The sequence below is a fragment of the Falco cherrug genome, chromosome 3 (genome assembly GCF_023634085.1).
Source record: "Falco cherrug isolate bFalChe1 chromosome 3, bFalChe1.pri, whole genome shotgun sequence".
NCBI lineage: Eukaryota > Metazoa > Chordata > Aves > Falconiformes > Falconidae > Falco > Falco cherrug.
The window spans coordinates 66,861,278-66,923,080 of NC_073699.1; the positions used below are offsets into that span (position 1 = coordinate 66,861,278).

The following is a 61,803-nucleotide window of genomic DNA, read 5'->3' on the forward strand; positions in this document are numbered from 1 at the left end:
GTTGTCCTAGCAGATACTACATACAGATACTACAGATACTACATCACTTTTTTTTTTCTTTTGCATGGCTTAAGTTCAAAAAATTAAAAAAGAAAGCATGTACTGTAGAGGTTTTTCTTTTCTTTTCAGATTAGATTTCTTTGCTTTTGGGGGAAAGGAAATTTAAGATACCACGATACATCTCTGCTGCTTTTTCAAGGCAATTAACTTTTAAACTTAAGTAGAATAATAGCTACCTGCAAGAAACAGTAACACTATGTTTTTCAGTGTGCTCCTTGCTGCTGCTGCTTCCTTATTTTTGCTCTTAAAGTAACAGTTTAGTAGTGAGTGATAGGATGGGTTTGTAATGCATCATGGCTGTCCAGTTGCCTGAATCGTTGCTACTTACCCATTCTACCAAAGATGTAAAAATTTGCTCTCCCCTTGCTCATTGCCTCTACTAAAATCCCCGGGTATCTTCTGAAAAACACATTTATAGAAGAAAAGCATATGGTCTCACAGCCTTCAGCAGCAGGTCTGAATGTCTTCTAAAATTCAGATAGCTCCCCAGTTGTGTTTTAAATTCAGTTCCTGATTACCTTCTAAAGTAAATGGACAGACAGATTCCATGTCCCAGAAAAGTTCCTTTTTTAGCATATCATTGGTCTCATGAAGCTCTTTAAAAAGGCAGAAATGTTTGTTTAATTTTGTTTTGCCTTTCAAAGTGAATTTATGAAGCCAGGGATCATTGCACTGAGTACTGACTGGCTGACATTTTGAGCTAGTGCATCAGTTTCTGAGCTATTTTAGAGGCTTCTATACCCATTCCCGTCTTGCATTAAATATCCATTGTAAAGAAAAAAAAGAAAAAAAAAGTGGAAGTAGCTAACTGTTACCTGGATCTCATCCTCCCACTTTTGAAGAAAAACATAAACTCTTAAAAGAATGAAAAAGTCTCATCTTGTTTGAGACAAAGCTCTCCGAGAAAGATATAATACTCCCTCCTCTGTGCCTTAGTAGTGCTCTTGTCTGCAGCTGCAAGACTATATAAAGAAAATTATTTTAACTGCAAGTTCTAGCTATGGGATGTAAATACGGTGATTTTATGATGCAGAATTCGTGTCAAGAGTAATCAGGATGGTGCAGTCATCACTGGTGCAAGATATAATATAAAATGTTTTAGTTCTTGTTCTTCTTGTGACATAAATCATTTCTATTTTGTTGTTAATAGCATAACTGTTCTATGAGAGTTGTCTCCCACCTCAGCTTGAGGATTCAGCTAAGGACTCCTTGGTACTGTTTTACTCTGTTTAACAAGTGATGAGTAAAAGTCCTCAAAATTACTGGGTTTTAACTATTATTTCTCCAGGGAGGAGTCTATAAAGAGATAAATTGGAAATAACTGGGAAAAACCATTTACTTTCTTCTTTATTTTATGAAATTGCTTTGTTAGGTATGTATTTGTTAATTTTCCCCTTAAAATTGTCCTCAGTAAGCTCTTAAAATAGAAGATATATATGTTTAATTTCAGTTTGCCTTTACTCTTGCAACCCGGAGCCAGTACCTTATACAATGCAGTTTTGCAAGCTGACATTTTGCCTTGATGTAAAAGTATGTCATAATGTTTCATCAGATATGGTACCTTCAGAGTCATATCTGATACTTCAACTTCCTTTTAAATCACAGCTGATTTCCAGCTCTCTAAAAATCCTATTTTTGTCCTGCTGGAAAGCTACTTGTATTCTATTATTTGTTTCCCTCCTTTTAGAGCTGTACTAAAAAACCTAAAAATTTACGTATGAGTTAATAATTTTTTCAGTGTTCATGAAGAAGTAGTACCATAACTCAAGAATATAATCTCATGTTGTATGCTACTACATTTTATGCTGCTCCGGTATAATAGGCACTGAGAGTAGAAATAGCACAAAAAGCAGCAAGCCGTGGTGGCAGATGACAAAGCTTTTAGTCTCTTTTGTACCCTAGTGTATTCTGAGCAGCAATACACAAAAGGCAGCTCTGAATTTCAGCTGCTGCTGTGTGGCAGCCAATAGCTGAAAATGAATGGAGTACTGGATGGTCTAGCTATATGCAAGAAATTCCCCAGATTTCATTCAGAAATTATGAAGTCGGTCCTTTATGTCACTTTTCTTTCCCTTCTACAGCTGAGGGCTCCATGCTATCTATATTGCTATTAGCTAAACTGCTACCTAACCATGATACCTTCAACATTCAGCCACCCTGTGAGATTCATCTTTGTTCACCTCGTCATCCATACACTACGACTACAGACACTCAGAATTTAACTTCTGCATTACAGCACTTTCCACTCAAAGCCAATAGCAAAATTGCCATTAGGAAAGCACCTTGCTTTAATGTAAGACACTCTTTTCTCTGAATGTCTGTATAAAGTATAATTACTTTGTACATGTCATGTTCTAAACATGATTGATGGTTATTCCCTTGTACTATAGGCACCTTTTTTTTTCCATTTACCAGCTTGCTCTATTAACACTTAACTAACAGGCAGTGAGAGAAGGCAGAATGAATGTCACTTAAGTGATGATAGTTCTCTATCACTTCCTGCTTCAGCGCATCGGTCAATTAATTTGCCAGAAGGCACTGGGGTTTGCCAGGACTGTCTTCCCAGCAGCTGGGATTAAGGAAAGCTGTTTGAAGGGACTGCTGCTGCACTGCCTTTACAGCTTCGGTGGGTTTGAGAGGCCGCAAAAGGAATATCAGCAAAAAAACAGCCTCGGTGAGCTGAGGAACAGAAAAAGCAAAACACAGGATAGGATATTTACAAGTTTAATAACAAATTTGCAGATAGAAGACATGGTAATTTCAGTGTGTCTTACTATTACCATTGGTTTTTATAGTCTATTTATTTATTTATTGGGGGGGATTTACTGGGGGGGGGGGGGGGGGGAGGGCAGGGAGAAGTAAGTGCTTTGCTTAAGCTGTTTCTTCTGTCATCCAAGACAGCAAAGAAAAAGTCATCCTATCTCCAGACACAAGAAGATCAAGCAGTTTGACACCCTTTACCTCTTTACCTCCACTCATTTCCTCTAGCTTTACACAAGTCTGATGAAAATGACACAGCTTGTTCACATTGAATCATAGTGAATTCCCTTTCAGGGAAAAAATGCAAAATAACATCACTTGCATCCCTCAGTGAATTATAGCCATTGTTTTTTATTTCCTGGTGGGTAATTGAAGGCTTTTACAGCTAGAAGAAATAATTTATAGAGTCATGAAAAATGGATTGACTTTCCTGAGTGCTTCATTGATGTTTTAGGCACCTACTTCATTCCAATTAAACTTATATAATCCAAAATCAATGAACTTCTATATTTTAGAGTATAAATTATAGAGGAAGATAATTTGTTTGGCCTCTGTGAACTGCTTTATTTCCACATACTTTATATATGTAATCTCTTTAAGGAACAAAAGCACTCCAAGTGCTATTATACTCAATACAGACAGAAACCTTTCCTTTGTTCCCAGTGCCTTCAGTGGCTGCACAGAAACCAAGCTTTGGGAAGGAATTTAGGAACTTTTCTGCTGGGTTAGAGCTACATACATCTAATAAACTGTTGAACCACTTGCAATTGCTGCTACCACGTTCCTTAGAAGGCAGCACAGAAACATACAGGAAATCTGATGCATCTATTCCCAAAATTAGATTATACACTTTCTTATTGGTTACAGAATTTTTCAGACTCAAAATATATCTCAGGTTTCTGTCATAAAATCAATTTCTGTATTTTTTGTCTACAGTGTATATATTTCTCATCTGAAAATTGTAGAATTTGATTTCTAATTCAGATCAATGCATGTCTATATCTCTGAAGAGAATACTTGTCTAACTAAAGATAAGTGGAGGTTTTAAATGGCCATAACTAAACTAACTTTAAAAAACACAATACAATCTTTATTCATGAAAAAAATTAATTCTCAGTCTGGACACTGAACAGAGCACAGAGATATGAAGATGCTCTTTTAAATACCACTGACTAGAAATGGTCACTGTTACCATGTAAGCAATTGGCATCAGGTCTGTTCAGCTACCTCAGGATGGGGTCTGCAAAGATACCTGTTCCAAGTTTGCTCAAGTTACATCAGTTTTACCACATGGATCTCAAATTCTCCTGTTAATGATGAATTTTTATACTATGTAACTTGTCCTTCTGATTGAAGCCTGAGATATTATTTCTGTTTTGCTGAATCATGGCTAGGTTATCCTGAAAAAAAATTCTACATATGAGAAATATTAATTAAATCTTGTAAAAACAAAGGAAGCATTAAGTTGTTACTCTTCAAAAAATATTCAAGAGATCTGCTTGAGGCAGATGGAGTAATGATTGAGAAATATCCAAAACTTATACAAAAATTTTAGAAATATAAAAAATACTAGTTTCTTCTAGTCAATCTTTTCAATCTCGGTTTGTTTCTTCTCTAAAATACAAAATACACTCAAAATCCTAAATTACAGTAGCATATTGGTAGCCTGCATAATTCCTTACTAGAAAAACATTAATTACTTTTTCTGGTAGAGCTTTACAACTTCATCTTACAAACAGACATATAAACACATAATGATACTATCATTTAAACTGAAAAATTCTCTTTTGCATGTATAAAATTATTTGGTTTCCTGCTTTTTTTAAAAATTCTCAGCTGGTTTTCTACTTCCAGAAGTGTGTAAGATGAGGTTTCACTGCAAAGATGATAGCAGGAAGAGGAAGAGTTTTTAACACACTTTTTCTGTAATTCTAGCATGAAAAAAAGTATGTCTCTCTGCTACTTTTCTACCTACAATTAGCCAGCATCATGTTTTCATTGGGTTAGCACCAATGATGCATTTAGTCTGAGAAATACCTTTAAGTTACAAAAATATTTAATGACTGCATGTCATTCAGCAGATTGTCTGTTTTATTTTAGTGGAAAAGTATCAAAGCATTCCTAAATTTGTATTTGCAGTTTTTTAGTAATTGAGTATATCCTTTTAAGTTGTTCTAAGCAGGTGTAGTGAATGGTGAAGTCCTATTTTAAAGAAAGTCAAGCAACCGTACATTTTAGGTAAGATGCCTGCAGTCTCAAGTCTTCTTAAGTTTAAGACAAGCCTATAATTTCAAATTGTTCTTTAAAAAAAAAAAATTATATTGCCCTTTCTTCTTTAGAACTGCTGGAGATGTGTGTCCTCATGCCTTCAAGTGTTTGGAGGAAGCTTCTAAAAAATTGCCAGAGAGCTAATTATCAGTTAATGTAGTATTTTCACTTTTACATACCTACTGTTTCTATCTGGTTGTACCTTGAAGTAACATTAAGGCCTTCTAAAGAATATTTCTAAGGACTTTCATAGAAAGCTTAAATCTGAATAACAAATGGTTTAATAAATGCTTTCATTGCATGGGTAAAAAATAGAACAGCTTTTGAAAGGTAAAAGTTCTAAAAGCTATGTTTCATCCCTGCATATAATAATGTGAGATCTGCTATCTTTTCTGAAATTTGTTTATTGGTGACAGGAAAACAAATATGGAAAATCTTTAGTAAGTTTAAATAACTCATTTTATTAAACTGAGTACTATATTTTTACCTCCCACAAACCACCCTCCTCCTCCCCTTTCCAGCAAAATACACATAAGCAAGACTAATTCCCAATGTTACACCATAGATAGAAAGTTCTTTGAAGGACATTTTACCACAGTGCAGGACTTTTTCATGTCTTTGGAAGACATTGCCTACAGTTTGTACAGCAGTTTGTCCTTAAATACCTGTAGGGAAGTGCAGTAATGGGGTGACTCCGAGTTCTGTAACAGAAGTAGAAGAATATGATGAAACCAGATGATTTATTTTGCTGCTTTCATGCAGTGAGGAGCACTAGCAGAGATCAAACAGGACCGAAGCTGCAGTGCAAGAGTTTGCTGCGGTAATGTAAGACACAGCCGATGCTAAAATGAGTGGTCCAATTATACTTCATTTCCAACAGCCAGGCAATCCTGCGTTTTCTTTGAACATCCCAGAAGTGGAGCACACCTGATTCCACAGTGAAAGCCAAACAGGCATAAAACATGGTTTCGATTTTGCTTTGCTCTTTGGTTGGTTGGTTGGTTTTGATTTGTTACCATTTATCTACCTATTTCTCTGGCTCTTCAGGTGTGCAAAGAAACTGCCTGGGAGTGCCAAAGGACAGGCTCAGCTGTATCACCATGTGCAACCTGAATGTCTTAGACTTTATATTTCATGTTTGTTTATTTCTCAGATTATACTCACATAATAAAATTGTCTTTTAAAATTAGTATTTATAGAATAGGTATCCATTTGGGGAGGCATAAATCCTTTGACCCTGTCTTTTCCTATGTCAAGCAATGTGAACTATACAACCTTCCTTTTTTTTTTTTCCTAATCAAAGCTGTATTTTACTTAAATTAAAATGTGATTAAAAACATATTCCATCTATCCTGTCAGATCAAATTTGCTCTCTGGCTTCAGACCTCATGTGCTGAGTTTAATTTTATGGCATTTTTTTCATAAGCTAGTTATAGATCTTCGTGAATGGAGTGTTTACAGTGAAAATACTATCAGGCCAGGAAATATTGGCCACACTAGAAATCAGCAGTATTATAGCAGCCACAAGATTAAACAGTACTGATCAGTCAGCCTTCAGTAGCATCCCATTTTCAAAGGCAGTATACTGTCTCCACGTCACACACTTTTTGTCAATGTAAGTAATTAGAAATTCAGCATTTCACCTCTGTAGTATCAGTAGAATTGCATGAGGCCTGTGTAATATTTTCTGGAATAGTGTATCCAAGGGGAAATGTCAACATGATCTGAAATGCAATAAATATTTAACAATGAGATATTCCGTATCATCAAAGTGATATGCAATGTATAAATTTGCATTTTTGCATTGCATTTTTTAGTAAGATGCTTCATGTTAAATTCGTAACAGATATAGGGGCTGATTTTTTTTTTAACAAGGTATCTGATAAGATCTGTATTTTGACTGGGCATTTAATTTGGCTGTAATAAAGATCCAACAAAAACATTTTGAGGAAGGGAAAAGTGAAGAGTGTGCTAATGAAATGGTAAACCAAAATAATAGCACTGCATATATAGCTACCTGCTTTAAATTACTCTGGTAGATGTAATTTTCGAAATGGTAAAAGAAAATTGTACTTGAGCTCTATTTATGCACAGAGATCAACAATCAGTTGACTCTCATAATGACTTGCTGCTCTATACAAGAATCAAAAGCTAAAGAGGTCAGCAAACTGTAGCTCTACCTACTTAAATACAGCAGAAAATCATTACTTAAGAAAAAGTAACCGAATCCACACAATTTTATCTATCTTTCACATTTGTTGTTTTGGTTGGGTTTGGTTTGTTTTTTTTTTTTTGGGGGGGGGGGGGGTGCTGGCTTTATATTCTTCCTACTTTTCAGTAATTCAAGGAGCAGAGTAATTTTTCTGAGTGTTTCCTTTTCTTGGTTTTTTATCTTCCCATGATGCAAAGTACTGTAGAGACTAAAATAATTTTCTTACTGCATTTTCTGCTGTTTTCTCTTACCCCCGCTTTAGCCTTTCCCATACGCACTTAAGCTCAGAGCAGTATTTTCTTATTATTTCTTGCATTTGACCATCATCTTATCATTTGTCAGCACTTTTATCGAATTCAGATGTTCCTTGAGTGAATGAAATTATTGCTTGCAGGAATTTCCCCTCTACCATTTTCTTCTTCTTACTTTGGTATTACCAACATGCAATGTCTCAGTTTCATGAACTTTCTGTTTAAAAAGCTCATTAAGTTTTGAGCTTGAATAGGAATATGATACTACATACATTTTGTATAAAAATGCTTAATCTCTGTTTACATCTGTGGTAATTGAAAATTTTACTTCACTTTGGACAGGCATAACGTTCAGGAACAAGGTTATTATTCTCATAATAAACCTCAATTTTACAACTTATGTGGAAATGTTTTGTAATAGTTTCTGGTTGACTGAGTCTGTGATTGAAAGGATAAACGAGGAGGGGGATGCTAGCCACCTTGTACAAAATACTCAGCTTTTGTAGGTGGCTTTCTCAGGGCACTCATTCAAGATTTTATTTTGACACATTTCAGTATAAAACTGTACACATTTCCTTTGAAAAGCTTTTCCTCAAGGTTGTGATGCCTGTATCTTTCATTATAAAACAAAATCCTTGACCATAGTCACTTCTCTAACACACATAAATTCTATCATCTGGTTAATCATTCAAACTACAATTCCCCTAATATAGTGTGCCACTCAGGAAGAAAAGGTTAATGTTTTCTTTAACTGATTTAAAACAAAGTAGTTTGTTTTCCCTCAGAAAGCAAAATGGCTAAAATAAAATATTGCATCATATCAAAGAATAGTTTGTGTCAGCTGATGGGTCTGGAATTGATTCATCCCAACTGCTTGCTCAATGCAGGGCAAGCATAGATCAGGGTTCCCTGATTAAAACTGACAAACTAAAGATTGGAAGTATCACTGCAGAGAATTTCACTTGTGTAGAATCTTTGAAACCAAACTCAGAAACCCTTCTTTCTGAGAGCTTTCATTTGGAAATTTCTATTTGTTTTGAAGCAAAATTGGATTTTAGCCTAATTTTGTTTTAAGTGAGAACATGATTACACTTCCTTCAACTGTGTTGGCATAGTTGAGGAGCTGGACTCAGAACAGAGGGAGAGAGGAGGCTGGTTTCATATTGCAATATCAGCACAAGTGTAAAAAGTTGTAAAGACAAACTCAGTTAATCTCTGTAAGGAACACTGCAGTCTGTGTATGGGAGACAATGATAGAAGCCAAGACAAGCTTACTACCTCTTTCTGCAAGTTGGCTTAGAGTACAGAACTAAAAAAATTGCTACTCCTGTCAGAGAGTTTCTTTTATTTAATCTCCCTGTAGTTCAGGCATGAAGACGTACAATTATGTATTACAAATAGAAGAACCCAAGTTGAAGAGATGCAATATGTAAGATAGATTACTTTTCCCAAATATGTGTCATATTCTGGCTGCAGGAATAATATAGGCAGAAAGGAGAAAGACTATTGGGTAATGTGAGATGTGTGCAAATAAATTTCTTTTCCGTCTTCTAGGCAGAGGTGTTAGGTCGCAGATACTTACATATGTCACCTCCCGTTATAAACACACAGAGGTGTAACAAGCTGGTACTGTGAATAGAAAGATGCATTACTAGAAAAAATCCCCAATAAAAAAAAGATAATCAATTAAAAGTAGAGGGCAAGGTAAACCTGTTCATCTGTGAGAAAGATATGGTTATGTTCTGGTGTTTCTATCACAGGAGCTACATCGGCTTGTGATAGCCTAAATTAGGTAATATACAGCTTAAGTGCAATAGGAGAGCAAGTATTTAAAAACACTATCTGGAAACCCACAACCACAACTAAACCAACCTGACCTTCGGTTAATACATTAGTTTTAATTATGTGATTCAAGGTACTGCTTTTAAATATTTGCTATTTTAGTTAGGAGTACAGACAAAATAACGATCATTTTTTTCTGTACATAATGTCTCAGGCAATTCACTACCAAAATTGTTGGTAGGTATTAAAACAATTATCACTGTTGCAAAGCCCTAAGGACATTCTTTTTCTTTATTTGAAAACATTGACATGTAAATTTACTCTTCATAAAACTCCAGCATTCTTCTGAGATAATTGGAATATTGAAAATTTTTTCCTTAAAACACAAAAATTTGACATATTGTAAATTTACTGGGTTTATACTGCCAATCCTGTAATCTTTTCTGCATGCACATGTAAAATCTTTTCTAGAGGAGGACTTGAAGAAAATGCCAAAAAATTTTAATCTAAATAATAGTCTTCCAATTCTGGAAAGTGATAGGGTTCTGTAACATGTATATTCTGCTCAGATACCTATTAATCTTGATACTGGCCAAAAAAAAAAAAGTTCATTTCAAATTCTAAAGAAAATTGAAATATTTTTAAATTGAGAATAAAAATGTAATATTTTAAAGTATTAGGAGGGTAGGGTTTACATTCACTCTCTTAATATATTTCCTATATGTTTTATCATTAATTGAGATTAATCTTATTCAAAATTATTTCTAATAAACTTAACCATTTTCTTTAAAATCTATCTCAAAAATTGTCCCTGATAGTCATTTTCTCTTCATAAATATAAATATTTGATTAAATAAAATCCAAAATTATCTTAGAAAATGTAAAAGTTGGAGCCCAGCTGCATTCCCTGGAGTTTTAATACCAACTGTAGTTAAAATGAAGGGAAAAAATCTATTTCTTTATTTGGAACTGAAACATGGCCACAGTTTCACTTTCAATAAGTATATAGAAATCAATATGCTGTAATGTAGTATATGCTATTTTTCAGTTTCCATCTGCTCTCTTCCATTGCATCTTTTTGTGAGTGACGGCATAATAATTGCTGTACCAATTAATGCCCTTCCAATCCAACTGCATCGTTACTGCAAAATAAATGTTTTGCTCTGTAGCAGTTTCTCTTGCTATGAAACTTTGCTTTAGTTATTCCAGTCATCTAACAGCAGAAAAGGAAAAGCTGCTTTGTCATCAACAGCTCAATGGAAGGCACTGTATATTCAATACAAAGAGTTGGCAGAATTTTAACCAGTATCAATTTATAAATAGGATAACAGAAATCATTTATTTTCTGCTTTAAATGAAAGTTGGTGGGGTTTTTTTGATGCAATAATAGCCACTCTAACTGATTTGAGATTGTAGTAGGGTGGTGGGTTTTTTTGAGGAACATTTCCTTTATCCAGAATAAAATGTAGAGTCTCTTTCTTTGCAACAAAAGCTCTTAGAGGATAAAAGCTTCCATCTAAAATAAGCAGTCATAATAATTCAGTTTCTTGCAGTAAGTGTTTCATGTTCCCTATTGGGCTTTCAGTGCTTAGCTACAGTGCCTCTCATATTTTGTCTTGTGTCTTAACAAAAATGCTGCAAAGAATATTAAGAGGTCAAAGCACCTCAAGACAGGCTTCCCCATCAAAACCATATCCTCAGTGCAATCTGCAGGCCTCCTCTGGTATAAACAGCTTTCAGTGGTGTTCGGAAAGTCCTTAGAGAACACAAATCTAGATTAAAGTCTGGTACTAGTTTTGTGAACTTTTCTGGCTGAAGGGCTGCATTTATTGTCTGGTGAGAATTATGTGAGGCAACAACATACAACTAACTCCTTACCGTTTCACTCCTGAAACATCTGTTAGCTAACTGGGATTTTTTCCACCTGCTTGCATAACCTTTTGTGGATAAAACCTCGTCGTCTCTGTTCCACTGGTTTCCAGACTGCTCTGTTTCTTGTGAACAACAGAATTCTCCAGTGAATTTTTCTAAAAAGAAAAGATTTCTTTAAAATAGAACAAGTGATTCATTTTATTTGGTCTTGGCTTGCACTGATTGATTCATAGAAATTTCTTTTGAACAACCATGTTTTTCTATAACATTTATAGAATCATCTATAGCAATCACAGACCTCTTGTCCTCATGAAATCTCAGAGCACTCCCAAGTACAAAACAATACTAATAAAGATATCCAATTGGCTTTAATTTAATTATTTCACATTTGTGCTCATAATCTTGGGAATGGAAATGCCAAATTTTATCTTCAAAAATAAATTCATTATTACCTAGAAAAGTAAAACTTCATTAGAACATCATTCTGTTTGTAAAGTCATCTGTACAAGAGGTTAAGAAATCCCAGATGAAAGCTTGCTGTGCAGCTGCAAGTGTCATTATTTTACCTAATGACTATCTAATATGAAGTACTTACTTGACAGGACTGCAACAGAAGCTGAAACACAAGATTCTCTGGTTCTATTAATTTTTAATCATTGTACTGCAAAAATATACAGTTATGTCTTGTATTAGAAAAGCTTAGTCACAGGATTTCAAAAGTGATCCTACCTCAAAGAAGTGAGCAGTCTGGTGGCAATAGCATTGGCCTGCATTTGGTTGCACACTGCTCGCAGGTCATCATTCTCCAAACAACCTGGCACTGAAGCCACTCTGGGAAAATCCCTGCCCGCTCTTAACCTTGGCTGCTTGTTCCTGCTTCTCAGCTGTGCTGGTGAAATAATTTGTATGGCTCTTGCAAACCAGATGACCAAAGTGCTTCAGTCTACAAAGCAGCCTTTCAGTCACAATGGCTCAACTGAGGGACAGTGAACAGCAGTGTCAGCAGAGAGGAGAAAAGGAACGTTTTCAGCTGATTTTTTTTCCATTAGAGGAAGTGTAATGTCGAACCTTACCCACAGGCAGAGGGGAATTTTAACACAGGACTTGTACATCAGAGATGAGTGCTCTAACCAAAGAACATCAGATGAGAGAATGCCATGAATTCTCATGTCAGAAAAGCAAAGCATGACCTTTTTTTCATTTAGAAAAGAAAAAGGGTTGGTACCTGCCTTCTGGTTAAGAATTTGAATTCTGAATCCAAAACAGAGAGAACCATGTCCCAATAAGCAGCAGTAAGGGAGCTTTTAAAGCTTAGCCCTGGATCTCTCCTTTTTTTTCTCTTTTTCTTTTTTTTTTTCCATTTAGCTGAGTACTGCAAGTTTTCTCTTAGACTTTGTGATCGATCTACTTATATGTACATCAATCACTGCTGTTACTAGGAAACCATTGGGGTTTTTCCTCTAAAGAATTGTAATAAATAAGCATCATGCCATGAAATAAGGTCCTTGTGTCTACTGCCTCTGCTTCCAACATAATTAAGATCAGGAAAAATCTAATTTTGGTGTAATTTTTCAGGTTACATTAAATTATCTTGATGGAACATTCATGCCTAATTGCTTTGGACTACAGCTTCATTGCATTCTAGGACCCTGAAAGTAAATTTAAATAAAGGATGAAGTAGGCTGAATAATACTTACCTTTCCAAGGTCCTGTCTGAGAACACCAAAAAAAAAAAATCCAAAAAAACCCCAAACCAAAACCAACCACATTTCTGATGTAAACCACAGCAAAACAATGCCCCCAGTTCTACTGGTTTCTTGAAGTCATGAAGCATGTGCTGACTTTAGAAGGCCTGTAGAAAAGAATTAGGTTTATATTCTTGAAAACAGCTGTGGTGCCAAAGAACTGCAAGATCTACAAACAACATTTTCTTCTTCTCTTTTAACCTTTTAAGACCCAAACACAACACAGAAATACTGCTGAAGCAGTAAGCTTAGAAAGCTGTGGAACTTAAATTCTTTACTGCAAAAACTTTTCCTGTATCTTTAGTTTCAAAAACCTTACTGCTGACATAAAGTGTAACTGTACAGATGCCTGCAGTACCTAAGACTCCCTAAAGCTGATCAGCTATAGGAGTATTAAAATATTATTTAGTAGGAATTCCAATAAGATAATTAATAATCATTTAGCATTTCCAGTATGGCATATACTAAAGTTTTTTAAAAGCTGAACAAAAAATTTTGGAAATATACTAACTAGAAGTCTTATGCCACCCTGGAACCATTACACTATGTCATTATTTTACCATTATTTTTTGATTAATTCTATTTAAATGTATTAATATAGTTTGTTGTTTTTTAAAAACAAGTATGTTGGAAGTAAACATACTGCACAGAGCCATTCTTTCCTAAACTTACAAATTCTCTGTTACCCCTAGCTCTCTCATTGCATTTGAACCCATGTCCTCTATTATTTTTGCAATAATTTCCATAGATTGATGTCATACTGTGCAGCTTGAGCCTTAGCCAGGTGTCTTAATCTTCCAGCTTTGTTGAGTGTTTCTTTTAATCATTTGGATCTGCCTGTCTTTCTCTGATTACGTATCCTAGCAGTCAGGGAAGAAGTCACTTATCCTCATTAACTCCTTTGGTTACAGAATGGCTAAAATCAGCCCTGTTGTGAGGTTTAGCAGCTACAAATTTTCATTTAAAGAACAGTGAGGGAGGCACTAGCAGCTGAGGCATACATCCAGGAAATGGAAGATCTGAATTTAATTTTCTTTTTAACCTTAATAGGTTCAAATTAATCTTCTGTATTCTAAGAGACTGCCTTAATACCTTAGCTAGAAGTCAGATTAGTAGGGTCACTCTTCATCACTGTATTAAAGCTGCACTATTCTACAGAAGTGAATTAAAAATTAATCATATGAGATATAGCACGTGATATAAATAGGTCTGAGTTTAGAGAACTCCCTTGTCTCAGGGACTGTGTGTTTTATGTTTTTTCAGTAAAATACATAAAGAGAATGGAGGAAGATGGTACCTTGACATGTTATATTTATGTTCATTGGTAAGGAAGAGAACAATTTAATCAATCACAGGGCTGGATTAGCAGTTCCCTATGGCACTTAAAATGTATATGATACTAGCTTCTGGGTAAAAAGCAAACAAGACCTTACATCCTTAGAAGGAAGAATGCCAGATTTGGAACACAAAATTAAAACCTACAAGCGTGCAACTTTCTATGTTTATGTTTGCATTAAATTTTAAAAAAATCTAACAGTAGTTGTGATGCAGATCCCAAATAAAAGTAAAAATGTATGAAGGCCTCACTTAATATCATGGTTAAAAGTTGGTCAAAGCAATAAAACATTTAAGACTTAAACAGTGTATTATCAGTGCTTTGGCTTTGCAGCTCAGACCTCATAACCACCATACATTTTAATTCAGTTTGATACAAAAGCTTTTTGAAGAAGAAAACATTTCAACTTGGCATCTCAGGTTTTGGTAGTCAATGTCAATTTAACCCAGTGAATGAATATTAAAAATACACATACAACATTCATCCTGTTTGGTTGTGCTATGAAAGGGACTTTTATAACCACTAATGTGCAACTGGGAATTCAGTCTCTAGTTTTATTGTCTCCAGTGTCACTGAGATTTACCTTTTATTCTATTTTACACTTAGTTGGATGGGGTTTTTTCCTCTCTTGGTCCCAGTATTGCTCTGATAGACTCATCTTCAGGGGGATCGTGATTTTTTTTCCATGAAGCAGTCAGTAGCATGTTTATACTCTTACTTTTCCAAATACAAGTTAGGACAAAGTTTTGCCAAGTCTGACAAACATCGTTCTTGGTTGCAGCACTACTGGGGCAGTCTAGAAAGCTGCTAGTTCTTTTGAAATGTTTCAGCATGAGCTGAGTTCTTCTGCATTTGAGTCTATACTCTGTTACAGCTCTTCTTTAATATCTCTGTGGTTGAAAGAAAAATAGGATTTTACACTCATACATATAATACATGTATTAAATTGTAAAAAGCATCATCCAAAACCATTTTAAATCCAGGCTTCAATATACATTTCCAAAAAACACAGACTATACATTGCACAAAAATATGCACTTTGGAAATTAACTTTTTGTCACTAATTAAATCTCAATTTCAAAAAGGAATTTTGAGATAGGAAAATGATCAGATTACAAAATTGCTTTATAGAAGTCATCTTCTGAGTTTGGTCATCAGCTTTTCATGTGTTTTCCCATGTCACTGGCTGTGAGTGTACAAGCCATGGTTATATGAGGTACACAAGCCCGTCTGAGAGAATTTCTCACTCATCCTCTTCCCAACCAGTATTCTGCCACGTGGACCATATCACACCTCCAGTACATTCTGAAATTACAATGACGCTGTGTTTCTATGACAAACTGGCGTCCTATTTGAAAGTAAGTACATGAAGCAGCGTTTGTGTGACGAATCCCTTTGAACCCACTGGCATTACTTTCACCACTTCAGCAGTGCTTCCGATAAAAAAGAGGTGCATTAGTTCTTTATTGGCTCTATCTAATAAATACAACCGAGATTTAGAGAGTAGAAAATATACAGATATGATAGTTTGCAGTTGAAAAAAAAAATAAAAAATCTGACCCTAAATTATGCCTGAATTGGGTGGGTCTGGGACCTTCTGCCTTTGCTGGGCATCCGAGGCCCCCTTGTGCCCTCAGGCACAAACAAAATGCTCCTCCGCAGCCCAGAGTGGCCCAGCGCAGAACGCCCGCTCTCTGGGTGCCCTAACACCATGGCGCAGAATGAAGTCAGCCCAGCAGAGTCCATGTCTGTGGCGAAAGGCTTTAAGTAACTTGCAACTACATTAAAGCCCAGTTACACCTTCTGTGTCCATGTCCCCCTGCACAGGTCACAACCTCGGCTCGGCAAAGGTGTCCCGGGCGCAGACATTTCCCAGCTACCCCTCAGAGCAGGGCAAGGAGCACCAGCAGTCCCTCTCGCTGGCCAGCAGCTACGCCTTCAGCTACGGCTCAGGCCTGGTGCAATGACAGCCGGGGACGGACGGCCAAGAGAGACAGTCAAGCCTGGAGCCCGGTGACAAGGCCAGGGAGCCGCTGGCCCCCTCCACACCCGCCATTTGCTGTGAAAACTGATGTCAACCAGCTCCAGCCGGGTCACCACCAATGCGGAAACCTGGAGAAGCGGCTTCCCTGAAGCAGAGGCTAAGTCTTTATTTATTTATTTTGCCATTTATTTTGTCAATACATTCTGAAAGGAAGGAAGGGGGGGGGGGGTGGAACACAGGGGACACGGGGGGAGGGAAGGGGGATGTGTTCGCGTTGTGAGAAAGTGGTGGAAACAAATGAAACTGTGCTGGTGTGAAGGTTTCTGCATGACCGGAGAAGGCCCGTTCTGGGGCTCCATCGCAATGGCACATTCGACATCGGGGCCTTCCTACCCGCCTCCACCAGCAGGCTGGCCCGCCTTTACCCGTAGCATTTTTAGGTCCTTGCCACAGCCCACTGATTCCTGCTGGAGTCACTGAAATGTTGCCGACTTGAGACACAGCATCAGCGCTGCGTGGGCCACCTCCAGACGCAAGCAAGTTCACTCACTACCCTACAGGGTGGTTGGGTGTTTTTTGAGACAGAAGCCAACAGATACTGGAGTAGCAGGCTACTATGGTTTATTGGGAATATAGTTTGATGTGTTAAGGTAAGGTTATTGCCTGATACAGCTTTAATCTCAAATTCCTGGGGCACAGATTCCTCCCTTACTAATACATGTAATTCTCACAATGCCCCTGAAAGCTGTGAACATCCATATCAGCAGCACAGTCTCATCCTCAGAACTGCTGTGAAGTCTTCTTATTTGCAAATTATTTTAGTAACCATGCCTTCAAGCCTAACTATAAAAAAACAGGAAAACTGTTCTTTGGACAAATAAAAGCAGGCCACATCCCCAGTTGGCAATGGCCTGTGCCATGGCTTGGCCAGATACAGTAGAGCTGAGCTCTGGTCTTGTCTTTCTGGTCAGTGTTACTCTGATTTTCTCCATTTCCTTCTCAGATTTCTGTTTTAGATGTGTGTTGTATCTTGTACAATCATGTGTCAAGCATTGGTTTACTTTGAAAAGGACGATGAGTACCTCTCAATGGAAATTTTCTGTCTTTGGAAGACGCCTTTAAAAAATGAACTGTAGTAGGTGTGTTTGTAATCAGTAAAGAGGGAATAAGTTGGAAGGCATACCTGTAGGTAGGGAACAAGTTTTATCTACCCTGAACATTTAGATTTTTGTAAGTGTTATTGAATATTTATGTCCTCCTCACAATGCCCTGAAATGTTTAAAAGTGTGGGGAGAAAAATCTACCCTCTTGCTATGATCTGAGCAGCCTTGTGTTCTGTTCCCAGCATGAAATGATTGCCATGTTTACAAGAGGGATTCCATCTCATTAGTTGTTTCTCAGGACAGGTTGAGGAAGCATATCAAGGATGAGACACATAGACTCTTTTCCAATGAAACAATCAGTTTTATGTACCATAATTTAACTGAAAAAGTGCTGTTGGGTTGTTTTATATATGCACATATATATATATATATGTATTAAAAAGTACAGAAAAAACTTCTGCTTTTGATTAAACATTTACAGATACAGTATGTTCAGCTTTTCTCCGACCATTTTCCAGGCTAAGAGACCTTGCAGACTTACAGCTTTCTGCACCTCAGTGAACAGCTGTTGAATAAAAAATCTTTGTGATCCGCTTGAATGAAACCCTTCTACCCCACCACAATCAGCTTTATTTATTTTTCCTTTTTCCCTGTCTCATTCACTACCTCTTTTCCTTCTCACAGTGCTGCCATACTCAGGAATAGAACGGCTCCCTACAGAGAGTATTTTGATGAGCTAAAATGAAAAACTGCTCTCCCACGCTGTCAGGGAGCTGTATCCATAGAGCTCTCTGAGCTGTACCCATCAAGGAAGCTTCATTCACACTTTCATTTAAGAAAAAAATTTGGTTGACATTTTGCTTTGGGAAAATTTCCAATTTGCAAATGTTACATACAAAATGTGATACAACAGAATAGACACTCTGCTGGTTTAATTCCGTTATTCAATGCAGCTTTGCCAAATATCCTCCTTTTGAGGAACTGGCCAGTTATTTTTATTCCTATGCAACTCTGATTCTTTCACTTGCCCTAAAGTTATGTATTTTCTTTAAAATTCCTTAGATTAAGTTTCCAGTATGTTCTGCAGATTTCTATGTTGTGCCCATGTAACTATTTTCCTCTGACTTGAATACTAGTCATTGAATACTTACATATTCTACATAGTCCAAAAGTAGGGAAAAGACAAAAATGGAGAGTATCAAAACTGCCTTATAGTACCAGTGTCCATATACTGTAAGAACCCATCTAAATCCTAATGCAAGTGTTAGCTGCGTTTAGATAAAAAGCATAAGATCTATATAGTTGCTCTTTCCACTTCCTGGGAAATGGTTGCTCTCTGTCACAGATGGTTTAGTCTTCCTATGCAGTGCATGAATATTACCCAGTTAATGAAAGTTTAGATGATATTTCCAAAGAAAACACAGGAAAAGAGAGGGGTGGGGGTGGGGGATTGGTCATGTATAGAGTTGTACTGAATATTTTGCATATTTACATTTATAAACACCTGTTAAGTCCCATCTTGTAGCAATAGGCAGAAAACTGAACTCCAGTACAAAGCCAGAGAATGCGACGAACAAAAGGCAAACCTGACCTATTGGGAACCCATTTCTTGTAGAGAGTACACGTAACCACACTGGAAGTTGAAAATAAGGACGCAACTTCACAGTGTGCTGTAAAACAGCCTAAGAAAACTGGGCACTTGAAGCACAAAGGTATTCAGCAGACAGTGGATGTTGCCACTAGTGCCACTCGAGCACAGTAGATGGTATCACGTTGACATTTGTGTATTCACATAGCTTCCAGAAATGTTCCTCAGAAAAGCTCCATGAGAACCAGTCAGGTGCTGTGCCAAGTTTGCCAGAAAATTCTGTTTTCAAGTAATTGCTTTAATTCCTGGCATATGCCTGTCAATAATCAAAGTGATTTCCCACTGGGACTACTTTGTACAGCTCCTAGTGCTTCCGCCAGAAGGAAAACTCTCTTTTGGCACACATGGTAGAGCTGCCTGCCTAGAGACTACAAGGGCTTTTAAATAGGCCCAGGGACCCCACGGGACCCTGTTCAAGTCTCGGCTTTCTTCATGTGCAAGGCACACAGATAATACATCTACTTCTGACCACAGAGGAGCTCTCTGTTGTCAGCTAATAAGCTATGAAGAGGATGGATGGCAAGACAGTGTCTTCAGTGGTAACTAGGTGCAACAGGTACAAATGGAACGTAGCACTGCTGTATCGTAAAATAAAGAGTATAAGGCTTTCACTTTCATTTGGTTGTGAGGATGTGTTATGAATATATAATTGTAACCACGATTTAAATTTTGAAGAAATGACCCTTGATAACAATATATTCACCTCTATGAACAAATAAAACACAGCATTACTAAATATAGTTACTAATATATCTTAACCATGAATATTATAGATTGATGCATGCTGGTACTTTTGATTTTGAAGTCACTTGGTGCAGAAAAGAAGAAATTGAAGGAGATCATTCATAAATCATCAAATGATGCTAAAGTACTTGCGTAGCCCCATTTTTAAAACAGCTACATGTTATTATCGGTAGTTTAAACCCTCTGTGAGTATACTCATTTGAAAAAAATTTGCCTGTCTCTATAAAGGAAAAAGAAAGAAGATATCTTGTAACATAGAGTTTGCTTTTTGTCTGAGTAAATGTTTAGGCTTTACTTCCTATGGTACACTCTGATTCCAACTCCTCACATGTATCAGGTCTATGCTAAATTCTGTTCTTGGGGTTTTGTTGGTTTGCTGTTGGTTTTTTTCCCCCTAAAGCTAGCAAGTAAAGCTTGGAAATGTATTGACAAACCAAAGAAGTGTGTTAGCAACAATAGCTGCTCTCTTTTGTTTTGACAAATGTCTACCCTGGCATTTCGAGAAAATACTTCATTTCACAACACGTGAATAGAAATCCTGCGAAGAAACTGCAAACACATTTCTAATCAAGTCTTGTTCTAAGCTAATAAGACCTTTCTGGAGGAGGGGTTGAAAGTGAATACCTGGGGTCAAGAGTTTCAAATTGCTCTCTATACCAATAATCTAAGTAAAACATACAGCCTTTAGGTACCCATTTATTTAGGAGTTGCTAAGGTGCAGGCAGTCGGTGAAGACTACTACCTGTTCATGGCAAAGGGAAATAAAGAGCATTAATTGGATCTCTGTATTACATTTAACAGAAAAGGAATGAACTTCATGCTTGTTGAACTTTCCAGTCTAATAGGCAATACTAGGAGGAGTAGCAATTTTTGAGATATTTGATCTCTAGGAACTGACAAAGACCTCTAGCATATAAATATCTACTCAGACGCAGCTCACCAGCCATGTTTACTGGTTTTCCACTGGTAATCTAGAAACTGCAGGGTGGTTTTCCAAGAGAAAATGTAAGTCTCTTGAATGGTTGTGCTTTTTAACATGAAATACAGAATTAATTACAACTGTTTCTTCCTAGAAAGGAAGGAGGAATGTGTTCTTATTAACCTGTGTTTTTTAGTGTTCAATAACAGTGTGTTTTAGCTCCTTTTTATACCTGCCGCAAAGGAATAAATGTGGCTTTTGTCCACACACAGAACAGAGTGGACTGTGGAGGAAGTGTGAAAAGCTGCTGTTTGATTACAAAAGCAGAACCAACAGCACTGGAAAGTTTCATTTTTCTGTACATCATCCAAATACTTGTGACACTTTCCAAACCAACTTGTTCCACAACCTGAATATATTAGAATCTTATTTTTTTCACCACAGACAACTGCTCTGGGTGCCTGCCTATGTTTTGTAAGTAGAAGATAATGACTGTACAACACCATTGTAGTGGCATAACTTTAAAATCAAATGGTATAAAGTTGGATATATTAATTCTGCAGATATAAAAGTCTTGCACTACATAAAGGGTGCTGTATTCTTTATGTTATAAATAAATGCTTTTCACTTTTGATTTTAGATAAAAAGGAGTGTTATATTGGAAACAAGTACAGGCATATGGTGGGATGAAAGAAGCATCAAAGAATATTGACTAACCTGTTGAAGCAAGAAGTTTGACTCTCTGTCCAGGGCCTTACAAGACAGTAAAAGGTAGTAGGTGAAAGTGCTGTGTATCCAGCGATTATTTAAATGGCGTTATGCCTAGAAACCTAAATATCAGAATCCACCTGTTCTATTGAAGAAACTGGAAGTTTCACTTTGCAAAGATGCTTTTCACGTCTTTGCATGCATATACAGGTTGACAGATTTTTATGGATATGGTTAAAACAGGTATGAAAGTAACTGAGGTTTAAGTATGATTAAATACAATTAAACCATTTTAAAATGTCCATATCATTATGTATATTGCAAATAGTAATGGAGAAAATATTTCCTTTTTAACTAAATGCAAACTCAGAAACTAATCCACTCTCTAAGATGAAGTTAATCTTTTTAAATTTCACACTGAAAGTCCCAAAAAATGGATTTAAATGTTTGGATTTTTTTCCTTCAGTACAGAAATATTCATGAGATTAAATAGATTTACCACATCCTCTTGCAATCCTGGGATTGTCAAATGTATGGATACATTTTACAGTAGGTTTTTTCCTGTGACAACATTTGACATGAATGAAGTTATAGACTTGAATATAGACTACACATGGTTTTCAAACTTTTCTTTTTTTAATTATATGATAACAAGACTCCAATGGACATAGAAAATAGCACAAAAAATAATCAGCTGTCTTGGCAATTCCATAACAGTAATAAAAATAAAAGTTGCAGTTAAACATTTATTCTCATCATTACTCCTATACTAAAACAGAATAAATGATGTAAAATAAAGCTGTCCTTGTTGATCTTAATTGTTGTATTTTCTGAGTTTCTGCATATGACAGGCTGTGATAGGAGATACTCAGAACTGGTTTTTATAAGTTACACCGACTGAAGACAGTTACAAGGAAAACAGGCAATGCAGCAAAAAAAATCTTCCTGCCAAAGAATGACACATGTTCACCTTTTATTTCTTTTTCCTTCTTCAAAAAGCATTGTTATAGAAAGAGAGAAAAGGGTTTTAATCCTAATAAAAATTAATTGAAAAATAGAGTAAGAAATTAACAAAAATAATAAAAAAAACCTACTCTGGAATCTTGAAAAAGATTAGGAGAATTTAGCAGACATTTACGCACATAGCAAAGGGTCGTGTGAGTGCAAGTTTCCCAGAGCATTCAAATTCCTCTGACTTTATTAAGAGCTGGGAACAATATTTTGTGTTTAATCCAGTTTACAGCTCTAAGTTGTTCCATAGGAATGGAGTCAGGAGTGCTGGGCTCATTTTCCCTAACCTGGCTGGAAGAACCAAGCACCAGTCTAGCTAAGATGCATTATGCAATATAGATGCTTAAAAAAATCAGTATTTTGCACAACACATCACAATTGTTATCACAGAGCATTGTGGAACTTACTGCAGCCCGATATTGCTAAAGATATGATTTAGAATATTTCAGAGCTGATCAAATTTGGTCTAATAAAAGCAACATCTGCATTTATGATGCATAAAAATACATACATAGGTGCTCAGCCTTTATGCTTCTAATTACAGAATAATCTGACAGAGTTCTGTGGGAAAGTTCCTCTACTGTTATTGGGTAAATTATGAAAATTTAAAAGAAAATAGTAAGTGTCTGCTTCAGAAAGTTTTATTTCAGAGAAAAAAATGGTATTAACAGATAATAATTTTAATGCATATAAATATTCCTGACATACATTTCTTTCTTCAGCTACACATGTAGACATCAACGCAAATGGAGAAATATGTTGGAAAAAAAGAAAAAAGGAAAAAGGAAAGATATTGTGTATTTGTTTGGCTATATCTTAATATCATAAGCTATTGATCAATTATATCATGTTATAAAACTTACTGGTTAATAATACAAATTAAATTTTTAGTGTACCAATCTAATTAAATAAACTTTTAAGCAAGGTGTTAAATATCCTTTAGAATCACTGAGACTTTTTTCCTAAAACTACAAAATTCTCTTTTTGAGTAAACATATCATTAGAACAAATAGGTCAGCCATGGATAGTAATTCGTATTAATTATTTTATCTAATATACTGGCTAACAGTGCGGGTAGTGTGGAAGTAATAAACATATTATTCTTTTGAAACATGCCTTAGATAACTTTGTACATTTCCTTTTGTATTTCTAGCTTAAACATTAAGTTTTATGTAGGGATACAAGACTATAACACAGTAAGGTAAAACAACAGCTTTATAAATCAAGCCTAATCAGGGCCAAGAACTAGTCAGAGCAGTGGCACAGTCCTGCGGCATGGTGGCAGCTTGCTCCAGTGGTTTCTGAGCTGCCACAGGTGAGACTATCTTGATGATCCTGAGGCTCTCTTACTCTAAAGGAAGTGTTGGCAAACTCATCACACGTTTGTCCCATGGTTATCCAGATGCTCATCCTCTTCTCACAACTCTTGCATTTTAAAAATGCATTTTACTTTTAGAAAAGAACAAAAAAAAAGAGTTAGGAACAAAAGCAGAGGAAATGCTAGAGGGGTGCCCTACCAAGCCCTGCAGGCTCTTCTTAGTCCTTAAAACATGAGCTGTTTCTGTACAGAACTCCAGCTTCAGGGGGAAGGTTAGAAAGGACGGGGGAGGGGGTGGGGGGGGTGTCTGATGCAGATTTGGGGAGAACTGGGTCAGAGTCTTGCACTTCCTGGCTGATGTGGCAGGTAGGATGCTAGATAAACCGACTGTGATAGCAGAAACAGCCACCATTTCATGTGACAGTGAAAAGCCTGGTCCAGCTTAGTGTTTTGAAGACCACTGTGGGTCTCTAGCCTCAGGGTGGAATCTTTTGCACTGGATGTCAAAGGGTCAGTGGCCACCCTGAGTCCACAAGTACCCTAACACCACATCCCAGCAAGGCATGGCAATAGAGGCATGTCTTGTGCTCTAGCCCAAAAGCATTCCCCAGGAATGTGTGAATGTTGGAAATGTCTTTTGAGTTGCCTTAATACACCTTAAGTAATACAGCCTAGGAACCTGATACATAGTTTCTACTTCTGGGGTCCACAGCCTAAAAGAGCATTTTAGCACCTATCTTGTAGACAGGCAGGACTGGTTTTGGAACTAGTGTGAGACTTACAAAGCCATTTAGGGGTTTAACTCCAACTGGGCTTTAAAGCCAGGCTTTAAAGGAAATACATCTTTCACTTATGCTGGGGAGTACTCACTAGGGTAGAGTTTCAACTACTGTAAATAAATACCATTGATTTGAACTTTCACATAGCTCAAGAACACAGAGGTTTAGAGGAGCATGATGCAGGTAAGATTTTAAAATAAATTTAAAAGTATCAGAGCTCTGATTCCCAGATGTCTTTATGATTACAAAAAAATCACCATCACCCCTCAAAAGAGAAAAAAGGAACAAAATAGAAATTAATCTGATAGTGAGGTGAGTCCTCTGGAATCTTTTCTTTTTCTAAAGTAAGGTTTCTTATTTGGATCTTTTAGGAGTAAGCTAGCATCCACCTGTCATCAAATTAACAAATGCTGGTAGCACCTACACTTTAACTATTCTGCCTGCTCTGTTTACTTGGTCCTCTCCTCCTGTCCCATATTCCTTGGGTAAGACCTGAACCAGAAGTAGGAGGTTAAGTTGCACAGCACTGTTATAACAAAATATTTCTGACTGTTCTTTAAAAATATTTAGGTGCCTAATAGAAAAGGTGCCTAGGAATTTAGGGCAGGTGGAGGTCAGAAAGAGGGTTAGCTGCTGAACTACCCTCCCTAACGTGGAGGTTTGAAGGAGTCCAGCTTGTGTTCCTTGGTGCGGCCAGCCCTTAGAGCAGGCTGTTTCCTTACAGTAACATTTTACCACAAGATGCACAGCCAAGGGAGAGCAGAAGACAAGCAGAATGAGCAGTTTCATCAATGTCTTATATAGTCAGAAAAGCTCTTTGAGGTAAAGGAACTTATTTGAGATGAATAAAGAAAAGATGCTACTGTTCTAACTTTCACTTTCTTTTGTAGACTGTGAGTTTCGTATTTGCCCCATTGATCCAAACTCTAGTGACTGTCTTTCCTAAATTTAAAAGTCCCAGCAAAGACTGATTACAATTTTTTTTTTCTGATTTCTTTTTCAAGAGATATGTGAGTTTACACCCTTTAAAGACTTAGTAGTACTATTAATCATGGAATTTTCCTTTGAACATGGGACTTCAACCTCCTTTTCACCTAGCATAAAAGATGAATTTTATTATTAAGGAAAAGAAATCTGTTTTTACTTTTCTTAAAATCTCACAGATTCATTTTCCAGTTACACAGAAGGTAGTTACCCAGTGATTCAAAATTCAGTTTTTTAATGATAATGAGCTTTATTATGTTTATTTCTTTTCAGCAAAGTTTCTAAGGCCTTAAAATGACAAAAAAAAAAAAAAAAAAAAAGAATTATCTTACAGTTTAGATGGTATGCTTGGCTGGTTGCTATCCATAGTTGTGTTACGTTACTTTTTTGTCCCTCACTTTTTAGGCAAGTGGTACAGCATGAAATAGCACAGTAATTGTTCCACACAGAATTTTCAAATTACGGGTGATGAAGTTTACTCAAAAGGAACTAAAAGTTTCCAAAAGAAGAAAACAAATTATGAAAAATACTGATAATGAACAGCAATAAACAATAGTTGGTACTATTTTACACTGGCAAGTCCATTTACGTAATCCAAACTGTCACAGCAAACAGGCTCTTACTGAGTCCCATCATGCCAGACTCATAAAGTATTTAAAGAGTTTTAATACTACATTTCAAATTACACTTTTGGAAGTTTGTCTTGTGTGTATCTTACTAGTTTTTAAGCCTATGAGAATATTGGTAAGTTTGGGGCTGTTTTCATTTGTATCAGTCTCATGTTCAGCTGCTGTTCACTGATATTACTATGGTACAAAAACAAAGCTGTTGTTTTGGGTTTGTTTTTTGAAAAAAAATATATTGTTCTTATTATGCTATGTGTGATGTGATTTTCCCTGTGGACTATCCTGGTAGAAGTAATATGTCTATGGAATTTGAATTAAAACAGATTAAATACCTGCAAAGATGTGCATTACAGATTTTTTATTCTTCCACAAATAAATAAGCAATTATTTTGAAAAGACAAGCTAAAAGTACCAAGGGAGGCAAGAAATAAGGGCGTTACCAGAAATAATCAAAACAATCTGGTATTCTGGGTACTTAACCTCGACCTCTCCCCATTTTTTACCCTCAGTAGGGATGAATTTTGAGTGTCTCTGCAAGCAGTGAAACAATACCATCTTCTCAGCTTATATATATTTCTGTATCAGTGTTCCAATTAAGAACTTCAGCGTAATCAAATTCATTACATTATCCTTTTGGCATTTTAATATAAATGGTATCATCAAATAAATGACCCAGTACTACAGGATTTTATTTATAATACTGCGCACAACTTAGAATTACCTGGTATGACATTTGATAACTCAGGAAATAATCCGATTTATTAATAGTACAGGTCTGTGTACCCTCATAACTTCACACGCAAACATTTATATGTCTGAAAACCTTCAGTAAGAGAAAGGAAAAAAAATATCCCTTGCAATGTGTATGTGTCCTTGTCCAGGAGTATAAAAAGCCAAAATGAGACATTTTCTGATGGTGTATGACATTGTAAACAATTTAATTCTTTAGTGATAACTTGAAGGACACTTTGGTTTAGGATTTTAGACTTTTAGCTGAAGTGTAGGATAACCATGCAATGCTATTATTGCTCAAATAGTTAGAGAAGCCTTGTGTCCACATCATTCTTAGAAGAACTCAGACTCCTATTTTCCTGTGCACATGAAGAAGGCTTGCCATTGGAGAACGCTACGCAAAATGTGCTTTTCACTGTCAGGCTGTTGATGCTCCTTCCTAGCCAGCCAAGTGGGACTGGTAACTGATCTGTAGGCAGACTCCTCCTCAACCCCTTTCAGAAAAAACAAACAAACAAACAAAAAAAAACCCCAAACCAACCCCAAACATACTCAGCAACACTTTTTCTAATGTTTCAAGAGAAAAGGGGAATCAAGCATAAGTAGGCCAGGCACACGGTTTGTAGTATGCAGACATACATCATTACAAGTCTTACGAGGAGCGGCTGAGGGAACTGAGGTTGTTCAGTCTGGAGGAGACTCGGGGGGGATCTTACTGCTCTAGGCAGGTGGGGGTCGGTCTCTTCTCCCAGATAACAAGTGACAGGACAAGAGGAAACGGCCTCGAGTTGTGCCAGGGGAGGTTTAGTTTGGGTGTTAGGGAAAATTTCTTCACTGAAAGGGTTTTTGAAGCATTGGAACAGGCTACCCAGGGAGGTGGTGGAATCACCAGCCCTGGAGTTGTTCAAAATATGTAGATGCAGTGCTTAGGGACACGGTTTAGTGATGGAATTAGCAGTCCTAGGTTGATGGTTGGACTTCATGATCTCAACGGTGTTTTCCAGCCTAAATGATTCTATGACTCTCAGCTGTCATAGTAATGCTGTCATAGTAACACCTTCATCTACTGGGATTTTGTCCTCAGTAATACAGCAGATTTGTAAAAGGCCAAAAGATGTGTAGATCCTAATTCTCAGGTCTGCCTTCTAGTTCCGTTTGTTGAAGGATTTTATTTTATGTCTATTTGTTCAATTTCTGTGTGGTTTCTTCTGTAGGTTTCAGCAGAATATATACATATGCACACATACAACTCCATATGTATGTGTAATATGTTGTAAATGTTCTCAATCACGCTTTTTCTGCTTTGCATCATTTATTCATGTATCTCCCATGTTCTCTTTTTTTTTTTTTTTTTTTTTTTGGTGCAATGAAACCTTATAATAAATTATTATTAAATATAACCTGACAGTGACAGTCTTCATGGTTTTTTTTCTCCTGGACATGGGGGGAAAGGTTGGGGGGGAAAAGGGAGGGAGGAGAGCAAGGGCTACACATCTATTCCATCCCCAAATAGGTAATACTGAACTAGCTGTAGTAAGTGGCAAGAAGCCTGTAAAATCACACAGCTGTCAGATAGCAAGCTTCTGTTCATACTTTTAAATCTAGGTTGAAGGATCCTTGATATATTTGCTTTTGTCTGCTGAATAGTACTGTTTGCCCGGCAGCAAAATAACACCACCTGTGTGGGAAGCCTTGGGAATTTATTATTCTATAGACCTTTCAATTTGAGATGCAAAAATCATGGAATTACACTACATTGAGCACATTTTCTTTCTCAACCTCTCACTTAGGCTTCTTAGACACAGATTTCTCAGACCAAATTAACTTTATGTAAACATATGCAGTTCTATTCCACGTATCAGAGCTGTTCTAAAATTCTTACTTAAGAGTACATCTACTGGGTAAAAAAATTAAATTGCAGAAGTACAAATAATCTTTAACTCTACATATGAATCAAAGGATACGTTAATGCTGCAGGCTGCAATCCAACATAGACACACCTGATATAACCTGGCCCAGGCTAGGTGTCCAGCCAAAGCAGCCCAGGCAGTGTTCTGCATAGCCAGTTTGACCTTCTACATCTCACTGGTGCAAAGAGAATAAAGTCAAATACAAGGCCTGTGTTTTCACTACTTCATTCTTAAGAAGGCATCTAATGATTTTTTCTTGGGTTTGTGTGAGACATTTCTGCAGTTGTCGTAAATCTCCTCTTTCTGCCAGAGTGATGATTCCTCTCTTCTTCCATGTTCCATGAAAACTGGATCTTCTATAACAGTTAGCAGGCTAGAAGAACATTAGGGAAAAAAAAAAAAAAGAAAAAAAAATTGAAAGACTTTTCTTAAAAAGGCTACAACTTTGAAAAGGAAATAAAATGGCAGATTTTCCTAATATGCTGGTTTATTACAAGGAACTATTCAACCATCAATTAAAATATTTTTTGTCTTCCTGTTTTCTACATATACATTTCAGGTTCACCTCATATGAAAAAAGAAGTTCTACTTTGAATATATTTCCCAGGTGTCCCACATCAGCTGCCTGGTAAAGCACCAGTGGAATGCCCCTTCCCCTCACATACATCAGACACTGAAGTAGTATCTCCTATGTCAGTGAAAACAAGAATTACTCTGAAGTTATTGACCAGGCTAAGAATTAGTCGTGTCATTAAGACAACTTAATGTGATGGTGCCTTGGTTAACTGGCATGGGAGGAACGGTGGTTTCTGAAACAAATAGCTAGTCCCTAGCCTATGGTCACCCTCAGAAGAGCTTCACTCTGATACAAACAGGGACCCAACAATCAGAATGAGAGAAATAGAAATGGCAGGAGGTCAGAGACCTTTATAAGGACATACTGACAGTGGAGCTCATCGCTGGATAATACAGAAGTGCCACCTGAGAGGAGACAGGTGTGAGGCCATTCTCACATCCACAGTGAGAATGGAGCCATTTCCCTAAGCACAGCGTAACATACCCAACTTAGGGTATGAAGAGGCAAGGTAGCGACAGTGATGTTGGTTCCTATCTTTCAACCTCTAAACTTTAGGCCTTGAATAGCATTATTAAGGGGGGAAAAAGGCTCAGAGCTCCAAACACTGATTGTTACAATCCAAAAAGAACAGAGAATCACTGAAACAGCTGTCCCAATGAATTAGTGAAGCTGAACTAGAAGAAATAAAGGCAAAGGGTATCACAGGATACAATTTTTTGTCTCAGTTTTACAAGTAGTCACTTGAGGAAAAAAGGTATGAATAATACACAAATAATACAAATGCTACCAAACCAAAAGAGAGCTGATTTGTTAATAACATGGACACAGCTGAGCCTCTAAATGTAGCTGTAAAACATTAATGAATCTTCATCAAAAAAATAGTGACTAGGGATAATCATACTTTTAAATACTCCAATTTTTTTGTCTTTATAGTTTAAGATTAGACTATAATATTCAAGTGATATACAAAGAGCAGATACAGAAGAGAAAGGTCTTAAGAAATGCACAGTGCAAAATATGAGTGCTTCAGCTGTCCAGCTGCTCTTACTGGCATCTGAGTAGAGTACAAAGGTTTTGATAAGGCCTCTGTGAACCTCTGCATCTCCCTTCAGATGACACACATTAAGTCAGAAACATATTGCAGGGAACTGCATCATACATGATAGTATAGTCCAAAATACCTAATTCCAGCATACAAGACATATTGCTGGTATTGCTTATTTTCCCCCTGAAACCAATAAATACAGTAAAAATCCAAGTAGTCTTTCCTCTGACTTGCAAACTAACAGGCGTGAGATTAGCAGTGTTTTGTAAAAGCCTGGACACAGATAAAAAGGCCCTTTGATTCACAGAAAAATACAACAATATATTGCCAACAAGTTCCAGCCGCCTCATATATTGTGGTAGGGGAAGAAATATTTTTTTCTGCTCACTATTTCTGTTCATTGGAAGCAGATATTCTGGATCAGATTAGTGTATATTTGGCAAGGAATACAGTAAACAGATAACGGTTTAACCTATTATTTTGGATCCAGCTGTGAGCAAATTTGGAACATAAAGTCAGAAGACAAGTAATGCTAGAAGATATAGAAAAGTTCAGGGTGTCACCCTTCCTTCTCTATGTGAGTAACAGGAGCAACCTATGCCTAGGTTTATGTTATTCCTGACAAATCACTCTTGGCCTGAAGTTTCAGCTAATACCACTGTAAGCATTTAGCTGACTAAGGAACTTGAATAAGCCATTTTTTCTCTTATTGTGAAAAAAGTGGGGGGAAAGAAAATGTCACTTTTTCATAGGCTGTAGAATCAGGTTTTTCAAGTTTAAAATTTTGGCAAGCAAATTTAATTTCCACAACTACTTGTGTTTTAATTTTTTTTGAGGAGGATAGTAGGATAAGCTGTTAAAACCTTTGTACTCACTTGCTTCAGTATATTAAGCAAGTTGGTTTGTTACTCACTTTTTGCAATAAGCAGTGGTGATGCAGGTCAGTGGAAAGACTATCAGTAAGACATCAGCAGAAATTCCTCCATCTATGTAGATAATAAACCATTTGTGATCCCAAGTTGCTAAAATACAATTGTAATAAATATGATTAGTATTTTTCTAAAAACCAGCATGAACTTTTTGTGACAAAGTTGAAAACCAATGATTATTTAGAGACATTGTTCACTGACAGCTCATGCTCGGTATTCAACCCTCACAACCATGTCTTCTTTGCTTAGCTCTTATGAAAGTTGTGACTGAGATGACCAAAGGTGAGTGAACACAGCACAGTGGTATGAAAAAAAAAGTGGTGCCTTGTATAATCTGTTTCTGTCTCCTTCCTTCCTCTGGTGAGAAAGCAGTCAATACATAAGTGACTTGATATATGGATAATAAAAGCACTCAGACTACTTAACTTGGCATTGTAAAGTTTTTTCCATAAGAGATACCTAAAAATCATTCAATACTTCCATGAGCAACAGGATATTTTTCAGAGTACCGGGAAGATACTTCAGTCCTCAAGAGGTTTTCTATTCAGTGCTGCACACAGTTATTTTCTTCTCTAATTCTAAAATAAATCTGTTCACTTTTTAACAAAATATTTCCACAACAATTTCTCCCATTGTGATCACTTGTTTGTAATAACCTAGTACTACTGTACATGCTTTGAAGGTGGATGACAGGAAACGCACCTTATTTGTTGTAGCCTAAGCAAAAATCCTCTCTTTGAGAATTACAACCAAGGCAGGAAAAATTATATTTTAGTAACTTCGCTTATAATGCATTGACTTCTTCAGTATGGAGTCATATTCAATTGAAGCTAAGGAGCAACATGTAATAACTAAAGGGTAGAGACTGGCAAGACAGTGTCTTCAAAGTATAAGTCAAAATATTCTTACGGTTTTCTCAAGTTTGCAGAAAGTTAATGTTATATTCTCATTTTTGAGGGGAAAAAGGCTAGAGAAAGAAGAGAGGTAATAAAGTCACACAGAGAACCCACAACACAAGTCCTCAGTACAGTTATCATGCATTTAAAACACTTATAAATTTTTCTCTTGTCACAATTCTGAACTTGTTTAGTGCTCGCATTAAAAAAAAAAAAAAAAAAAAGTGCATGCAACCACAGAACAAGACAGCTTTTTGCAGCCCTCCACAGTACCCTGCTTGCTGCTTCTCTGTTGCACCTTTTTGAGTAGTGCTCTGGAGACTTGAGACCAATAGTACAAAAAGCAAGCAAACACAAATAATAGGTAATCAATGTTTCTGTACATAATGTATTTGTGGCTAGCAATATCAGCTACTACAGAAAACATCATAGCCAGGTAATCTTACCAACTTCTAGTGGTCTCGAATGACCCTATGTGTCAGTAACATTTCGATGAGGCAAGCACTGGGTGTGACACTGACCAGTTACCTAGCAAAGAAGAAATATTTCCTGCATGTTCTTCAGTTTCTCAACATGTAGGAGTAAAACCATACAAAAGGTACAGAAAAGTGAGGATGCCCTGGGATGGAAAAGAGCAATGCCTCTTGTATTATTTACTACAAGAGATGGTGGTCATATCTTATGGCCATAAACATGTTTCTTGTGTTTCACATAAGCACTAGCAATTCACTAGTAAACAGGGACTTAACAGCTGTCTTTAGGTTAGTCCATCTTTAATCTTCTGCTCACTGCACAGAGAAGGATAGCATCTGAATATGAAACCACAGCTGCCACACAGAGCTTTCATTCTGAGTAGACAAGAAATTTACATGCTCAGTTCATAGGCAAAGGAAAACAATCAGTAACACGAAGGACAGTAATCCCAGCTACCCAGCTGCCAGGCCATCACCAGATGGCTTTTCTTCTCCTGGATCAAAAAGGTTCACAGCTTCTTATCTTGCTCTCCTGAATACCAGATGAGACTTGCTCAGGCACACCTCTTTAGTATTAATGTGCTCGTGGGAAAGGTTAACAAAAAATACTCATTAAAAAAAGAATCTTCTGATTGAATCCCAATCTTATTTTATTGGAAAGAAAAAAGAAAGAAAGTTCGGAAGTTTATGCTGCTGAAAGTGTGTAACATAATAGAGAAGGCTCCCTGATAACAAGAACTGATGCCTTTTGCATTACAACTGCATATGAAATCACTCTACTTCCAGCATGTTTTAAACTGCTGTGTACTTAAAATGGCAGAGTGGTGCTTATAGCTATGTCCAAATTCAGGAGAAATTATAATGTCTTTTTTTCCAAGTATCTAGTTACATACCACAGAAATAATTACCTGTGCCAGTAAGTACTCACAGAAATAAGGAGAAAACATCCTCTAAGCAACAACGAAAAAAAAAAAAAGCAAGAATCTCGTATTTAACTATCATCATGGTGATGGGTGCATCTGGACAGAATTCCAGAATTCAGCAGCGTCCCCACCCTTCAGTCTAAACACTCCAGACCTCATTTTTCTTTTCCTGAAGTTTCACCTTTAGTTTTATCAGGTCAAGATAATCATCTATGAGTTAATGAGTTTGAAGGCTGAGATTATCAGCTGTCAGTTAAATTTGGATGACAAAAATAGATTTCTTTTTTAGAACTGACAACAACTCAAAGCCCTTTTGCCTTTTCTCATTTGAAGTGAGCAATGCCATCCTGAGGCATTTGTTTCCTTTAACTATACAAAACTTTTTATAATTACTGACTTTATAACGTAACATTCAAGATTTTGCAGAAATGTGTCAGAGGCTTGTCATGTGCCTCCTTTAGTTCTTGTATTCTCATAAAAGGCAATATGCTAATGGGAGGCTATTAAGTGTATTTTCAGCATCAGTACAATTTCTGATTGTTAAGTATTAGGCAATGTGTTCCTACCTTCCCCATCTTCATAACCTTGGCTTTTTCTCTGCAAGACTGTGATTTTTTTTTGCAGAAAGGTTTCCAACCTCCAGTGCACTGACTTTGGTTTTGAGGTGGAAGCACTGATGGACCAGACAGTTGTTTGTTTTAACAAGAGATCTGAACTGCACTTTAAAGATTTTCATGCAGTTTGTCACATGCCTTGCTAGACTGGCACGTATAGTATGCTAACTAGACATCACTGAAATAGTTTTGCCTACAACTGAAAGGCAAAAATCCAGCATGAATGCATCCATGCCCAGAGAAAGGTGATTTGTTGAGTAGAGACCCACAAACATGGTCTGATATCTTGTGTTCATACTGGATGAATTCAAGAAGGAAGAAGGAAGATACAATTTCACTCCAGCCCTGCTTCTTCTCACCCCCTACCACAACGTTTTCTTCTGTTTTTAATGGCACAGAAGTATTGCTGTCTCCTCCCAGCTCAGGACTGTATAACCCTCAATGACTGGACAAGTAGTGCCCTGCTTTTCATCTGGGTGCCATGAAGATCTTACTGGGGGCTACTGAAAGACTTAAAGGCACAAGCAGCATGGGTTCACAAAGGGAAAGTCCTGTCTAACTTCATATCCTTCTACGATAAAATCACCTGCCTAGTGGATTACAGAGGAATGAAGGCAGTAGGTTGATTGACATTGATAACATGCAGCTGTGGCCTTGCTTCAGCGGCAGTGGGTTGATTGACATGGATGATGTGCAGCTGTAGCTCATCCCTGCTGACTGGTTAAATAGCCCTGAGGAGTCTGGGAGGAGGTTGGATGGAGGAGGAGTTTGAAGAAGGAAGAACCTGGATGTAGCAGAGAAGGAGTGGTGTGGTCTGGCCTCTGGAAGAAGGAGAAACAGTGCAGACAGTAGGATCTGACTGCTGGTAGAAGCCTTGTTGCAGCTTGTTTGTGCTGTGACAGTGGATGAAGGGAGCAAATGCTGGATTCTGTACTTGGGATGGAGTAATGCTGGGCACAAGTATAAACTGGGAGAAGAGTGGCTGGAGAGCAGCCCTGCAGACAGAGGTGGGGGGTGCTGGTCGGCAGCAGCCTTAATAGGCCCCAGCAGTGCCCTAGCAGCCGAGGGGGCAACCCGCACCCTGGGGGCATCACACACAGCAGAGCCAGCCGGGCACAGGAGGGGATCATGGCCCTGTGCTCAGCGCTGGTGCGGCCTCACCTGCAGTACTGCCTGCAGCTCTGGGCCCGCAGCTGAAGGAGGACATTACAGTCCTTGAATGCACCCAGAGGAGGGCAACAAAGCTGGTGAAAGGGCTAGTACAAATCATAATGTAATTCTGACCCCTAAGTATACATTTAAATACAACCACCAACTTGTTGTTTTCAATTCTAGTGAGAGCAAACAGCAGCACAAAATGTTTCTGTTTGGCCTTGTGTAAGAGACCTTGCTATCTCACTTTCTGTTAAGGCAAGAAAAAACTTAATGTATCTTTCTAAAAATGGTTAGGTCTTCAGGTGGACTAACCATTTATTTTTCAACCCTACTAATTAAGTTCTTTCATATGACATCTCCCCTTTTTTCCCAATCCAAAACAATTCATGGATTTTAATTCTGCTTGCTTCCTTCAGAAACAGAAATCTAATAAAAGGAAAAAGCATGGTAAGTAAAAATCTGAAATTAGTTCAGATGTGGAATCTGGTGACATGACCGATCTCCATACTAGGAGAATTTTTAGGAGCAATATGGTGAAGAACACATCAGAAATTAATCAAGTTTCTTGAACACATTATATTATTATGTAATATTCAGCCACCTTTTTCTGTATTTTCCAACAAAGGCTACATTACTTTACACATGTTGCTTTATGTGTTCCAGGTTTTGAGGACATAAAAGATTTGCAGAACTCCCACTTCACATGGAAATTCCTGTTACTAAAAAGCAACAATCACAATATTTTGTGGGATAGAATGGACATTGTGATAATGAATAATCTCATGGTTTTATTTTCATTAATGTTTGAAAGTGCCAAATGCAGCCTGCTCTTTTACTGATACAACTGCAAGAATAACACAGGCTTTCCCCACACTTGAAAACCCATTCCCTCCTCTCTCTCTTTTTTCTTCATAGGAATTCCATGCTGGTTTGCTTCTTGTCTAAAGGTGAATGTAATTTTACGAGGAAATCTGCTTCTTTCAGCAGTTTTGGAGCTATTACCAGTTCTGCAAATAACACTGTGCTTTATTTCTACCTCCTTTCACTCAAGATTCCTCCTTTTCAAAAATTTGTGGGGTCCTCTTACCAACAGTTTCTCAAAAAAAAATAAGTAAAACAACAAAAGCCCAAACCCACAAAGATTCTTATCTTTCTTCTTACTCTCCCTGAATCTAAACAGTGTTTTCCTTATTACTGTTTACAATGCAGCTATCCTCCCAGCTCCTAGACTCAGTATTTCAAAACATCTCTGAAACTGGGCAAGGTGAGAAGATTTGCAGTACCCATGCAGAATCACGCCAACAGGCTAAAAACATTGGAGGAGTTTGGTATCAAATCCAAGCTACAGTGTGGCATCGCTGTAATGCTAAGCCAAAGAAAATGATGTGACTGAACTGACAGAACAAACAAAGAAGAGCAAGAGCACAGCAAGTTTCTGTCACCACTTGGTTTTTGAGCCACAGCTGTTGCATCAAGCACAGTAAGTCACTCGTAAGTTTGTGAGAGACCTTCCTGGCTATGGCACAGGGTGCAGTGGGAGCTGATGCATGGCCTGGTGCATCTTTCCCCTTAGTGATTCTCCATATCTGACTGGAAATATTGCATGTTATGAAACAGTTCCAAACATCAGAGAAAAAATTGGAAACCCTTGACACTTTGCTTCCTTTGGTATTAATGAAAAATAAATCAAATTTGCTTCATAACACGGAGTGAGGAATTAAAAGTGAGATAATGGGGTGTTTTCTGAATCATACTGCACTTCAGCTTCTTCAATGGTTTTATACCTTTTCTTCCTCCAATAAACAAGTATAACTATACCGGCATTGTTAGAACAAAAAAATGTAAATAGTATTTGTTTCAAGAGCAAAAGAAGCATGAAAATTAAAATTTTTTGGAGAAAAGATAGTTTGTATAGGTAGGACTGGTAATTCTTAAAGTTGTATTTTTTGCAACTCACTTGGAGTAAACAGAAAAAATTTTTGCTCTACAATTTGGATACACATGATTATATGAATATAGTCAACATTTTAAAATTTGAATGTTTAAAATTGTCAGAAGTAAGAGAAATTTGGTCCTGGTATCTCTTCTCACGTTCTGCTCAATTTGATGGACTTTTGTGGCAAGTATTCAGAGCAAAGCAGATCAGCACTTTTTTCCCTGAGCACATTTGCCACTTCTTAATTAACCATATAACAGATTAAGCATACTCTGATGTTTTTATACCCCATGCTGCAGCTCTTAGTACTGTCAAAGGGATGTCTACTAACACTCATATATTACCAGGTGTCACATTAAGAAGGGGGGGTTCTTTGAACCCTTTATATTTGACCAGCCTGTCAGTTTCCCAAGAAAGGCGAGACCCCCGTGTCTGACCAGCCTGTCCGCTACCTGCGTTTTGACAGCCCACTGTGTCAGAGGGTGATTCCACCGACCGATCCAGGGACCCCCGCTGACAGCGTCACTGAGTCACATCCCTTATCACAACTACTCAAATCTCCTGAGACTTATATAAAAGGAACATCAGCTGAACACTTTTATTATACAAAATACAGGTTTGTGACAGAGTAAGGTTCAAAGATTGCCAGTGGTAATACACTGATTGCAAAGCAAGCTTACAATACACTTAGTAACAGCTAGCGTGGATTAGTCATAGAATAAAGTTCTCACCCAACAGGCGTCCCTGTGGGGGAGAAGGCAGGTTCAGCCCCTCCACTGATCCCAGGAGTTACGATGGAGTCTTCCCTAACTTCTCCCCTCAGTTGTCCACTTTTTATGCTTTATAGTACACTGCACATTTATCATACACAGGAGAGGTTACAAGTTTCTGGCTTCCAATGTAAATTAGCACACATCCTTAGACAGCACTGCTGAAGTTTTTCACTAGCTACACATGCTCCCCAACCGGGGGGGGTGCCCTCTTTCGGGGGCGCTATCTGAGTTGGGGGTTGTGATCTCCCACTGCCACAATTATCTTTGTCCTACTTTCAACTAAGTTTCTGTGCATGTATGGGGGTCGTGACACCTTATCAGCTTGTCAGCCAGAACTTAGAGCTTTAGAGGGTGGGTCAGCTTGACCTAACCTTGTGACACTAAATCAATGTGTGGTATTTCAGGAGTTTAGACAATTTCCCCTCTTTAGATTTAATTCACCAGAACACATTCATTTTCTTTAAATTTAGATGGAGCTTAAGTGACTCTAGTCATACCTATTTTTGTTAGTTATTGGTATCAAATATCTGGTGAGGTGTAGTAGTACCTTGGAGGCAGGTAACTTTGGGATGGAGTTGTGCATCAGTATTGCAGTGAGATGATTTCATCTGAGGAGGGTCACTTTGCTACAATGGTTGGCTCAGCAGTGGACATCTCATATATTCTTTATCTGACAAGTGCTATGCAGCTTATCAGCCCACCAGGTCCCCATTCCTGCAGGGAGCTCTACAGAGCCTGGCTGTGGGGTCTCCACTCCGCTCCACCCTCTGTTACTCCTACCAGCAGGTGCTGAGATGGCAGGGGGTGTTGCTTAGGGAGCCGTGGTAAAGTACATTCCGTGCATGTCAATCATTCTGAAAGCCATAGTTGTATTTTATCCTAAAAAGCTTTCTGGAATACTACATTTCTATTAGGTCCCAGTTTTCTCTAATTCCCCCCACTCCACCAAGTAATTTTCCCACACCAGGAACAAAAGCAGTACAACAGAAGCTGGACTGAATGCTGCGACAAAAGGACAAGGGTGGTACGAGAACCATCTCTTCAAAATACATTCTATAGAGAAGAACCAAAACTGAGTCTTTTCTTTTTTTCAATCATAACAGGAAACAGAAGTAAAGGTGGGATTCAGCTCACAATTTGAGAAATTTTAAGTGTCTATGTGTGGGGACCTAAGCTGCCATTCTAATCAAACTGCGATGATAATCACAGCACAACCTAGGCAGCCCCTCAGCTCCCCATAAAAAACCTCCTTACATAAATAAGGTAGAGGCCAGCTTACAAATTTTTACATTTTCAGCTCTTGGCCTTCATTGAAGGCTAGTTCTCGCCCTCAGGACCCTGCAGTGCACTGTGCTAATGGGAAATTCCCCTCCTGCCCACCTCTACCTGCAAACTTGGGACCTCTCCCCTCTTTCAAAGGGTCTGCTTCCTAACATCAAACCAGTTTCTCACAAGCAGGTCTAAAGTCTTATAACAAGACCAGACCAGTTTAAAACCAGCTTCTTTTTGTGGAAACAAGATTATTTGTTAACTTTGCTGTCTTTTACATGCTGCTAATCAGAATGTGGTGTTCAAATAAATCTTCACATGTTACTGAAGAGTTATTTCATATGGTAACAGTGCTAATGTCTCAGAAGCTCTTACTGTGAAAATGTCTACAACTTTCTCTTTTACTTATTAGCCACAGTAAAAACTCATCACATAGGTTTTGCTTCTTCCAGTAGCTACGCAGTGGTACATTGCAATGTCAGAAGCTGTAACATTTTGAATGACAATCATGGAGTTTGCCTGATCAGAGCAACCCAGCAGTGTATACTCCTTGAAAACTGAACCAAAGTGTTGCTTTCCTGAGGAGCTGCACAGAGCAATGATATCTACCTGATCTGCTTTAATCCTATCCCATATCATTTGCTGCACTGAATGTCCAATTTTATAAGGGCAAGTAAAAGCAATGTTTCCTCCAGGCTTGGTAAACACAGGATTACTTTGTGTCTCAAAAGCATTTGTTGAAAAACACAAAGAATAAAAACTTGCTTATAATTAATTCAAGGTAAGTTTAGTATCAATAATTTCTGTATAGCAAATATTAATGAAATTGACTTACAGCAGAAAGGTATTTGAATCATTTAAAATACTGAAAAATATCATTTATACCTATCTATGACCAGACCATATTTTTGTGCGTGTTTAGACAAAACAATCTTTATGGAACTGTGAGTCTGCAATGACATTGCAAGAAGGCTATTTCTATACATTTTGAGTACGTGGTCCTTTTATTAACAGTTTCAGGACATATTCAACAGCATAAATTGTAGGGCCTGTCTAATTAAATTTGTGATAGTCTTGTTCTGCTTTCACACTAATTATAATAAGAAAATGGTTTGATGTGACCCTCAGGACATGCATTAGTAAGTGATGTTAAAAGACATTCCATCTTATGAACTACAGTTCTCCCATTCACAGACCTTGCCACTTAAATAAAAAAATTATTATCCATTCATATTCTCTACTTGGGAAAAACCTGTGTGATAGTCAGGCTGTGGCATGAAAGGAGACTTCCAGGCAAATTTAAGACTTCCAACATGTATAAACCATAGAAAATACTGTATCTTAAATAGTTTTGACTGAAATCCCCCAGCTCTGTGTTGTTGGTTTTAGCAATAGAATTCACTGCTTAAAAATTGAGGGTGGGGGGCGGGGGGGAATTATCAGTAGAAAGATTGTCAATGTTTCTGATATTCAGAGGATTCAATAGCAACTTGGTTTCTAAAGTCAGCTTTGTAATGCCTATCTCTCATAAATTAGACTAGCACTGTCATTTTTTGGAAGACTTTAATGTTGAAAAAGATTAATGATCAGATTGCTCTTTCTACACTGTAAAAAGCCTAGTATTTAAAGTTCTTCGATTAGTTAATTTTTTTATTAGATGTCTTTAAGTCAAGAAAAAAGTCACTAATATATATTTTTAATGTGTTTGCCTCTATCTATGGCAACAACTGGAAGCAGAGACAGAAAACCAAAATTACATAGCAAAAATTAGTCATTAAATGCACCAAAATCTGTTTATAAAAAAAGGTTTTAAAATGAGGCTGTACCCAGATTCATAGGAGACGACTGTTGCAGTAGCACTCTAGGTGGAATTGAATATGCCCTTAGACTGAGCTAGATTTAGATTCTCCTTGATATAAAATCTTTATCAAAACTCTAGGGAAAAAAATGCTGGTAAACTTCATTGCTTTGGATAATGGTAGTGCCAGGGTTGTCAAAATCATAGATACTGCAGAAATCATTAGCACAGGGTGGCCTAGCTCACCTCCTAAGCCGGGTGCAAAGTAGTAGGCTTTCATGTGGGCAAGTATACTACCCTAAATCTAGGAAAAAGTGATTCCATTCATGTTGACAGGATAGAGACTTCACTGTGGAAGTCTGTGATCTCTGAGACTTGTGCAGTCTCTATGAAATGCTAAATGAAAAAGTCTAGTCTCCGATTTTTTATCAATGGAGCACAGCACAGAAAAACTACATTCTCTCTGCCTTTGGAGACCAGAAGTATGATTAAAACATTAAAATGCTGAAAGACAAAAGGAACTGTGTCTAGTGAGTTTGCCTAAAAAAAAATTAATGAAGAACTTGAAGATCTATGCAGACTGCAATCAAGGAGACAGAAAGTTAATGACAGACAAGGACAGGAAAGAGATAAATTTACTAAACAGAAGGTACAACAAAGTGAAGCTAATTAACTTCTTGGACAGCTTGCCAAAGACAGCTAAATTTCTATTACTGAAGATGGCTGACAAGGCTGGATAATCATTTAAGATACTGTGCTAGTTCCAGCAAGAATTTACTTATGGAAGTCTAAGTGGTATTCGAATTAGACTAAATGACTACTATGGTGGGACTATACACTTGCAAAATATGTCTTGAAATGCAGTCCCTCAAAAGTCACTACACTAGAATGAGTAATTTTTTTCTTCATGTCAGATTCAGATCCACAGTTTCAGATTCAGATCTGCTAGCGAAGAGGGGTAAATGAAAAGGTGATTGAAACCAGTTCTCCATCTTGTACGTCATATTCTTAGAGGTCAGATCCTTTCCATCTGTGCCTCTTTTCAGACCAGCAACTGCCTGCTTTGCAATAAACCACATATTCTTCCCTGAGAAGTCTTGTCTTCTTCATTGCAGTCTTTGCTGTCTTCTGCTATGAGCAAGCCCAGCTGCTACCCACATTCTCCTTAAGGAGCCTTGAAGTCTCCCCGTTTGCTCCTGGGCCCATCCTTGCTGTCCTATTCATTTCATGCCAATGCTACCCTGAACTCCAGATGTTTCTTCCACCTAAATGTGTTTATTAGGGAAATCATGTGTATGATGATGCTACCTCCCACCTTCCAGATGATTGCCGCATGACCCAAAGGGCAGCCAGCCAGGATGGTATAACAACTAGCCTTCTTCCCTGCAGCTCTGCTGTATATTTGCTAGAAAAAAGTACGTTGCACATATGGTGAACTGTGAACAAAGAGATATAAAGTTTTCCACCAAAATCATGAAATCCCTTCTGTCTTATAATTTTAGTTAACTTTGTATGTTATATTTGCCAAACACTAGATCCCAGTTTCTGGTAATATATAATATTACAACATAGTGTAATATACTATAATAGGTACAGTTATATACAATTATAAAGCTGAGGTTGCCTTGCAACTTCAGTGGAGAATTTCCAGGTACAAATTTTGATATATTTATATAATTTGCTGGTATACAAATAATAAACAATATTTTAGTATTGAGAACTATGTACGAACAGCCACATTAAACTAGAAAGTTTTGAGATTCTTGACCACTGTTCATTCTGTCACAACCAATTTCAAACACAGACATCACAACACATTTTATTTTTTTCCTTTGCATGTGTATTTTATCTGACAGTATGATACCTTGTACAACTTGATTATGTAAAGCACAAGCAGTGGAGGCTTAGGCCTACATAGTTCTAATTAAATCTTCCAAGTACACTAAAGTGTTTCAGGCTTTTGTTTTAAGCCATTGTCCCATTTTATTTTCATACTGGCATCAGCATAGTTGTTTCATCCTCCCTCTCCTCTGTTCAACTTTATTTAGCACCTTTCTGAACAGAGTTGCTTTGCTTTCAGCTTGGTACACGTGGGATGAGAACCTCCTGCTCTGAGAAATAATTCTATGGGAAAAAAGCACACCCACATACTGTCACCCCTGCACATGCACAACTCAAGGTGACAAACCATGTGTGAATATTTCAGAAATGCTAAAAAAAAATTATCATTGTGAGTAGACTTTCCCTGCCCGCTGCTCAATCCAGCCACTGCCACTGCTGTCTGCTGCCCCTGTCATGGCTGTGTCATCTTGCCTCCTGGACAGAAGGTTAGAGCAGGTGACAGCACTCACGGTAGGTACATTTGCCTCTGCTTAGTAAAGTGCTCTGTGTGTGATATCTTCCCAGCATCTCTTTTGGTACGATGTTATCTCATCATATTTTGCAGCTATACATATTTCTATTTGCTATTAGATATTTAAAAGAGAAAAAATATAAGCCTTCATATTTTTTAAAAAACATAATCTTTCAATATTCTTCTTGGAAAGTAAATCTCAGAAATATAGAGGTATAACAGAGTGTAAACCAGCTTTCCATGATTTAAAAGATCAAACCCAATTTCTGCAGCAGGGAAACTGTTGAAGTTAAGATATTCTTTTTGGAGGAAAAATAAAAATGTGTAATTTTTTTTTCCCCTCTACCCTTGCTACTAGAAATTAAAAGTCAAATGTTATGTAAAAGTTTTGTCCCCATTCTTTTGGCTAGGGTTTTTCAGATTTTCTACTTTTGGGTTCCTGTCCTACCCATTTTTGTTGTTGTTGTTTTGTTTTGTTTTGTTCTTTTGACCTTTGATGGGATGAGTTGGGGTTTTTTTCCTCAGAGGAAAGTTGCTTAGATACCTGTACTTGTTTTCAGCTATTATGTTCATTTTTAAAATCAGTACCTATGATATTTTAATTACCGTTTGCTGCAAATTTCACTAGTCCCAGATTTATTTCATACGAGGCCCCAGAGTTTCACTCTGAACTACACGTAAACCTCCTGCATTCCTCCCGGTTTAAAACCGTATGCAAAGAAAACCACAGTCAGTTCTGCAACTTCAGAAAGGTAAAATTCAGCACAGTAAAATAAGATGCATTGAAACACTGTTCTGGCTTGGCATGTTTCTGCATCTCTGTTCAGGCTTAAGGCTTAGCAGAGGTTAAACACTACCTGAGCAGGTTTTATACAAAGAGAGTCACATCAGCTGCTGCAGGAAAGTGCACACACTGCCAAGCACCAAACATGGGGAGTCACACCCTATCCTCACCCATCCCAGCACACAGACCTTTACCATGTGCTCCCAGATACAAGGTCAGGACAAACTCATACTGCTCAAATTGATGTTAACGGAGCTACCTTCAAAGTAGCTACCCTTAGGAAGTAATGCTCTCCATCAGAAATAACTAATGACCTTGGCAGATTTGTCAAAACTGCAAAGATTACTTTGTTCTACAGCAGAGACAAGTTCCCAGGTTCCACTAAGTTTGCTGAAGCTCTGCATCACAATATTCTTCTCCTTATGTTAAATATTATTCATTATAGGATAAGATATAATATAATAATAAATATTATTATATAATATAAATAATAAATAAAAGTGACAAATCAAATTGCAGATGAAAAGGAGGTTTAAAATTTTATGAAGATGAACTTTCTCCAGGGCTCTTGTTTTCACCAAGGAAATCAACTTTCAGTTGAGAAAACACATCACATTTCCTGAATAGGCTAAATATGGAATTATACTTAGCTCCTAAATTGACGTCTTCCAATTATATTAGTACATAGCACATAAATTTATCGAGTTACTATAAAAATTTTTTTGCCCTTTTTTGGATGAAATAGAGAAACATAGATGTATAGCTATCAAACAGCAAAGATCTTAATTTCTAATGAGCTACTGATACCAATTCTACAATCAGACTCAGAAATCAGCAGTAGTGCTGTGTTTGAAAGGAATGTTCTTTTTCTAATAGCAACTATTTGGATCCTAAAAGTTAAAATGAAAGTATTTATACTCCTATATCCTTAAAACATCCCTTTAAATATATATTAAATTATATGGTGACAATTAGTTGAATCTTTCTATACCGATTATTAATTCTGCATGATCTTATAAACACTTAGTACACAATTGTAATTCACCTGCCAATTCCAGTTTGTTTACATATATTCCACTACTCTCTGTTGTTATTTTACTCTTTTAATCTGAACTTTACTTACCTAGAGTGCAAGGAAAGGGAAAATAAAGAAAAAATAAAGAAGCCAAAGAGAGGGAGAGATAAAGTACAGTGCTAACAGGGTGAGAAAATCATCCTCTCTTCAGGTATAAACATTCATAAACTTCCAGCAAGGAGGATTTGGTTGTTGGGGAAGAAATCATCTGGTAAAAGCATATAATGCACTACACCAGGATTCATCTGTAGGAGAGTCTTGAAGATAAGATGGGTCAGAATTTCAGATTTTATTCTCTCCGGGAATTTCATCAGTTCATGATGAAGGGAATTTACCAGCAATAAGAGTTCAATGAGCAGACAGGAGTGACACAGGATATTGTTGTGCTCAACCTTCACTTACTGTTAATGACCTATATTGTCTTACAGTGGATGAAGGTATATGCTATATTGGCAACTGTATGTCACAGCACGCAGGCATGTGTGTGTGTTTGTGCCTGCCTGCTCATATCTTCCGTGAGGCTCCTGAGGGTCAGACTTCAGGCAGAGCAGATGATATCATGCTTTAAGCCACACAGAAGAAAAAAGTCAGGGGAGAGGGGAAGGGAAAGAGTGTGAAAAATCAAACTGGCTCTTAAGGACAACTATTTGAACCGATGTTCCTCAGGAGGGAAAGCCAAGGGTGCCAAAGCAATGGACAGGGTACTCATCCAAGCTGCCCAGCCCTGAAAGTATTTTAATGCCCAGGAGTGCAGCATGAGGATGCACTGTGGGGAACTGCTGCCCTGCATCTCAGATCCTAGTTATTGCTTTTAATGGATTGTTTTATGGACTGAGAATATATTGAAAAGGAAGGGAAAATACAGTTTGTTTCAAAATAAGCCTGTTGTGCAGCTTGGTACCAGGTAAGAAAATGGAAGAAATCAATATATCATCAGTATTTTTTACTGGTTCTTTCTTTTCCATTTATTTTTGTCCTTATTAAGTTATAAATTATATTCCTGTCTGACGGGACAGCTGAAAGAAAGGTTCATCATTACAAATATAAGCAGCAGAAAGAGGTTCTGCAGATGGGAAAATTTCAGAACTTAAAATATTAATCACCTCTTAGTGATTTCCTTTAAAGTATTTGGAATTTTAACGGTCTGAATCTGTAATTCCTTTTACCCTCTGTTTTTACCTACCTCTGTTCATTTCATAACCTAACATGTATTTCCCCAAATAAAATAATATTCAGTCTATCCTGGATAAATTAATACTATCTCCTTAATTTTGAAGCTGTCACTGTGTGCTTTCCAGTTTCCACTGCAATTGTATTGTGTAATGATTTCTAAAGTCCATTATCTCAAAACTTTATCAATCACATTTACACTTTGAGAAACAAAAACCAAACTTACAAAACTCTTGAATTTGGATTTAACTACTGGATGTCACAGAAATTATGGTTGATACTAGAGATGATACAATACTTTAGTTAAGCTGAATTTCCCAGTGGTGGCTGCAGTGGCATAGAATTAAGAAGGAGTAGCTGAGATGACAAAATATATTTGGGTTATAGAAGTCAGGGACTACATGCCCCCAAAAAATGTTTTTTAACCCACTAGATTCCACTCCAAGTCAGTTTTGGCTTTCCCAACTGCACCCATTCATGCCTGCACAGTGTTTTAAGGTTCCTTCCAGGTCAATTGCCCCTGCTTCCACCACGTCTATGCTTCTGTTTTATGTTTTAGTTTGGTCAGGAGCTTCTTGTTCATCTGTACAGACCGTCTGACATTTTTGCTTGATTTCCTACTTGTCTGGGTGGACCGATGAAGTAGGTTTTCCTTGAAAATCTTTTCTCCATCACTCTTGGGATTCTTCCAAGATCTCTGAATGGGTCAAAGTCTGCTCTTCTGAAGCCCAGGGCTGTGATCCTACTTTTTTTGCCTTTATCCCTTTCTCTTGGGACCATGAACTCTACTGCAATCAGGGTTGCCCCGATCTTTACAAACCCAACATGTTCTTCCTTCTCTGTAAGTCTGAAGCTGAGCGGAGTGCCTCCTCTCTTCAGCTGCTTAATCACCTGAGTGAGGTAGTTACCATCAACGCATGCCAGAAACCTACCAGATTGTTTGTGCCCTGCTGTGTTTCTACTCTACAGGTACCAAGTGGTTGAACTCTCCCATGAGGACCGCAGAATGTGAAGCTTGTTCCAGTTGTCTGATGGAGGCTTCATCTGTATCAGGCCTGATCACGCTGATCAAGCAGTCAGCAGCAGACACATACCACAACATCACCTATGCTGATCTGCCTGCAAGTCCTGATCCATGAGTTCTCAGCTGGCTCATCATCCATCCCTAGGCAGACCTCACATTCCCACTGTTCTTTCACATAAAGAGCAACTCTCCTTCTCTACTGTTCCAGCTTGTCCTTCTGAAAGATCCTGTATCAGCCACTGCAGCATTCCAGTCATGTGAGCCATTCCACCGTGTCTCTGTGGTCCCAATGAGCTTGTAGCCCTGCAACTGAACACAGAGATCTAAGTACTTGTTTCCCAGGAAAGGTATATTCCCCATGATGTGTTCCCTCAGCATTTCCTTGTTTGTGTGGACATACTTGGAATGGTCACCCTTGTGCCCTGATTCATTGTTTTCAAGGTGTTTCCTGCCCACATAATCCCACACCATTTGCTTGACAGCCCAGTCCGCTTCCTCACTGGTGGGCTGTCATCTCACTTTCCTGTTAAAGCTCCCCTCACCAGCCTGCTGGCAAGGATGCTTTTTCCCCCTTGCTCAGGTGGATCCTGTCTCTTCCTAGCAGTCTTTGATCATCAAAAAAGGTCCATGGTGATAAAAGGTAACACCTTGTTGTTGACAGCAGCCATGCAACTGGGTCCTGACGGTACCTGCCCCCTCTTCCCAGGGCTTTTCCTTTCTTCAGCAGGATCAAAGAGACACCACCTAAGCCACCCATGTCCTTGACCACCACGCCCAGCACCATATAGTCACACCTGATGTATTCCAGGTCTCTCCTGGACTCCTTTTTGGTGTATGTGTGGAAAAGCAGCAGGGATTAGGAATGGGAGGACTGGGCAAACCTCTCTGCAGCATCCTAGTTTACCCTGGCAAGCAGCAAATCTCCCCAGACAGCAGGCTGGGTCAGCAGATGAACAAATGAGAAGTGAGAGTTATCTCCAAATTATCACACAACAGCAAGTCAGTTAATAGCTATCATATCCCCCTGACACTCAATGCATGTTCATCAAACAATGTTTATAGCGAACATGTAAAACAACCCTTCTAATTTCATCTTACTTTGGGAAAAACACAGCAGTCCTCATGGGTACTGAACGTTACAATTTTTTTCCTTAACATAGCATATTCTGATGCAAACAAAGTAACCCAGAGTACATAACAGCATCATTATTCTTAGTAACAACTGAACATTCAAAATGGTAAGGAGCAAGATGAAGAAAAGGCCGGGGAAGGGGTGGGGGGGGAACCCAAGAAATCCCCAGTGCTAAATAAAAGGATTTGGATGCTCTGATTGTCAGACAAATGAAAATAAAAATATCATCATATTGTTTCCCAAAGACAGATTTTCTCATGAATGTTAACAGAGAGTCATATAGAAGACAAAAGTGGTATTATTCTGCTTCATTTAGCAATGGTAAGACGGAACATGCGTTTCATTTTATGTATCTTATTTTAATAAGGTTATAAACAAACTGGACAAAATTCTGATGAGAACAAGAATGATGAAAATTAGAATCATGAACTAAGAAGAAAAGTTTAAAGAACTGTTTGTTTAGTAGTACTGAGGGATGACTGAAGGCTGCCAGCATGAGGCGGGAAGGACTACAGTGAATAAACTCAGTATTAAAAAAGAGATATCTAGGTTAAATATGATGCAGGGTGAAAAAATCTCCTTGTACAGCTGGTTAAGTGCTAAAATGACTACACAAAAATATTATGCATGCATTTTCAACATAGGAATCAGTTAGGGATGATACAGATACACACACGCTGCCTTAAAACACAGAGATGGATGAGATGATTTGGAATGTCTCTTCCAGCCTGGCTTTTCCACAATTCTATAATTCCTTTTGATCTAAAATTTTCCTTCAGAAAGGAAGAGGAGATAGCTGCTCTACTCCCAACAGGGCTGGTTTGGTTCTTTCCCTAGCCTTTTTTACTGAAGGGGTATGCAATACTTAGTTCACCACAGAATATAAAAAGTAAGAAAAGCAGCATTTAGCAGGTCGATAATCACAACAGAGGTGTGAAAAAGGCAGCTTCACTTCCTCCATCCTCTTGTTTTCTAATTAGGTGCTGACAGTGTGGTTGACACTGTGTAAGATACAGAGATAGTTCTTGCTCTGGGGAGCTCAGTCTAAGAGCCCAAGAATGAAGATCCCACAGGATTAGTTTTTGCTTCCATGTGCTGATAATCTTTCACTGTAGACCTATGAATCACATTCTAAACTGAGACAGAGATAAATAGAAAGCCAGCTATTTCAGGTGAATAGGGACTTGAAAAAAATCTATGCAACGTGCTGCTTTTGGCAGGCAGAAGAACATTAATATAGAAGTAAGTGCTGAGTGGCATGGATATCATCACGCTAGCTAAGAATAGAAAAGCTCTGTCTCTGCTGTTAGAGAAGAGGTTGATCACTCTATTTAAAATATGGGAGTACTTCATGGTATATCTGGCATTTAAATGCGCTATTAATGAAATTCCACTCTTATTCAGAGTTGCTAGCAAAATGTATCCCCTGAGCAAATGGTCCATCATCATTGACTGACAGAAACACAAATGTAGTCATGAATTAAAAAAAAAAAAAAAGAAAGAAAGAAAAAAATCCAAAACAATTAAGCAATTATGCAACTCTGCATAATTCACATTATGGATGTAAAAGTCACTACAAACATCAAAAGAATATTTCCCATTCTATTCAGAGCATAGCATGGGAAATTTTCAGTCAAACTAGTACTATTTTAACACCTACCTGAAATAAAACTCCTGAGGAAATAATGATAAGTTTCAAAATATACAGAAGCTCATGTTACAATTCAACAGTTTTGAAAGGCAAATAAACACAGAACAAAAGAATTCCAGGTAATTTTAACTATAGTCATTCTTTATGTAGATAAACATGCAACACTGCTCTGCCATAAAGGCCAGTTTTCATTTAAACAGTTTCTACATCACATAATTCTTCACTGCTGAAGGCTTTTGACTTTCTATCTAAATGTGTAGCAAAGACATAGTGTATGAGAGTAATAATATCAGTTTCTGATCTCTCTAATTAAGATTATTTTATATTTTAATTTAAATTGGCATTGTAAATTTGTCATATTTTAAGATTGTTGATCCAAGTTTAACTGCTTGAGTTCTGCATCACCAAGCTTTTAGAAGTTGATTTACTTTGCTTCTAAGTTTTTGCCTACATTCAATCATCTCTGATTGTGTTACATTTAAAATAACCAATATTCTGATAATACATTTCAATGGAAACTTAGAAACCCTTAAATCAGGGATTGCTACACCTTAATGCAATTCAGCCTAAAGAACTGACTATTAATAAGGTGGTTTGGGAGGATGTGTGAAGCACATGCAGACAGATTTACTTACCAGTATGTCTCAAGGCAGAATGAATCAGCAAGTAGTTTGTAGTTGCGTAGGAGGCTTCATTACAGGGGTCTGGTAATGTGAAAAGTATTGCACTGAGCTGCAGCCGACAAAGAAATGCCTCATACTTTCATAAGGGAAAGACAGAAAAGGGCAAGATTATCATTTTTGGCAATGACAATACAAAGATGATGTAACCAAGTAGTAATGGTATATAGTGCATCATCACAGATAGGAGAGTACAAGAGAAAAAAACATTTTATGTAGTGTCTGTATAGGAAGCCTAAATTAAACCCATTACGTTCTACAAAGTGTGGGACCTGGAAGATATTTTAAGTGTCAATTATCAAAAATTTATTTTGCCAGGTTGGAAACAAGACAGAAATACACATTCAGATTTGTAGAAATCTTAAGATCTTGATATACAGATATTAATGGGAATCAAATTTTTAACCAAGTCATTGTCTGTTGATCTTCTTTTAACATTTCATGTTGATATATGCCCATTATAATGCTCCATGGAGTCAAGAATGGCTGAAAAATAACAGGCCAAGAACTTAAAGGCAGATATGCATGACAGGATGACAGGACCAGACCTTAATTTCCGTCTGAGTAAATGATAAAGAGGCCAGAATAATTCCTTAAACTCTTTCTGTGGATTGATACTTCATCCAAACTTCAAAAAAAATCCCTTCAAGGTTGAATAACTGTTGTACTGACAGATTTAACTGAAAAGAGAAGAACCAAAGGAATGAAGACAGGTCTGGAAAAGGATCAAGTAAACAAATGGATCCGTGTCTCAAGTGGCCATAGGTAAACAAAGATCTGGACAGAAAAAGACAAAGGATACAGTATGAAGAAAAAAGGAATTTTGCCAGTGCCTCTTCCAATTCCTTTGTAAAGTCATCCCAAATATCCATTCCAGAGTGCTAGAGACTGGAAACATATCCTTTCCCTGTATACACTTCTTTGGAAAAGTTTGTAAGAAAAGAAAGAAAGATTGCAGAATTCCTGCGGCTGCTTTGCTGCTGTTAGGTACGTGGTTGGCAACCGGCAAAACAGTGCGGCTGAGTGCTGTGTTTTGAGCAGCCACCTGGGATGACAGTTGTATGCGCAACTCTGTACGTACCTGCCCAATGGACTGACTGAGCACACTGCTCTCTCAGTGCTCTTTCACTTGAAAGTAAATTACAACACATGCAGCTTCAATTGCTTTCTCTTCCTAACAGCAAATGTATGAAATAACACCTTTTTAACCATCAACAATTCCCGCGTGGCATCTCCAACTCTAATGCTTCTTCTATTAGTAGTGACTTCACTCTCTGCTCCTCAGATTTCATACTGCACTCTCAGTCTTCAGACATTCATCTCTAAGCACTGTATATAAGAAACTACAGATCATCCTTAAACTGTTCATTAAGAAAGGTGAAATAAAACTAGACGATTCCTAAATAACCTTTAAACATTACCAAAAAATGTATGAGGAGTTTTCTCTGAAAGTATGAATTTTATTTGCTTAGTGCAGGAGTATGTGTGAGTCATAGAATGTGGGAACACTAAGAGAAAAAAATCCCTTGAACTCAGTTCTGAAAACTGTTGGATATATGTTCACACTATAGGAAACAAGAAGCAACAGATTCCCCCAGCTGGCAAGTATCTTCCTGTGGGACAACCAGGCTGTTCTTAGCCAATGTGTAACAGTGGTGGAACACAGTCTCAGGTTCTCTGCAATCATGGTACAAATTTCAGCACTGCACCCACTTGTAGGAATATCCTGTAGCTACATACCATGTGAAGTTTCCAATATAATATCCCTAGTATTACTGCTTTTCTGTCAGTATGTTTCAGTGACTGCCAATAAAGAAAGCACCGATAACGCTGTGCAGTCTGCAAGAGTTATTTCTCATCTGTTTCAAAGATGTCAGTCACAGGAAATCTTTAGCCAAATTTTAAGGCAAAAGGAATAAAATAATTACAATAAGCACATAAAAAAAATTAAATAAGTGGTGATTTATCATCATTTCTAGGGTCTTCCATTTGCCAGGGATGCAATGAAGGTAACACGTCAAGAAAAGACCTCTGTAATGAGAGCTATAACCTCCTCTGTCTCCTGAGGTCTCAGGTCCTTATCACAGCTCAGCCATTGCTTACCCACAATCAATCTTTTTTTTTTTTTTTAATTTTATTTTTAATTTTGTCCCTGATTGAAACAGAATTGCCTTCACCCCACTCAGACCATGGTGGAGTGAACTGCTGTTCTGTGACCAGAGACTAAGTGAAGTCCTAAATAAAGTTTATCCAGTATTATTTTGCCACCTCGTACATTGCAAACCTGATGTGATCTTTTACTCACTCAACAGCATCTTTAATCACATATGAAAGAGTATAACCACAGTGGAGTTTTGATTTATAGACACCTTTACTCTAAAGGGAAATAAATAGGGATGCTGTCGAAATGCTGAAAAAAAAACCCACCCATGCTTAATGCTTTTCAAATACTTGACTTCTTTCTTCTTTTTCTGTGTTTTTTGTGTAAAAAAGCAAGTCATGATCCCCAAACTTCTTCAACTGCTTGATCTTGTAGCACCAGGGTTTTGTTAACACTTGAGTTCCTGGGTCTAGTGACACAACTGTCACTGTTAGACACTATTTGAAATATTTACTCATTAAGCATCAGCACTTGAGGCTTCGAACTATGCAAATGAAATAAGAATCATACCAATTGTATTCACTTTGTATTCATAATTATAAAAATTATACAAAGCACATGGGAAAGCAGAATTAGACTCATGACCTCTGTTGATTACCAGGAATGAAGCACTACACCAACTTGGAACAGTTTGAGTGCAGAAACATCCATTCTTTCACAAGCTAGCAAAAGTTAATCCAAGATACTTTATGCAAATTTATCTAACTGCCAGCAGATATGATTGCTGTGTGAAGAACATTTCAGCTTGTACTTCAATCTAGTTAAGAACCTCCATCATGAGTATAATGCTGTATGGCGTTATTTTCATTTATTTCTGCTATTTTCTTTCAATAGAAATTCTGAAAGTCAATCATATATTCTGTATTTATGCTCTGTTGCCAGCTTTCATTGAGGCATGTGCTGCAGATTCCTCAATGGCATTACTTACCCGCTTAAGCTGGTGCAGAAATGTCTCTGGGTCCCACAGTAACAGGTCAGAATAAATAAATCTTGACGATTTTCAGTGCCCTGGTGGCACAAATTAAATTATAAGCAAGGTTTTAGTTTTTATAGACACAAAAATCTTAATAATATCAACTTAACTTCATCTGTGCCACTTTACTAGAGCAAGCTGAATTTTCATGTTGAATATGCAGTTAGCTAAAAATAAAAGAATTATTCTAATAAATGTTTTCTGGTTAAGTGTTATAAACAGAAAAAATGGATATTGCAGTAAGTCAGCTATTTGTCTGGGTACTGTAGGCAAATTAATGTTTTAAAAAAGTAATGTCTATTTGGAGTCAATAAATTATAAATCCTAACCAAAGAAAAGAGTGAAATTTGAAAAAAAAAATTTTTTTTATAAAATGATCTTTCTAGTATGTTGGCCAGATTTCTTTATCCCAATGAATAGCAGATTCCTTAAGAAACACTTTGTATTCCAGGACTTTAACCATTTGTGTATATTAATCCTATAGAACAAGATCTATGTACAGTGAAATTATGAGACTAACACTCAGCTTTCTCAATACTCTTTCCCTGGTGCAGAATAAAAAAACTTTAAAGCTGGACACCGGTTTCTTAATTCTACAGGTTGGAAGACAAAGAAGAAAAATTATATATCTAGTGCCAGCACCAAGCTAAAATACCAGCTGCATGGAAGTGAATTTGAAGTTTACTATTTATTTAATCTAAGCAAGCTGTCATCCAGTTTAAAATATTTACTACTGATGAAGGTGCTAGTAAAGTAAGATAAAGCCTGACTTAACAGTTCTACTATAACTACTACACAAATAAATACCTTCTCAAAACTCTGGTTTTAATAATGTATAATTTGCAGTGTAGATTGAATTTGTAATGTTTTATCTTCACTGGTGATACGTCTAATTCTTTTCAGATCAGTGTTTATAAAGACTGTGTTTATACACATCTATTGGGAGCTGAACAGGATTTTCTCAGAAATCTTGATTTTTTAAATGGAAAAGGATTAATTTCTATCCAACATTATTATGTCTCTCTGTGGTAAGACTAAATTGATATACTTGAAAAATTGGGGGGTTGCTGTTGATTTTGGTTTCTGTTTTAGTGTGCTCAAACCAAGAGAGAAATCCTACCCACTGAAAATACTGAATCCCACAAAACCATTTAAAAAAACCATAACTCTGATAACTGATCCACTTTTTACGTGCTTTACAGTGTGCTGAAACCTCTGAGTGGATTGCCTAATGAAAGTATCTGACTGGAGGGTAACATCCCACGGGAAAGTGATTGCCTTGTTTCTTGCATCACTTCAGATTAACATAAGGCCAATACACTCAGAACAAATAGCTGAGATCAGTACTGCCTTGGCCAGGAAAAGGACTACATGAGCTTGCAGATCTCTACTGCATCTGACTTTTAGTATTTTACGGAAAGTGAACCCACTTTGAATAAGGGCTCAGCACTGCCAGAACTCAGGTTGGACTGAACCAACTAAGAGATCTGGTTTGCCTGTTCCTTTTTGTAAACAGCAACCTGAATTTCCAGATCTTGGCTTACCTCAATGCAATCAAAATGTATATTTCTAATGCCTACATTTGCAACGATACTGTGCACTAAATAGACTGCCAGAGGAAAACAAACTAGGGAGATACTACTTCAGTAACGTGATTCCTTAAGTAATCAAGACAGACACCAAAGTGAAACAAGCATTCAGAGACAGCAGAGGAACTCTGACTTGGGCTGCAAGCCTACCCTGGGGGACCCTGTTCGGCTTTCACTAGCAGGACACCACCTCTACATGTGAATGACTGTGAATTGTATGGCCATGCCACCGTGGGACACAGCAGAAAATAATTTAAATTCTAAACTATCTTATTGAACCAAATAATCCGGAGAGGCAGAATTATTTTTTTCAAAGTCAAGGCAATAATTTGTGTGTGGCTTAATTTCTGATTTGATGAGTGGCAATGTTTACTGACAAAAAGCTAGCAGGTACTGGAAGACAGATTGGGATTCTGTTTCATCAGTGCCATCAACAAATGTGCTGGCTAAAATAGTTTCAAAAACCTTCAGTGGTGCAGGCAGGAGCAATCTACCTTGAATTTTTGAAGTTTAGATATCTCCTACAAGAGTCAGGCTCACTGTTTCATTATAACGTTGAAATTGCAGTGTGTAGATAAAATAAGACCGAAATGAAGACTCAGAAGGATCATGCTAGGAAAAGAACTGTTATTTTTGTCTTCTGGTCTTTCAAATGCTAGGAACTAAATTTTCCTTTCAACTCATTCTTTCCTAACTGAGAAATACAATAAAATATTGAATGGCGTCTATTTTCACTCTGGAAAATGGGAGATTCTTTCTACATTCACAATATCAAATCAACAAACCAGTAAGCAAAACTAGTTATCTTTTGAAGGCTGTTCTATCATATTACATAATGATCTTCTCCCCTGTCAGAGAAGCCTGGTAATTTGCATCAGAGTTGTCAGTTAACTGATGCTGAACAGGCACACATGGAAAATTACTAGAAAAGGGCTTTTTCTCCTCTTACTGATAGTGCTGGAAAAGAAACCATATCAGTTGAGTGGTCAGTTAATTTCGGACACTTTGGAAAGTACATAGACAGCTACACAGAAAGTACCTGGGCATAGCTGGAACTTTTTCTCCCCTTCTTCCCTTTTCCTTCTTTCAAAAAGTCTCCTTTTAAAGAAAAGGTCTTTTTTTTCTCGAGTTAAACTTCCCTCCTTCCCTTGCTTTTTTTTCCACACCATTGCTAAATGGTTATTTTGTTCCTGAAAAAAGCAAGCACAGAAGAGCTTCCAAAAAAAATCCCAATCCTATTTTCAGACCAGGAATGCCCTCACCATGTAACACAACAACAAAAATATGGTACCTTTCATGTGTAGTTACAAGGTTCATCCATGTAATTTCATGGATATTTGCAATTTCATCCTCTGGAGAGATCCTATAGCTTGCTGAAATGCTGAGAACCTTGGCCCAATGGAAATACCACCATGGCAATGACCATTAGTATATGAAGTCTGCTATGTAATACATTGCTGCTGCGAGTTCTGTCTCCTCCATTTACTTTCTCTTAAAATGACCTTTAATCAAAGTAATGTAATTCTTTTCTGTCATGCTAGTTCCTTTCCCCAAATAAATGATTTTTTGCATGCTATATAATTGAAAAGATAAATTACAGTGCCAGACACTCCCTAAATTGGCACGGATTTCTGGTTTGCCTGTATCAGAAATCTGAAAAACAATGAGAGATTTACTTACCTGGCTGAATAATTTCTAATACCTTTTCCCAAGCTCCATCTGGGTAAGGTACAACAGAACAAAGGTAAAGACCAACACACTCCAAAGAGCTCTTGATGAAGGATAAGGATCTGTCCTCCCTGAAGCATTCTCAAAATAAAGTCTTCCATTGTATTTGCCTTCGATATGTATGCCATAGATTGGATGCAAGACAGCTAGATTTTCTTTATGAGTTACATTAAGTTTCATCCAGGATGTCTGAATTATTACAGCTTTTTTTTGGATATATGCATTCCAGTTTCACCTTCTCAGTAAATTTTACAGTTGAATCCACATGATTTCCTTCCATGTTGGCTAAAGCACACACAGAAATTCAGCTTCAGAATTAACATAATTGAAAATTGAAATTATAGAAAAACTCAGAAACAACTTTAGGAGTACTGCAAGCAAAACATTGAAGAAGTAGTTCAGAAAAAAAAAAAAAAAAACAAAACCTAGAAATTATTATGACTTCTAACCTGTGAACGTCATTGAACAGTTAAAATTTGTCTGAACCACAGAGCAACACTTAAATTGTCATCATAGCTGTCATGATGCAATAAAAAAAAAAAAAAGGAAAGATGTTAGCTAGGAATAAGAAAGCAACCTTACTTCCACAAAGCTGGAGAACAATAGTAAGGAGAGCTGCACTGTCCACCTCAAATAACACCGGAATCAGCGCCTACAGTGTGACATGGTTTTATTCAATTGCTGCACACCATGTGCCTTTCTCACAGGATGTTTTTGCTTTTGAAATATGAAAAACATCATGTGCTTTTTACTTTCACATGCTAAGAAACACCAAGCTTGAGGTCTCAGTGCAGTTGCATCACAGAAAGTCTAAATTGCTATCAAAATCCACCTCAGAGTAAAGTTTTCATTACTAATGAATCTCTAGCAATATGCTTGAATACTATGATAACTGAGGAAGCAGGGATCTTTAGGTTTCATCAGCAGAAGCAAGCAGAATCCTTCCACGCCATGTATCCAAGATCACCAGAATGTCTCCATTTTTCTGACACCACAGTTCAAATTTTATCTATTATTCAGGAAATACAAAGTTGAAAGATAAGACAGTTCCTATATACTAGAGGTCATAATTCTGTGGCTAGTTGTAAAAAGTAATGTCTTAAAGTCTGAAAAATTATTTGTGAAAATGTTATGACAATGTACTTCGGGATCAAAATTATACAGCTAGAAAATTCTTAATCCAGGGTGTAAGAAGCCTGAGTATTCATGACTCATGCTGAGACTTGTCAAAACAAGACCCACTCTTACATTTTTTATGGATTTTTCTCAGGACAACAGCAAGCATTTTTGCACCTCAACACACCATAGTTTTATGGAGCTGCTTAAAATTGGAACAATATGATTGATTTGAAGTCAAAACTAAGCTTGAATAATGGTTAAAATTCTTAAATGAATAAACAAATGTAATTTGAACTAAAGCTAATGACAGACAGTAATACTTCAGGTGAATAATTACCTGGACAAGCTTGAGCAGGACTTAACACTACATCTGTTTAAAACGTCTTCCACAATGCAGCAACCTATCTGGACACCAAAATCTATATATATTTATGTGTATGAAGCTAGGCATCTTTTAGGATAATACAACATTTATAACATTTTCAGTGACTCCATTTTGCCACTGTCACTCCCTAGTTAGATCTGTAAGTCTCCATTGTTGCAGTTGCACTTGTTTCCACTCCACATTGTCAATAAACACAGAATCCACCAAATGAAGAAGTGATAAAAAAATTATACTCTATAACACTTCTTAACTTGAGAGGATGTATTACCTGAATAATAGCCTATATTTACTCTTAGCAAAAAATAAAAGGTACTATGCTTATATAAATATATTAATAATATTGTAAGTACCTTTTTGTTAAAATTTAGAGAAAAAAAATTATAAAGGTTACTTTCCACAATCTCTTAAGCTGACTTGATTATTGTGTTCCTGTTATCTAAAACAATTTTCACTGAAGATGCAAATATTTTATTAATTTTCTTCTTCTGGAGGGCCTCTCCTTGGAAGGGAGAAGATCTGATATATGTGAAAAGACAATTAAGTGCTTTTTTTTTTTTCTTTCCTTGTGAATTTTGACCTCCATGGCTAGCTTTTATCAAATTGCAGTTGCAAAAGAAGCAAAAAGACCAAGTACGTCTCTAGCTTGAAATATAATTTTTTATGTCATACTGTATGTGTATAGTAGTTTACAGATTAAGTGGTGTTCCACAAAATCTAGAGTAGAATGAAAAAGAGAAACATATGTCAACTTTTTTACTATTGTTATTACAATTAAAACATTTCACACATCTATTTTCTTTAATTAAAGTTAAGATAAAGTACTCAGGAAGTGTCCAAAATGAAGACAAATTCCCTTACATGAAAATTATTCTTCATTCATCTGTTTTTATATATGTAAATTACAAAATTATTTTTCTGAATTTCATGTTTGTTTCTCTCCATCTGGCACTGAAAGAAAAACAGAAGTTAAGAAACGGATGTCCAGCCCCGCATGATATAAAATGTTAATTTTTAAAGACATTTATTTGCTGTTCAACAGACACAGTCACTACAAATGTCAGGGATTCTTGGTCAGCTAGTCCCAAGAACAGGGTCTCTTGTCACAGCTGCTACAAAAGCAGCCTGTAACCAGAGCATCACTGGGTCTCCCTCTAAAGGATGCAACCAGTACAGGTCCCCTCCAGACACCAGTACAACTCCCCTCTGGACACCTGGGCAGCACGCCTGCAAGTCACAAATCAGAAAGCTGTAGGCACTGTGGAAGCTTACTTTACTGGTATAATCTGGGAGCAGGCACACACTTAAAGCATCATATTTTTACAGAAGATATAACCTATAAAAAGATAAATACAAACCATCTCCACTCTACCCTCCTGGGCAGTGGACATACCAGAGCAGGCAGTGTAAGGGAAAGTCCATTGTGCAGCCCCCTCCCTTCCAGCCTCTCCTGGTACCACCATTCCCCACAGTCCAGCTCTTCTTTCCTACTAATCACACTTTCTCTCCATCCTTTGAACCAAAAAGCAAAGGAAGGGAAGGCTCACAGAGACAAACAACAAACAATCCATATTTAGCTAATTGTTGGCTAAATGCCAATTACAGTTTGACAACAAAAGCAGCACGGTGGAATTTTCCAGCTGACTCTACAAATTGTAGGACATTGTTTAAAGGAGGGGGGAAAAAAAAAAAAAGCTAGAAATAAAGAAAGAGAAACAGCAAAAAAGATTGTGCAACCAACAGAATGGAGATCTGCAGCTTGGATTTTAATCACGACTTGAACATACATCTTCAGTGACCCTGGGTGAGTCATTTCATTTCCTGGTGCATTAATTTCCCAAACTCCAATACATAGATAATATATAATGAATGCTGCTGTTTCAAATCATGTTACAATAATCTCTGTAATGAGGTTTTTTTAATGGAAATTGCTATAAAACTGTGGAGGATAAGACATACACATAGGGCCAGCACAGTATGTTAATACCCTTTTTAATGATTCATTAGTATTTAAGATTTAACAGATAGGCCTGTAGCAATAATGCAGAAAGGGCAGCAAAAATACTTGCAGACTGCTGCTACCACCAGAAGAAAAGGCCCTAACTGTGGCAGTGCAGTGGAACAGGAGACAGCTAAGCAGGAGACCACTCCAGGTACCACTTCAACTAGAAACATGAACAACTGGAAACTGATGTGGGCAAAAATGTTCTTTAGCGTCACTGAATTTTTAGTGAAGATAATGAAGCAAACGCTCTGGGAGGAGGGATTTTAGCTATTTTTAGGAGTTTTAGCTATTTTGCACTTGGTTGTAAGCATCCCTGTAGATTAGCTGTAACCCTGTAGAAACCAGGTTAATCAACCCAGAACAACAGTTCAGTACCAAGTGACACAACCCCCTGTTTCTCTGTGGATGGGGTTCCCCCTGTTGCCAGTGTGCTGCCAGGAAGGACAACATCTCTTTTGCCATTCACCGTTCTGTATTTCTTTAAGCAGGATGGCTGAGTGGTGCAGCCAGATAAAGGCAAAAGAATTCAATTTGCTTTTTCTTATTCTGCATCTAATTGAACCAATAAAGCCTCCCAAACTGGATTAATCTATAGGCATGCCTGATTCAGTAACATAATGGTTGAGATTCTTCAGTATGTATTCATTAACCTTGGAGAAGATGTTAATGCCAGGTATTCTTTCAGAGAGAAATAAAAAACTTATGAATTAAGTACAATGGTATTTTGGAGATATATGGGTAAAGATGCTTCAGAGAGGGGAAAAAACCACTCTAAAATGCTTTCCCAAACATAGAAAAGTGAAAAATATATAATCTACATACTCAAGTTCTTGTTAA

At 37.4% G+C, this 61,803-nt stretch overlaps 2 protein-coding genes across 2 annotated transcripts in view; one reads left to right on the forward strand and one right to left on the reverse strand.

The window, feature by feature from the left end:
- Window positions 1-16,483, forward strand: part of DOK6 (docking protein 6) — a 253,286-nt gene extending 236,803 nt beyond the window's left edge. The window contains exon 8 of the mRNA XM_055706156.1: window positions 16,114-16,483. Within this exon, the coding sequence (XP_055562131.1) occupies window positions 16,114-16,253 (140 nt within the window). The 3' untranslated portion in view covers window positions 16,254-16,483. The remainder of the gene's footprint in view (window positions 1-16,113) is intronic.
- An 11,865-nt stretch (window positions 16,484-28,348) lies between these two features.
- Window positions 28,349-57,924, reverse strand: CD226 (CD226 molecule). Its single transcript, XM_027798957.2, is given in 6 exon segments — window positions 28,349-29,125; window positions 31,288-31,396; window positions 39,768-40,106; window positions 57,413-57,535; window positions 57,538-57,670; window positions 57,672-57,924. Coding segments are annotated over 6 exon segments (927 nt in total). The 5' UTR covers window positions 57,741-57,924; the 3' UTR covers window positions 28,349-28,971.
- Window positions 57,925-61,803: the final 3,879 nt, after the last annotated feature.